Source organism: Schistocerca gregaria, chromosome 1, assembly GCF_023897955.1.
Source record: "Schistocerca gregaria isolate iqSchGreg1 chromosome 1, iqSchGreg1.2, whole genome shotgun sequence".
NCBI lineage: Eukaryota > Metazoa > Arthropoda > Insecta > Orthoptera > Acrididae > Schistocerca > Schistocerca gregaria.
Window position 1 is genome coordinate 218,453,049 of NC_064920.1, and position 72,089 is coordinate 218,525,137.

General features: G+C 40.3%; 1 protein-coding gene across 1 annotated transcript; it reads left to right on the forward strand.

Moving 5' to 3' along the window:
- Positions 1-11,326: 11,326 nt before the first annotated feature.
- LOC126337675 (sterile alpha motif domain-containing protein 15-like) lies at positions 11,327-57,745 on the forward strand. Its single transcript, XM_050001491.1, has 4 exons — positions 11,327-11,513; positions 36,775-36,925; positions 46,657-46,755; positions 57,299-57,745. The coding sequence occupies exons 1-4, from the start codon at positions 11,446-11,448 to the stop codon at positions 57,605-57,607; spliced, it is 627 nt and encodes a 208-aa protein (XP_049857448.1). The 5' UTR covers positions 11,327-11,445; the 3' UTR covers positions 57,608-57,745.
- Positions 57,746-72,089: the final 14,344 nt, after the last annotated feature.

Consider the following 72,089-nt stretch of genomic DNA (forward strand, 5'->3'; position numbering starts at 1 on the left):
GAGACGCTCAGTAGCTCGGTACGGGCTTTTGTTAAAGTTTCGAGAACATACCTTCACCGAAGAGTCAAGCAGTATATTGCTCCCTCCTACGTACATCTCGCGAAGAGACCATGAGGATAAAATCAGAGAGATTAGAGCCCACACAGAAGCATACCTACAATCCTTCTTTCCACGAACAATACGAGACTGGAATAGAAGGGAGAACCGATAGAGGTACTCAGGGTACCCTCCGCCACACACCGTCAGGTGGCTTGCGGAGTATGGATGTAGATGTAGATGTAGATGCAATATCTGCTTTGCAGATTCTCTCTTTATCCATTTACACCAAGGATTTGGCAGTATGTCCACTAGATTTTACGCCCAATAATTCCAAAACATCCAGTTCTATAATTACACCATTCGTGAAGCATAAAATAGCATCATAAACACCAAATTTGAGGGTTGTAAGCTGAACAAATACAATTTTCGGTAACCAGTTCCAAATGACAGTATTCACACATTAATTTAAATTTTGGGTTTTCCCATGAAGGCATTTCTTCATCAAGGTATCTTCACAAAGATCTCTAAATATGCGTTTAATTTCATTCATTACTGATGCAGTTAAAGAATGTTTGTGGTCATATCTAGCACTTCTCCTGTACTTGCACCAAGTGTCAGGATCATTCGGGCAAAGACCGTGCACTGGATTTTCATTTGTGGAAAGCTTATGGAAAAAGATAGCCCATACAGCTTTTTTCATGTTTTCTAAGTTCCCTACATTTCTTCTTACGGCCAAGCCATAATAATTCTGTAATCTATCTATCTCAGCAATTCTCAGGCGACCTTTACCGCCTATCTTCTTACCATCTTTCAATGCTTTTTTTGGCTTTTCTTTCAATAATATTCTCAAACTGGACCCCATTCTCTACTGGGCATACCCAATGCACTCTAATTTAGAAATTGTGACATTAGAACCAAGGGTTGTTCTGTAAATACCCAGTCACAAGCCTTGCTGTGACCAACCCCGAAATACTGTGTGTATGTGACACCTCTGTTTCCTACTGAACGATTAAAATTCCTGAGAACTCCTGCCACTTCCATCCTACCACTTGGACCAGTATAATTCATCTGACAGTTATGTTCATGCTCTTTCTCAGTTCCACTGCCACAAGTTTTACAGTATTTGCTTAGAATTAATTACCTTGCCGGTATCAAATGATGTAGGTGTCACGACACCATTTAGTGAAGTGTGTCCACGTTTCTGTCAGCTGCCATCAAAACATGCACAACTATCCCCACTTTCACTGTCATCACTTTCACTGAGTGCTTCTTCAGCTGCTTCCTTCATTGAGATGTTCCAAACTTCAGCAATAACATTTTTGTAAGTCAGAAATTTTGCAGGAGGATTTGAAATGTCAAATAATGCACATAAGAGTTTGCCTGCCTCCATCCCTTTACCAATAGATCTGAGATCATAAACTAGCCTTATGTTGTACTCATATAAATTATTATTTGTCAGTTTTGATGTCATTGTTATAGCAACTGCAACTCATTTTGTACAACTCAATGTCAGGTTTGACACAATACCTTTACGAAGATGCTGATTCTCATCCAAAGATACGTCTCCACCACATATTCTGCACACAGTATTTTTGGGAATGAAATAACAGAGCATGCTAAGGTTCACCATAATATTTCCAAACGAATATTCATCTCCACAAGCTCACTGGAAGGAAATGCCTTGAAGACACTGCAGTTTCTTTCTTGATGTACTGATTTTTTTAATGTCTAACATTCTTGGGTCTTTTGACACACTAACCCCATTTACCTTATTTATTTCCTCTGAATTTTAATTTAGGTGAGAATTCCTTTTTCGCAGTCAATGAAAACTCGCGGAACCAAAGAAAATACAAATCAACACGTACTTCACTCACAACAAACTTCACTAAGTACAACCATTAAAGCTCGAAAACAATAACAAACACGATCGGAAAAACGAGTAACGATATTAGACACAGGGTAGGAAACACTGAACCGATAAAACAATAGAAGCATGAAACAATATACAAGGGGTAAAAGAAAGCTGTGCATTATCTGTGCAAAATGGAAGGCGTGGCATTTAAATGACAGGTTGCACAGAGCGTCAGGAAACCATCATATCTCACGAAAAAATTGTATTATTTATATAAAAGAACAACTGTTTCACACAGGAAAGACCAGGAAAATATGCTAAAATCTAAAAATCGAATTTTTAAACCCCACTTGCCTTCCATCTCCCCTAAACTATCTTGGAGACAGTGCGGACCTTGTCAGCTACTTACTTTTGGACATTCCAGCTTCTCACAAGCACGAAACTGCCAAGACACTACTGATACAACGACTAACATACACACGCCTGAACAGCAGCTCCATCTCGTCATCAAAGAGACATTGGGCAACGGCACGCCGTCTTCGCCTGCGATTTCTAATTGATTCAACGCTACTGCCTGAGCTTGTGCTATGGACACTTTGGCTCCTAAAACTGCCAGAGAACATCTAGTCAGCGATGCTAGCACATGAGGAGGCATTTCGCCTTACTGACAAAATGCAGGCACCATCACAACACTACATTCTAATCTACAATAAACACCACTATGCCGCAGTTGGTGCCCAGTACGCCTGCACTGAAACCAATTTTGCACGATCCCAGCCGAGCTGTTCTAACATTGCACGTAACAGTGGACTGCTCGACGACGGCCAGACCGACACGAACCGGACTGTGTCGACCACCGCTACCACCTCGGGCGCCTTTCACGGCTCCAGTGTACAACAGACACCTATCGCGACAAACGAAGTTGTTGTCCTCCTCCACTCCAGCTGGCCACTGCCACGACTCCATGTGTAAGCAAAAGCAGCGTTGATGAAATGCATCACCTGCTTTCATGTCCAACACACTTGTATGAATATCAAGAGCTCAGATGGAAACCCAGTTCTAAGCAAAAAAGGGAAAGTAGAAAGGTGGAAGGAGTATATATAGGGTCTATGCAAGGGCAATGTACTTGAGGACAATATTATAGAAATGGAAGAGGATGTAGACGAAGATGAAATGGGAGATACGATACTGCGTGAAGAGTTTGACAGAGCACTGAAAGACCTGAGTCGAAACAAGGCCCCCGGAGTAGACAACATTCCATTGAAACTACTGACGGCCTCGGGAGGGCCGGTCCTGACAAAACTCTACCATCTAGTGAGCAAGATATATGAGACAGGCGAAATACCCTCAAACTTCAAGTAGAATGTAATAATTCCAATTCCAAAGACAGCAGGTGTTGACAGAAGCGAAAATTACCGAGCTATCAGTTTAATAAGCCACGGCTGCAATATACTAACGCGAATTCTTTAGAGATGAATGGAAAAATTAGTAAAAGCCGATCTTGGGGTAGATCAGTTTGGTTTCTGTAGAAATATTGGAACACGTGAGGCAATACTGGCCTTACGACTTATCTTAGAAGCTAGATTAAGGAAAGGCAAACCTACATTTCTAGCGTTTGTAGACTTAGAGAAAGCTTTTAACAATGTTGATTGGAATACACTCTTTCAAATTCTAAAGGTGGCAGGGGTAAAATACAGGGAGCGAAAGGCTATGTACAATTTGTACAGAAACCAGATGACAGTTATAAGAGTCGAGGGGCGTGAAAAGGAAGCAGTTGTTGGGAAGGGAGTGAGACAGGGTTGTAGCTTCTCCCCGATGTTATTCAATCTGTATATTGAGCAAGCAGTAAAGGAAACAAAAAAAAAATCGGAGTAGGTATTATAATCCGTGGAGCAGAAATAAAAACTTTGAGGTTCGCCGATGACATTGTAATTCTGTCAGAGACAGCAAAGGACTTGGAAGAGACGTTGAACGAAATGGACAGTGTCTTGAAAGGAGGATATAAGATGAACATCAACAAAAGCAAAACGAGGATATTGGAATGTAGTCGAATTAAGTCGGGTGATGCTGAGGGAATTAGATTAGGAAATGAGACACTTAAAGTAGTAAAGGAGTTTTGCTATTTATGGAACAAAATAACTGATGATGGTCGAAGAAAAGAGGATATAAAATGTAGATTGATAATGGCAAGGAAAGCGTTTCTGAAGAAGAGGAATTTGTTAACATCGAGTATAGATTTAAGTGTTAGGAAGTCGTTTCTGAAAGTATTTGTATGGAAGTGAAACATGGACCATAAGTAGTTTGGACTACCGCTGCCTCAATGCCGCTGCTCTCATTGACAGCTAACCCTTTCTGAACTTGAACGATTTTTCCCACGTCTTGGCTGGGCCAAAAATTTTCAGTGTTTTCGATTGGAAAACAGCGTACCTGCAAATTCCGATGGCGGCCGAAGATGTACCACAAAGTTTGATAATCACGCCATTTGGTCTCTCTAAGTTCCTCTAAATGCCGTATGGACTATAGAACGTGCCACACAATGGCAAAGATTTAGTGACAGCATACTGTTCAATTTGTCTTTTTGTTCCGTCTATCTATATGACGTCAAAATTTTTGTGCAAAACGAGTAAGACCATAATGACCATCTGTGTATCGTCCTTGATAAGGTGGCCTCTCACGGGGTTGTATTAAACGATGACAAGTGCCAACTTTGGCAGCCCATGTGACCTTTGGCGGACACAACGTCGACGCTTCTCGGGTGCATCCTACTCCTGAGAAAATTGAACAGATACGCCTCCTCTCACCTCCCAGCAACTACAAAGAGCTGCATAGGTTTTCAGGGATCATAAAATTTTTATGGGAACCAATTGTCACACACCACTGAGACTTTACTACCACTCACACAAGCATTGTGAGGCAAGTATACACCTGGACACGGCAAATGCAGAAAGCCTTTGACAAAATAAACGAAGAACACATGCTACATGTGACATCCCTCCCCACTCATCATACGACATACATATAATTATCACGTCAGATGCTAGCAATTACGTGATTGGGGCTGCTTTACAGCAACAGATTGCTGGAGTCACTAAGACGCTGATGTTTTTTTGTGCAATTTTACCAACACCCAGAAAAAATGGTCCACATTAGATCGTGAACTACTAGCCACATATGAAGCAATTCGTCAGTTTCAAGATGAAGCGGGGAGACCCCTTGCCATATATACAGATCATGGCCCATTGGCAGATGCATTGCACAACCCCCAGTGAATTCTGCACCCAGGAGATTTCACCATCTAAATTTCATAACACAGTGCACTACCGATGTGTAATACGTCAAAGGTGCTGCTAACATTGTGGTAGACTATCTTTTCCATATCAAAGCTCCCTCTGCTCAAATTTTGATAGGATCGCAGATGCACAAGCGACAGACGCTGATCTCCACAGCATGTTTAAAAAACCAGATTCTGGACTCCAAATCAACAATGCACACTGCCCGGTGCTACCAAACAATCGATGGGTCTGACCAGTCGGCCCAGAGCCAGACAATCCTTCTCCAGAATCTTGCACATCCGAGCATGTGCCTTACTGTATGCCTGATGACAGAATTGTTTGCCTGGCCTAACATTAAAAAGGATTGTGCCACATGGGCCAGGACTTGCATTTCATGCCAGGAGGCAAAAACTGGCCACCACACTCAGCTGCCCTTTGGTAAATTCCCAGTTCCAAATGGGCGGTTCCAGCACACTCACTTTGACATCATAGGGCCACTCCCCAAACTGCATGGTTATGGTTACATTTTGTCAATGGTAGATGGTGTGACAAGATGGCTGGAGGCCACACCCATTTCCGACATATCAACAGAGACAGTAGCAAAAACTTTCGTCAACAGTTGGATTGCTAGATTCAGCTGCCCAACCTCCTTAATATTGCACCAGGGTTGTCAGTTCGAATTCCAACTGTTCAACGACATATGACGCCCATGCAGATGCCACTGGTTCAACAGAACCGCCTACCATCGTCAATCCAATAGCGTTGTGGAACAGTTTCATCGAATAATGAAAGCTGCTCTCATGTGCACTTAGAATTGTGGGTAGAGGCCCTTCTATGGGTTCTCCTAGGCATTCACACAGCACAAAAGATGACCTTGATGCATCACTCACCATACCCGCTCAATTTGTAGTGCATGAAACAGTCCCCACAGACCAACACTTACCAGACTTAGTTGCGTAAATGCACACACATATAAAAACATCAGTGTGCCACCCCGTCCCATCACATGGCAATCTTTATTGATAAAGACCTGGTCATATGCTCTCATGTGATGCTATGTACAGACACAGTGAAACTAAAACGGCCACTTACGGCATAAAGACCTAGTCATATGCTGTCATGTGATGCTATGTACAGATGCAGTGGAACCTACCCTACAACCGCCACTTACAGGAGCATTCCTAGTGTTTAAATGAGATACAAACACTTTTGATTTCGAAATTGCTGGAAAACAAACAACAGTGTAGTTGAACCGACATAAACCAGCAAGACACTGCCCACCCCATCGCCTCCTATGTACCCTTTAGTCAGTTTACAAGTGTGTGTGTGTATCTCCACGATTTTCTGCCTGACGACATACCTGTCACGTTATGCGGTACTTACCTTGTGATTACTGATACCTACACAGACAGGCTTCAGGTGCAAGCAGCGTCATACACAGTTTCGTGCATATCACTCCTGTCCCCCCAGAAGCAGGACTCACCTCCTGTTTTTCAGCAGACATTAACCTTCACCGCCCCAACTTACACTGCCATAGCCCCGCAACACCTCCTGTAGACCTGACAATGCAAGGCAACGCCACCAACTTCCCTCCCCTTCAAATTCCGCCGCCGAGCCAGCAACAATTGTTAACATCGTCGCTGTCGCTCGTCTCGTTTGCCCCACACTTCCACTACTTGTACGGAAAGGGAGGTCAGCTTGATACCGCTACAGATTTCCTGCTCACTCTGGCCGGGAACAACTGCCGCAACACGAATACGATGACAAGGAAGGCGTGGCAGAGCTCCTGCTGTCAAACTTGGTCACATCGCCAAGTCATGCAGCAATGCCTTTGCTGCTAGAAATGTGTGCAAGCCCACGACATGCATAACAGCACCAAGAATCGTGACGAATCTGCTATGTGCCTCAACTGTTTAGGTGTGCATGCAGCAAACCGTCGCGGTTGCAGCCTTGCCTTAAGAACAGGGACCACAGTAACAAGACTTCACGGAGAAGACGTTCTCGTAAGGCTGCTCCTGATGCTGTTGTGGTTTCCTGTGAGATTGTGTGGGCAGTGCCGGCAATCGCCTCACCCCTTCTCAAGAGAGGAAGGTGGGCCACACTGCCCGACAGACAGAGCCAACTCGCCTGCTACTCTGCAGGTGCGCCTAATGAGGCGGTGTCTGCCCTTCGCACTGCTGTGACAGCCGAATGAGCGGCACTGTGTATGAAGGTAGTGGCTGCATGCCATCAGCTTCAGCTGCTCAAGGACGCTGAGGGCAGCAAATGCAGGCACGTCCACTTTGTGACGGTGGATGCAGCTGCACAGACTGACACCCCATTGGCTCCCGCAGTCACACTGGGGTTAGATCTGGCGTCCATGGACTACAAGCCATCTGCTCTCCCTCCCAACAAGGATGATATGCAGCATGCATATGGAGAAGAGGGCACTTCCGTCATCACTGCTGCGCATGTTGTGGCCGCTTTGCCAGTGGATGGGCGCAGTTACCATCTGCTACCAGATACATGCAACGTTCAAGCTGTACTGAAGGAGGTCGCTGGGTCGTTCAATGTGGGGGATTTACCCCCACCTTGATAAACCGTACCCTTTTCTCCTCCAGACAAACCCAAGCACGCCCTTCCTCACCAACTCTATGACTTCACCAGGCACGTCGGGGTCTTGTGCTCGTTAGCCTCGGGAAGAACAGTTATTGGTGGACTGGGATCACATTATTGCAGTCTTATCTGCATGCATGCAGGAAGAGAAACTTATAGAGACAGTCTGGCAGCTGCCTCTGCTATAGGTAAATCCAACTCCCACAGATGTGAATGCATTCAAGCCACTCCTCATGCTGGGTACCTGGCATCTTCAGCATCTCCATCTCTCAGAGTCCCCGCCAGAGGGAAGCCAGACCAGTCCACATGGAGAGACCCACCCAGCTCCACACATCAGGATTAATGGAGGAATAGCGTACACATGCTAAGCCTCGAATAGCATACGCATGCTAAGCCTCCGTCCACACAGGCTCAGGATCATCTGTTAGGAAATAGCGGAGCAACAATTATAGATGCTGCCGAGACTACATCCTCATCTACTAAAGCTGCCGGCAGCAACCTGTTGGTCGCAGCGCCGATGTCGCGCTTTGGTCGTCCCCAGCGCTTGTTGCTGATTATAACACGTCTTCCATCGCATCCGTCGTCACACTGCTATTTACTTCACTTCCGACAGAAGACTCCCAGCCACAGCCTCTGCTCACATGTTCCACAATATGGGCGGCAGTAAGGGGGCTCTGTGGCGGCGGAACATCTCTGGAATTTTATCCGACTCATTTTTGAGAGTTTCAAAAAAAGCGTCGTTGTTCGAATTACTTTTTATTTTTATTCTGCAAACGAACTCCTCCCACAGATGTTCTATAGGATTCAAATCCGGATTTTGACTTTGCCACTATAAAACTTTGACGTTTTTCGTTTTAAAAAAACACATGTAGTTCGACTTGCGCCTGGGATCTTTACCTTGTTGAAAATTTCATCAGAAATGGTTCAAATGGCTCTGAGCACTATGGGACTCAACTTCTGAAGTCTTCAGTCCCCTACAACTACTTAAACCTGACTAACCTAAGGACATCACAAACATCCATGCCCAAGGCAGGATTCGGACCTGCAACCGTAGCGAAAATTTCGTCCATCTGGCATGAGTTTAGTGTACGATACATTTGAGTCTTCAATACTTCTTCGAAAACGAACCGGTCCATATTACCTTCAGTTCGAAGTAACGGTCCAACTTCAGAACATGAAAAAGATCCTCAAGCCAACACACTCCCACCTCCATATTTGACTGTGAGAATTGGCTACCGAAAGTCATATATTTTATTTATAGGTCGTCGAACATACTTGATACCATCAGATGACATTAAATTAAATTTGCTCTCGTCACTCCCCAAAAATTTATACCAGTCTTAACTTGACCATAAACTGTGCCGTTTTGCAAACGCAAGTCGAGCCTTCCTGTTTATCGTAGATACTAAAGGTTTTTTCTTCGGCCTTCGTCCATATATTCCAAAGAGTTTCAAGAGTCGTTTGACAGTGGAAACGTGAATGTCGACGTTACATTTTTCTTTCAATTCTTTTTGTAGTTTGTATCATTACAGCCGACTTGCGAGCATCACTTGTTGATACCTTTTTTATGATGTGATCGACTTTTTTTGAAGAGTCTTTTTTTGATCGTCCACTGCGAGGCTTATTTTCTACAGTCTTTCGTTTATTATACAGTCTTTTCATGTACTAACAAGCTGACGAAACATTTGAAAAATACGAGCAACTTCGGTTTGTTTCAGTCTTTGCTTTAGTGCATTTATCACAGCGTTTCTAAAGTCACTGGAATTTTTCTTACATTTCGGCATATTGAAAAAATCACTGTAAGTAAATATCAGTGGAAACCAGAACTAAGAAGCAAGTAACGTCCACTAATTTACGGATCAAACTGCGTGTCAAAATAATTTTGAGCTCTCTGAAGGTCGCATTTGTTCAGCAACACAAAGTATAGAAAAGCAAGTCACAACCTGACACCTTCAAGCAATCGCAGTTATACTGCTCTCTACTATAACCCAAGACACTGTCCGATAGTGTTTTATTTTAAGAGAAATAGTAACCAATTTTATGTTATCAAAATACTTTCGAGTGATACTGTATAATTATTTTCTGTAAACGAACTAGAAACGAAGAGAGTGCACATCCTACGACTGCGAGCTTCCTCCGAAAGTGAATGATGACGGGAGTGGTCCTCACTGGGTCTTAAACAGGTAACGTAGTCTATACTTCCATACAGCCTGCTGCGGCACTTCCTCTACCTATCTTGCTGTCACTGGCCCGTCAACGTCAGCAGGTTAATGTAATGCTTTCTACCGAAGCATTAAGTCACGGAAACCTAAGTAAAGAAAGTGTCTACAAAAGGCAACCAATGAATTAAACACGAAGAAGTTATAATTGCGCGTACTTGATATTTTTCTGGAACTTTAGTAAAAACCGTGTAGCGTGCAAAATTACACTAAAAAATGGAACTGTGAACGCGTGAAAACGAACGGTTCCCAAAAAGAAACTATCACCAGTGAACTAGTTTCCAAAGACAAATGAGTTTGTTCCCTCTGGTACTCTCCCTGCCTAATTCTACCGAGTGGCCCTTCGGACACCGATGTTTTTCTTTGGTGCACTCTATGTAATCCGAACGCTGGAATAAATAACCCAACGTATTTAATTTCTGTGTCCTTTCCATCCTGGATGCCTACTCCTAAGTCCTCCCAGGACCCAACGGAACAAGGGGAATATTATGAGAAAATAATAATGTCCTCAAATATTCTCAATCAAATGCATACAGGAAATATTTTGCCCCTGCTGACCTGCAAGTCCGCGCAGATCCGTGTGAACTGAACCGTTAAGTTCATTGTTTCTACAGAACAAGAGAAAATATCAGTTCTGCAGAAAGCATTTAGTATTCTAACGATTTCTCAATGATATGTGTGAATTGTTTCATTACGCTTTTATGAGAAATGAAGTCAATTTCTGTTCATGAAGTTCAATTTATGGACAAAACAAGTTAATATTTTATTATGTTTGCTTAACCCAGAACAGATATCGAAACAGTATAAAGTTAAGAAGTATAACACATTATAAAATATTGAATGTAGTGAAAACTCTTGCAGTGAATTAGATATTAGCATCCTGTCGCCTCAAAATAGGTGTCATTCATCCAGTTTTAGATCTGGGTCCAACCTGTTTTTACGAGATAAATGTAGAATGGGTCTTATCATTCAATTCCTAATATTTAGATACAAATAATCGCTCTCAAATAGAAAATCATTAGCGTACGCTTGAGAACGATATTACCTCTTGGTTTGAGCCTCTAAATCCACTGACTTACTCTCAACAAATGTGTTGACAATTTCTTTTGCGTGTGGTCGAAATATTACTTCGTTTGGTTCGTGCACCCAATGCTGCACAAGATTATAGTAAGGAAATCTTCACTGAAAACACTACAGTTAAGACAAAAATAAATTGAACAGCGGGTCACGTGTCGCCTACAAATGGATGCAGCCACTAGTCAGATGCCGAAGAGGTTGATTTGAACGTACTGGCTTCATGCGGAGTCTATATCATCTATGGCCAAAGATTTAGACACTAAAAATAAAATAAAATATTTGGATAAGGGTAATCTTTGACACTTTAGCAAAATAATGTATTAGTGTTAGTAATGTGGTTCCCCATAAATAAATTACTGTAATAGAAAAGTTTGAAAATGTTCTATACAAAATGTACAGAGGGAATCTTACGCGTATACCAGCAGCTCTCGAAGCTGTTGAGAAGGTTTACATTCCCAAGTAAGTATTTAAAAAAAATCTTTCGCTATAACAGTGCTTCATGTCAACCAATTCTGCCATAAGCAGTTACATGTGGCGTTATTCAAGTGCTAAAACTGGAACACGTCTACATTATTTCTCATTCTATGAAAATAGATTCATACGAGCATTTCTGATCATGAAGCAATGTACCAATATTGTTCTGTAGAAGATCGGTGCCTGTGGTAGGTAAACTACATTACAGGCACACATACCCATTAAGGTGCTCGGTATTGTCAGGCAACACATCAAAACCTATAAGTGTGAGCACATTCCAGCTTCGTCATAGACGGATTCTCCGTGATATAAACAGAGATTACGTTCAGGTCTATTTATATCTTTACCCTGCAAATCACAGTGAACTGTGAGAAACAGCGTGTATTTTAAATTTACCAGCTTTTTAAGGTTCGTTCCAGTCATTTCATGGAGTGAACTGGAGAAAAATGTGCTATTGTTGGTCCCTGTGTGTGTTGATATTTGCCGATTCTGCACCATCTCAATGGAGCAGATACATAGCAGCCTAGAAATATGTAGGCTATATCGGACGACCCATAAAGAACATAACTTTTGAGCGGAGTGAACTGGGGAAAAATGTGCGATTGTAGGTCCCTGTGTGTGTTGTTATTTGCCGATTCTTCACTATCTCAATGGAACAGATACATAGCAGCCTAGAAATATGTAGGCTATATCGGATGTCCCATATAGAACATAACTTTTGAGTACATACTAACACAAATTTATAGACGAAATTAAATAATGTACGTATTACTGCATAATATGCTACCTGTGGCAACAAATGAAAGTATATGTTACTCAAATGCCCTCCGCGACTGTGCAGAGACTCACGCGTTCTTTCGATGAAATTTTCCGTGTCATTTCGCCATACCTGCGCCTCTAGTTCTGAAATTACTCTCTGAATCTCGAACTAGAGCTCTAGAAATTGGCATACATCCGGGATTTCCAATACTCCCACAGTTAGAAACACCCATGTATAAAACAGCTTCAAACATGTTATTCTTTCACAAAAGAGTTACTGTTAAATGTTTTACGTTAAAGATGTTAAATAAATAGTTTTGAAATAATTTGAAACCGTATTTAAAGTTAGCTGGATGTCGCTAAGTGCTCATACACTGGATGTATGTAGTCTGAGTTAACTTGCGCACCATTTTAAGCAAACGCTAGTTTTTCAAACATCTCAATGTTCATGATATCATATCTCTTGAGATATGGGTCGTACAACGATGTAGTTTTGCAGGTGTATTCAGTGACATATGTGGACTTTGTCTGCAAAATGTATTGCTGATAGGAGAAGTAGTAAATGAGCAGAAAATTAAAACGTCATACCTGATGCGCCAGTTTTAGTGCACGAACACCGAAAATGTAGTAAGCGATAATTTTTTTTCCTTTCATCATTTTGTGATGAGGCGAAGCGGATTGTCATCAATAAAAAGTTTCCTAAAGGTTTGAAATTACGTGTAAAGTTTTTGGCAAGTCGCTAAGTGATCTCATTCTCAAGTACTGGATGAATAAAATTCGATTATTTGTGTGCTGGCAGTTTCTAACTGTAATACTTGTCTTACTGTGCTGAACAATTAACGTAAGCTTAGCGACAAAAAATTAGTTATCCCAGACTGAGGAATCGTTAGGCCTTTACATATGGCGCAGCGACTGAGTCACGTGTTCAACCGCGCCCGCATTCTCTACGTGAGAATAAGGAACAAGCGACCAGTGAGACATTTTTGTTTCAACGAACATTGCACGTAAACATGGGTAAATGAAAGGACGTAGCAGAAAGGGGCAATCGTATTTGCCCTTGTCGTGGCCATACTATGTGTGAAGTTGGACCTGTTGGTGTTTCGCGGCAGACTGGTGTAAAACACATGACCACGAAACACCATGTCAGAATTGTTATCAGAAAACGACCCTGACTGAGAGAGACAGAAGACGCGTTTCACTGCTTGTAAATCAAAATCGCTTCTAAATCAACAGGAACTGCTACAGCCAGGAAATGAAGGTCCTTCCCAACTCGTTAGCGAGATGACATTGCGACAGGAACTGCATGCAATGAACAATCGGCGGCGGTCTTCTGCCAGAAGGACTTTGCTACACAAGCACATAAAGGCAACAGTAAAGATTATCAGGTTGGAAAAACTGGTTTTCTGAATGCATCCAAATCTCACTATATCCCGACTGGCCTGACAGAGCTAGGTGGCGCAGTTTTTAGCACACTGGACTCGCGTTCGGGAGGACGACGGTGCAAACCTGCGTTCCACCATCCTGATTTAGGTTTTCCATAATTTCCCTAAATCGCTTCAGGCAAATTCCGGGATGGTTTCTTTGAAAGGGCACGGCCGACTTCCTCCCCTAACCCAATGGGACCGATGACCTCGCTGTTTGGTCCCCTCCCCCGAATCAGCCAACCAACCAACTGACTGGCCTACAAAATCACCTGACTTGAACCCCACAGAAAAACTGTGGGACAATGCCAACATCAGCATCGCCGTAATTTGGTCGAAGTGCGCGGTCGTATCCTCAGCATGTGGCTTAACCTGGATGGGACATAGCTGCACAGCGTTGTGGACTCACTTCCTGTTGGAATCCAGGTGGTTATCGAGTTAAGGCATGAGTTACACTGAGGTGACAAAAGTCATCGGATGTGTCCTAATATCTTGTCGGAGGACTCACCAAGTCGTTGGAAGTCCCCTGCAGAATTATTGAGCCATGGTGCCTCTATAGCTGTCCATAATCACGAAAGTGTTGCCAGTGCACGATTTTATGCACGAACTGGCATCTCGAATATGTACCATAAATGTTCGATAGGATTCATGTCATGTCTGGGTGGGCGAATCATTCACCCCTATTGCTCAGAAAGTTCGTCAGTCCAATCAGAGACAATTCTGGCCCAGTGACATAGTGTAGTGTCATCCATAAAAAATCCATGGTCGTTTGGGAAAATATACTCCATGAATGAATGCAAAGTCTCCAAGTAGCCAAACATAACCACTTCTAATCAATAATTGGTTCACTTAGACCAGAGGACCCAGTTCATTCCATGTAAACACAGCCCACACCATAAATATTGGATCCTTGTCTTCGTGGGGTCTGGGTCACACTCGAATCTTACCATCAGCTGTTACCAACAAAAACTTCGGATTCCTCCGACCAGGCCGCGATTTTGCAGTCGTCTAGGGTCCATCCGATATGGTCATGAGCCCAGGAGAGGCGCTGCAGGTGATGTCGTGCTGTTGGCAAAGGCACTCAAGTCGATTGTCTGCTGCCATAGTCCATTAACGCCACGTTTCGACGCATTGTCCTAACGGATACGTTCGTCGTACGTCCTACATTGACCTCTGCGGTTATTTCACAGTGTTGCTTGTCTGTTAGCATTGACAACTCTATGCAAACGCCGCTGCTCTCGGTCGTTAAATGGAAGCCGTCAGGCACTGCTTTGTCCATGGTGAGAAGTAATGATTGAAATGTGGTATTCTCGGTGCACTCTTGACACTGTGCATCTGTAATATTGAATTCCATTCGATTTCCGAAATGGAATGTTTCATGCTTCTAGCTCCAATTACCATTCCGCGTTCCAAGTCTGTTAATTCCAGTCGTGTGGCGATAACCATATCGGAAACCTTTTCACATGAAACACCTGAGTACGAAAGACAGCTCAGCCAATGCACTGCCCTATTATACCGTGTGTTAGCTGTGCGATCTAATGCACTGCTTTCGGGGTGGGAAGGCGTGCAACACTGTCTCCACGTATGCGTGCACCATAATTACTCTACCACGCAAACATTTGGGGTTACACTCGTCTCGTGTGAGGCGTTTCCAGGCGGCTCATTGGGGGCCGAACCGCACAATAACCCTGGATTCGGTGTGGGGCGGCGGTGGGGTGAGTGGACTGCTGTAGCCTGTTGTGGGGCTGTGAACCACTGAGGGCTACTGCGGGGACGAAGCCTCTCGTCGTTTCTAAGTCCCCAGTCAAATTAAACGATCTGGGTAGCCACAAATCACGACATCGGTGTGAGAAATCAACTGGCCCGCAAACCTCTCTTGTAAAGAGTCCGTTGTTGCAATCCATGTGTGAAAGGTTGCGGCATCTTGTTATAACCAAACATCCTGAGCCTTCACACGATCACGTTCAGACCACAGAAAGGTCGTAACACATTACAGTAGCGTTCGCCGTCCGCTGTTATACACTACTGGCCATTAACATTACTACACCAAAAAGAAATGCAGATGATAAACGGGTATTCATTGGACAATTATATTATAGTACAACTGACATGTGATTACATTTTCACGCAATTTGTGTGCATAGATGCTGAGAAATCAGTACCCAGAACAACCACCACTGGCCGTAATAACGGCCTTGATACGCCGGGGAATTGAGTCAAACAGAGCCTGGATGGCGTGTACAGTTACAGCTGCCCATGCAGCTTCGACACGATATCACAGTTCATCAAGAGTAGTGACTGGCGTATTGTGACGAGCCAGTTGCTCGGCCACCATTGGCCAGACGTTTTCAGTTGGTGAGAGATCTGGAGAAAGTGCTGGCCAGGGCAGCAGTCGAACATTTTCTGTATCCAGAAAGGCCCGTATAGGACCTGCAACATGCGGTCGTGCATTATCCTGCTGAAATGTAGGGTTTCTGTTTGTGATGCAGCGTCAAGGGTAACCAAAGCCATGGTCTCCGAGCTGATAGTCCATGCTGCTGAAAACGTCGTCGAACTGTTCGTGCAGATGGCTGTCGTCTATCTGTTGACTCAGGGATCGCAATGTGGCTGCACGATCCGTTACAGCCATGAGGATAAAATGCCTGTCATGTCGACTGCTAGTGATACGGGGCCATTGGGATCCATCACGGCGTTCTGTATTACCCTCCTGAGCCCACCGATTCCATATTCTGCTAACAGTCATTGGACCTCGACCAACGCGAGCAGCAATGTCGCGCTACGATAAACCGCAATCGCGATAGGCTACAAAGCGACTTTTGGCAAAGTCGAAAACGTGATGGTACGCATTTCACCTCCTTACACGAGGCATCACAACAACGCTTCACAAGGCGACGCCGGTCAACTGCTGTTTGTGTATGAGAAATCGGTTGGAAACTTTCCTCATGTCAGCACGTTGTAGGTGTCGCCACCGGCGCCAACCTCGTGTGAATGCTATGGAAAGCTAATCATTTCCATATCACAGCGTCTTCTTCCTGTCGGTTAAATTTCGCGTCTGTATCACGTTATCTTCGTGGTGTAGCCATCTTCGAAGAAGTATGGCCGAATTACGCTCTTAGCCACAAAGCCCTGTCACTCGTTATGGATGTAATGGCTTCCCAAAATTGTCGTGTGTTTTCTATACTCCAAATCGTACCAATTTTGCTTGTTTATGAAATCATTCAACAACAAGGGCGCATCACCAGTGAACTTTATTTTCCTGGTAAAACTGTTGTCCGCTGTTTGTTTCATAAGCACCCAAAGAGTAAATGCTCGCGTTTTCAATAATTATTTGGCTTCAGTTAAAATGACCAGAAGTCCCTATTTGGCTGAGACAATTCAGATTCTTGGGGACCGGTCGCCTTGTCCCCATCAGGTTTTGCTGGGACGCCTAAATGTTCCGGTTTTTAGAACTCAAATCAAATCTCGGTCATATGAAGTTTCAACACATAACATTTTATATTTCTAGCAGATATGTATAAACTATTTCAGTATCGTAGCCCTAATATAACATACCATGACACAGTGTATTATGAAATGGATTCACACGGCCTACTTGATGACGTGTTCAAGATCGAGATCTTCAATAATACTTGAGCTGAACTTGGTATTACTGAGCTGGATTTATTTAGTGCTAACCCTAATGGTTTCACGTGTATTTCCTTAGCATGAGTATTGTTGGGATTTTGATGTGGCAGTATTGAAGATGGACAGACATCACTTTACTGTTTTAGAAGCTGGAGAAGCAGTTCAGTATTTAACAATGAATGTGAAAGAAACACGAAAAATCAGATTCACGTCACACGTTATAGGAAGTGTTTTAAGCAATCTTGAATGTGAGAAGGTTATAAACGTCTTTGAGTTCACTGAAACCGTGTGTGAATTTTATGACAGCAGTGCACATCACAGTGCACTGAACGGCGGACTGACTAATACCTTTTCAGACCACAAACTGGTTCTTTTGCGCTGTCTACCTATACGGGATGAGGTACAAAAATGTTACGAGTCTCTTATAAATGCGTTACCAACCTGCAAAATTAATGATACGTTAATAACTTGTTCTTAGAGCGTGTTAATATGCGGCAGTTTGTCACATCTCTACAAACAGAGAAATGGAGCATAAAAAAACTGACGCAGATATGCGTTGGATAAAAGTGCTCCAGTACTTGACATTCAAACATATGTCTTACTTCTAACATTATAAAATTTGTGTTATGTATTCCCTGTACAAATGTAGCAGAAGAGTGTGTATTTTCTTTGACGAATAAGATTTGGACCTTTTCATCCCCTTCTGTTCGATTTCCAATCCTGGCGTTAAAATCACCCATCAGCAGAACACTGTCCTTGTCCTTTACTCTAACAACTACATCACTAAGTGCCACATAAAAACTATCCATTGGAGAGGATATGGAGGCCAACAGGAACGGGAAACAACTCTTGGATTTCTGTGCCAGTATGGGCTTACTAATCACAAACTCCCTTTTTTTAAACATAAGAACATTCACCGGTATACTTGGGAATCAGATCTGTCATTGACCAGATAATAACAGATCAGGAATTCAGGAAGGCTGTGAGGGACACACGTGTATTCAGGGGATTCTTTGATGACACTGATCATTATTTAATCTGCAGTGAAATTAGGATTGTGAGGCCGAAAGTGCAGGAGGTCAGGTCCATATGTAGGAGAAACTTCAGGACAAGGAAATCAGGCACAAGTACATAATAGCGATCTCAGAAAGGTACCAGTTAATTGAATGTAGTCAATTATAGTCACTGGAAAAGGAATGCACAAGGTACAGGGACACAGTACTAGAAGTGGCTAAAGAATGTCTTGGAACAGTAGTGTGTAAAAGTAGGACGAAGCAAACAGCTTGGTGGAATGACACAGTCGAGGCAGCCTGTAAAAGGAAAAAGAAGGCGTATCAAAAATGGCTACATACTAGAACTCAGGTAGACAGAAAAAGTTATGTTGAAGAAAGAAACAAAGCCAAACAGATCATTGCGGCATCCAAGAAGAAATCTTGGGAAGACTTTGGAAACAGATTGGAGACTATGGGTCAAGCTGCTGGAAAACCATTCTGGAGTGTAATTAGCAGTCTTTGAAAGGGAGGTAAGAAGGAAATTACAAGTATTATGGACAGGTCAGGAAAACTGCTGGTGAATCCTGTGGATGCCTTGGACAGATGGAGGGAATATTTTGAAGAGTTGCTCAATGTAGGTGAAAATACGATCAGCAATGTTTCAGATTTCGAGGTAGAATGGGATAGGAATGATGATGGAAATAGGATCACGTTTGAGGAATTGGAGAAAATGGTCAGTAGATTGCAGTGCAACAAAACAGCTGGGTTGGATGAAATTATGTCGGAACTCATCAAATACAGTGGAATATCAGGTCTTAAATGGCTACACAGGATAATTGAAATGGCCTGGGTGTCAGGACAGGTTGCATCAGACTGGACAAAAGCAGTAATCAGACCAATCTTTAAACATGGAAACAGAAAAGATTGTAACAACTACAGAGGTATCTCTTTAATCAGCGTTGTACGTAAAATCTTCTCAGGTATTGATGAAAGGAAAGTGCGAGTATTAGTTGGGGACCAATTGGATGAAAATCAGTGTGGGTTTAGGCCTCTTAGAGGTTGTCAGGACCAGATATTTAGCTTATGGCAAATAATGGAGAAGTGTTATGAGTGGAACAGGGAACAGTATCTATGCTTTATAGATCTAGAAAAGGCATATGACCGGGTTCCTAGAAGGAAGTTATTGTCTGTTCTACGAGATTATGGAATATGAGGCAAACTTTTGCAAGCAATTAAAGGTCTTTACATGGACAGTCAGGCAACAGTTACAGTTGACGGTAAATTGAGTTCATGGTTCAGAGTAGTTTCAGGGGTAAGACAAGGCTGCAACCTGTCTCCACTGTTTTTCATATTATTTATGGATCATATGTTGAAAACAATAGACTGGCTGCGTGAGATTAAGATATGTGAACACAAAATAAGCAGTCTTGCATATGCGGATGACTTAGTTGTGATGGCAGGTTCGATTGAAAGTTTGCAATGTAATATTTTAGAGCTAGATCAGAAATGTAAGGACTATGGTATGAAGATTAGCATCTCCAAAACGAAAGTAATGTCAGTGGGAAATAAATATAAACGGATTGAGTGCCAAATAGGAAAGAACTGGAAGCGAGGTGTAGCAAAGCTAATGCAGTGAGCGCTGAGCTACGATCTACTCTCTTCTGCAAGAAGGAAGTAAGTACCAAGACTAAGTTATCTGTGCACCATTCAATCTTTAGACCAACTTTGTTGTATGGGAGCGAAAGCTGGGTGGATTCAGGTTACCTTATCAACAAAGTTGAGGTTACAAATATGAAAGTAGCTAGGATGATTGCAGGTACTAGTAGATGGGAACAATGGCAGGAGGGTGTCCACAATGAGGAAATCAAAGAAAAACTGGGAATGATCTCTATAGATGTAGCAGTTAGGGCGAACAGGCTTAGATGGTGGGGTCATGTTACACACATGGGAGAAGCAAGGTTACCCAAGAGACTCATGGGTTCAGCAGTAGAGGGTAGAAGGAGTCGGGGCAGACCAAGGAGAAGGTACCAGATTCAGTTAAGAATGATTTTGAAGTAATAGGTTTAACATCAGAAGAGGCACCAATGTTAGCACTGAATAGGGGATCATGGAGGAATTTTATAAGGGGGCTATGCTCCAGACTGAACGCTGAAAGGCATAATCAGTCTTAAATGATGATGATGATTATAAGATTTGGACATCAAAACTCAAGTGAGAGTAGAGACTTTGAAAGCAGTAATGATGGTGAAAGTTAATTTGAAATGCTGTTGTTCGGAATTATATGAATTCTCAAACTTAAAGGAATGCAAATACCTGCTGAATCCAATTTATCCATCTACAGACGTATAGGGGTATGGGTAACTGAGTGTCAAAAGCTGTGTATAGTTACCTAGGCCACAGTTGTAGGGTGTTTTAACTTTTGAGATTTACGTGTATACTAATTATTCAGTAACTATGAGTCTGCCTACGTTTTATATTATGTTAGTTTTATTATCACTTGGCGCCTATTATTCATTTCGTTGCGAGCTTATTTAATATATAACAATTACAGAGCATTGTCGCATTCCTAACAGTAAACATTTATAAAATTGGTCTCAGCCTCGACTCCCAGGAATATGGTCACCTTATTTGTAAAGGTCCATCTTGATAAAACAAATACAGTGTTGTAACATGCTCGTGGACTCATTTGCAGACTTTATGTTTTCAATTGATAAAAATGGTCACCTAACTTCACATCTTGTATCAGTTGCATTTTACAGGACCAAAGATGCAAATCTTCTTTCACATTTGGTTTCATACTGGTTCTGGGATCATCCAGTGGTGAATATCGACAAATAGATTTCACCGGACGTAAAGCAATATTATCCCTTAGTATGGCGATTTTTCGATAGAATTGCTAACACGAGATCGTCCCCGAGGATTTAATGTTCACAACCGTACCAGTTTCCTCAACTTAAGTTATCAGTCTCATGAAAGTTGACTTCCTATTGACTTCTTAGGTTCATTACATTGACCAGTCATTCCATGGAGTTTATGAACTGCCTTTGTATAACATTCACCACATTTTTAATAAGTTTTCGCTATGATAATACATCAGTGCTCCCGTATGATAGTTCTGAAGGGGGGGGGGGGGGTTAGACATGGGGGTACAGAGTATTTTTAATATTTTGGAAGACATATGGCGACTTGTAAGTAGCCATAAGAAAGTTCCAATTCTGGCTGTGTTAAAAACCTGCGTAATACCGATTCGTAAATCACTTTCTTGAAAGAAAAACACCTGACTACACTATATTTTTCTTTTCCCTGAGAGCTAGCGGAGCCGGGCGTTTGCACCCGGGTATGAGTGCCCTTGCAGTACGCTGTTCTTTCGTTAAGCGCTCCATTACATACCATAAAGAAACCCGTTGAAAATCGTGCAATGCTCAGAGCTGTAAACTTATTTACTATAACAGAAATGGCCGGCATTTCAAAAGTTGCATTCTTTATAGGACATCCTTTAGTTTTTGGCCTGAAATACAGAATTTTTTAAACAGGTTTTCGGGAGACATTCAGCTTCTTTTGGTTGAGTATGTGCCAGTTTTAATTTTTTGAGCGTTTCTGTTACATTCTATAGCCAGTCAGGCAAGCCTTTGAACATTCGTTCCATACTTCTTTGAATAAGTTCAATGTACGCTGAACTGAAAATGGATCCAGTACACTTTAAGCTGTACTCAGCTGTTTTGAAGGTATTGTCTTGTGTAGAAAATGTGCAGTTTACTGTTGTGCACAACTTCGTACCCACTGAGAAAGGCCGCGCGGGGTAGCCGTTCGGTCTAGGCGCCTTGTCACGGTTCGCGCGGCTGCTCCCGTCAGAGGTTCGAGTCCACCCTCGGGCATAGGTGTGTGTGTTGTCTTTAGTGTAAGATAGGTTAAGTTAGATTAGGTAGTGTATAAGCTTAGACGCTGATGACCTCAGCAGTTTGGTACCATAGGACTTACCACACATTTCCAAAACTTTTCACTGAGAGGGAGAGGTGGCCCACAGAGTGGTGGAGTAACTGTCCTCGTAGGAAAGCTGGGCAGCGACAGAAATGATTAGCAAACAAGTTAACTCAACAAACAGAATATTTACTTAACTTGTATTTTGCCAAGTGAACGAAGGCTCATAACAAATAATGCAGCAAGAAATAGAGTCCAGCTCTTAGTGTTAAGTAGGATGAGGCTCGCTGTACTAAGCATGAATGATGGTGTAGCTTAGAGGCTCCAAGCGCAAGTGGGGTGAGCGGCTGCCGCCGCTGTAGCAGTGGGCGCTTATGTTGCGTTGGAGGCATGGCTCAGCATGCGCCTACTATTGGATCCACCAGATCTGCTATCGGCGTGAAACGGAAACTTGCAATTCCATTGCCAACTACGATATGCCGTAGGATGGTATTGATACGTCATGCCACATTTACGACTATTCTACCAATGAATCAGAGCCTGCCATTTAATTTCCCTGCAAGTGAAACTAGGTGGTCATTCTATTTCATACCTCTACAGACTGTTATTCCCAAATATTTGCACAACATTGACTCTAGCTGTGAATTCTTAATCCTGTTGGCAGTCGTAAAGTGAAAAAGTTAATGTTTCTGTACATTAACACCTAGTTGCCAGTGAATGACATAGGTATTTTGACAAGATCGAAATAGATATTATTATTATCATTAGTACCAGGCAGACTTTCCCCATAGACAACCGCATTATCTGCAAAGAGTCTGAGATAACGATTAATACATAACATTTAACATAAACAGCTCTGATCATATTATAGCTCACTGGGGCACAGCACACACTAATTCTATGTGTACAGGTGATTCCATCGAGTTTAATGTGCAATGACTGTATTTTAGGGAATTTTCGATCCAGCTGAAAATATGGCTAGATATACTATAGGAATGTATTTTCTTTGAAAGGTGTCACTGTGGTCCTGAAGCAAATTAAATCGCGATACAACAGGCTTCGAATTAATGGTTGTGCTTCTCTTCAGAAAACCAGTGACCATAAGAACAAAAGCGACTCCTCACTTGGTGCTGTTAGAATTAGTTGAGGCACCCTTCCTACTATCAACACAAAACGTTTCACACATCATTTGTGAGAAATTGGATGAAGGACATAAATACGTACGTTATAAATAATATACCAAATGAAACAGTAACTCCAACACTTTTCCTTAAAAGTGTTGAGTGTGAGCACCAGTCATCACACAGCACACGTCGTCAGTAGGCAAGTTCTTTCCAAACATTGATCATCATGTCTGAAGTAATTGTTACAATAACTTCTTCAGTCCTTTTTCTTAAGTGGGGTATCAGAGGCACATACATATGATCCTTTATTGATACCCAAAGGTAAAAATCGCATGGCGCCACATCAGGTGAAGTTCGAAACCACACGAAACAAGTTCTGTCACTCAGCCCCTTATGGTCCATCCTGCGGTCGAGTGCACAATGTCGTTTAACCAGTCGTGTACCGAGTTGTATTAGTGAGATGGTGCAACGTCTTCCTGCCAAATAAAGTCCTGGGGTTCAATTTCTTCCACTTGAGGAAACAGCCATAGTATGATTGCGTCAAGTTCAGAAACTACGCTTACTGTTGCTTCACCGAAAAAGGAAGGCCCATAAACTTTCCGCTGGGATATGCCACAAAAACATTACATTTAAGAGAATCTCGTTGCAACTGCACCATCTCATTGGGATTTGCAGACCCCCCCCACATGAGCTCATTATGTGTGTTCACATTTCTACTGGGGTGAAATATTGAGTCATCACTGAAAACAATACAATCCATAAAATCTTCATATTCATGCAACAATATTTGGTTTACAAAATTGGCAGATAAACCATAGTTTGTAGGCTTAGGAGCTTGTAGCAGACTAGCCTAAACAACTAAAACTCTTTTATCTATTTCATATGATATATTATTTATAATTGTAAGTTGGATGGAGGAATAAATGCTACACAGCTTTAAAACCTCGAAATTCATTTTGAAACACCCTATTCTGGGTGGACCAAAAATAGCACAGCTTATCTGGGTGTGACGGCATATCCAGAGTGGGCGGCTTCCTGGTCAGCGTCTGTCCACCCATAGAGTGCGGCTGGAAATGAATGCTCCAGGAACTACCAATCCCTGGTTTTAACTTCCCAGTGGAAATACTGAACCAACAAGATTACAAGCAATCATGACTTGTGCGAGGAATAACAAGAATACTCCAGGTTGTAACCAATCCACCCGTCAACAGACAGCAAACAGGAACTCGGGTTCTGAGGGACCTGAACTTACACGGTCACAGAGAAAGTCGGAGTTCTCTGGCAAACTTCCACACAAAACATTTACATTTATTGTTCTTGGGTACTTCAACATAAACACACTGATCCAAGCAGGAAAACTGCACAACCTAACATTAGAGCTCAACAAACAGAAGGTAATGATACTTGCCCTGCAGAAAACCCGCATGACAGACAAAGACACAATGGATTATGAAGACTACCGTATCTTCAAGAGCAAGAGAGACAAACAAGTCGCCAACGGTGCTCCGCTTCTTTGCATGGCCTTCATGGTACATAAGAAGATAATCAGTTCAATTAGAGAAGTCACTCCAATAAACAAGTTAATCACAATGCGCTTACCCCACAAACGGGTATCACAGAAAAGACCCCATATCAAGAGAGAAATTCTGGGCAACACTAGAGACAATGATGGCCAAGATCCTCAGAGACGATATAAAATATTTGCTAGGTGATTTCAGCGCAGAAATCGAGAAAGAAAAACGTATCAAAGAACTGTGGGGAAGTCTCTGGCGCACAAATATACAAACAGAAATGGCATGAGACTCGTCGAACTATCCCAGTAGAATAACCTAAGGATTACGTCAACTTCGCTGAAGAAATTCCAAATAGACCATGTAGCGATTTCCCACCCAGTCCAGTGGAGATCCGTGACGTTAAGTACGCAGAGGTACCAATATTGATTCAGACCAGTACCTAACTCGAATCATGATAAAATTTACACCAAAAGAAATCCATCAGAAAACAATGCACATAGAAAAGTTTGACACCAAGAAGATCATGGACTCCAACGTAAAACAGGAATAGGAAAAACAACCAACAAACACATGGGAAGAATTCCATAGAAAGATCATACAAAAAGCAAAAGCATAACATGGGAAAAGAGCAGTAAACACCCTTGGTGGGACTCAGAGTTCAAAAGGCACTAGAAATACGCAAACAAGCTTTTCCGGACTACAATAGTAAAAAATCCTCAGAAAGCCTATGATGTTTCCAAATATCAAGAAAACAGGCTGCAAAACGTATTAGGCAAACGAAGCGAAGGGACATTAAGGAGCAACTGTATACCATAGAGGTGAACTTCCAGAACCACAACACGAGAGAAGTCTGCAGGTCCTTCTCAAGGAATATCTGCGGGTACACACCTCAAAATTTGTGCTTCGGAAAACCAGACAAAAAACCAGAATTAACTGACCACGAGAATTTTAAAGAACTGGCACGTAATTTCTCTGATATCCTTAACTGTACTGAACATATAACAAGATTTCCAGAACAGAACTGTACATCCACCCAACCAGAATCATTCCCACCAACATGTGAAGAGATCAACAAACACATACTTGAATTAAAAAACAACAAGACATCTGCTGATGACGGCATCATTTGCAAAATTACTAAAGAACCCCGGACCAGAGTCACTACAGGAGCTTACATAAATAATCTCTACCATCTGTCAGACAGGAAAACTTCCTGACGACTGAAAATGTGTACATATCCATCCACTGCAGAAGAAAGGAGATAGGACCAATGTGAACAACTACAGAGGAATCTCCCTACTACAAGTCACCTACAAAATTTTCTCAGCATACTTACTCCAGAGAACACAAGAACAATTAGAACATAAAATTTGTGACTACCAGGCAGTCTTTCGCCCTGGTCGTTCATGGGCAGAACAAATCCTCAGCCTGAAAACAATTCTAAAATACAAGGTCATCAGGAATGCGCCAATCATTTTCACCTTCATATATTTCAAGAAAGCGTGTGATTCTGTTGATCGACAATCCTTGTTCAACGTCTTAGAAGAACAGGGACTCGACTCAAAAACACTACGCTTAATCAGACAGACATTAGCTGACACAACATCGAAAGTTAAATTCATGGGTGAAATCTCTGATCCCTTCATGATCAAAACTGGAGTGCCCCAAGGCGACGGATTATCCCCACTATTATTCATCCTAGTCCTGGACGAAGTATTGAGGGAATGGGAAAAAGAACTGAAAACTCAAGAACACTGGAAACCAACACAACTAGGAAGATGCTGGGACAAAACAAAAATATCAAACCTAGCTTTCGCAGACGATATGGCCATACTATCAGACAATGAAGCAACAGCAACCAAACAAATAGATGTACTAAAAGAATGCGCGGAAAAAGTTGGTTGCAAATCTCTTTCATGAAGTGAATTTCTCTGCGCAAAATTAAACGTAACAAAATCAGGCACAAAAATACGGCAAAATAAGCAGAGTTGCACACTTCAAGTATTTAGGTGAAATCATTGAACCTACAGGAGGAGAAAAGATCGCACAGAAGTCTCGACTACAAAAAATGAAGAGAGCGTTCAAGACACAGCACATATATAATAAAAAATGCATGTCCATTCACAAAGAAGTCAGACACTACAACACAGTAATCAAGCCTGAAACACTATATGCAAGTGAGACGCTAACACTCCATAGGAAAAGTGACATGGAAATTATACTGAAGGAATAAAGGAAAAACACAAGGAAAAATTTGGGCCCAATGCTGACGGAAGAGGGATGCAGATTACACTCTAGGCGAGCTACAGAGAAGATGTCAAACATAGCAGCAGATGACAGGAAAAGAAGGTTGATGTTTTATGGGCACATCATCAGGTTATCACCAAAACGACTCACCAAGAATATTCTAAGATACATACAAGGTGTCAAATCAACAAGAGCATGGAACACACAAGTCAAACTGGACGTAGAAGCAGCAAAAAGCGATCAAATAGAAATTGAAGACAGAAAAGTATACAGGGACAAGATACATGAGTGGAATGTGAGGTCAGAGAATGAAGTCCCAAAGAAACCAGGGACAAAGTGGACTGAAGACAGAGAGAGACTCCATGGAGAAAAACTAGAGATTTGTGGAAGGTCAGAAAGAACGCTCAAATGAGGCAAATGCTTTGCGTGATCCTGTAATATATATTTTGTGTGTGTGTGTGTGTGTGTGTGTGTGTGTGTGTGTGTGTGTGTGTGTGTGTGTGTGTGCGTGCGTGTGCATGTGAGTGAGTGTGTGTGTGGGTGAACTAGAACTCCATTGGGATACTTTCAAAAACTATTCAGAAATACATCATGAGTATTTTGGCATCAGGTATCCACAGACCCTGGCAGCTCATTACAAAGCTATTGCATTTCGTTTAGTGTCTTGCCCAAATTAGCATTCTGTTTCTGATGCACCGAAAACAGTGCACAACAGTGCAAATTTCGACGCTATGCACTGCGTGTCTAGTATCCATTTGCTCAGGTAGCAGCTGCTGATATTAGTAATGCCCCTTCAACTCATTGCCCTCTAGTTTGCATTCAGTCATACTCAGTTCCGTCTAGGGTTTTGTTTTCTGGCAATGGTATTTGTGCATTTGTGCATTAGCAGTGATACACAGCAGCACTGTGGATAAGTTTACTGATGAAGAGATGGCTGATGTGCACTTCATGTATGGGTTCACTGTGCTGTGCTGTACCTGCACTGATGGCAAACACATCACTGCACCTTTGCGTATGAGTGGTGCTGCACGGCTTTGTATTCTGTGTCATATGTTTTGGTTATTGCACATTACAGTCTTATTCACTGTTGTGAAGATATATTGAGGTGACAAAGGTCATAACATCATGTCAGATCTCTTTTTGCCTTGCATAGTGCAGCAATTCGATGCGGCATGGTCTGAAGAACTGTTGGAAGTCTGCAGAAATAGTGAGCCGTGTTACCTCCATTGCCATCAGTAATTGCGGAAGTGTTATCGGTGATGGATTTTGTCCTAGAACCGACCTCTCTATTATATCCCATAAATGTTGGGTGGGATTCATGCTGGGCGACCAGGGTGTCCAAATCATTCATTCAAGTTGTCCAGAAAGTTTGTCAATCCAGTTGCGAGCAACTGTGATCTGGTGACATGGCATATTGTCATCCATCAAAATTCCATTTTTGTTTGGGAACATGATGTCCATGAATGGTTGCAGATGGTCTCCAAGTAGCCGAACCCACCAGTTTGTAGTTAATGATCGGTTCAATTTGTCCAGAGGCCTCAGCCCACAAAACTATGGAGCACCAGCAGCTTGCACAGTGCCTTATTAAGAACTTTGGTTCATGGCTTCATGGGGCTTGCACCACGCTTGAACTGTGCCACCAGCTTTTACCAAGGGACTCATCTCACCAGGCCACGGTTTTCCAGCCATCTAGGGTCCGACTGATATGGTTACAAGCCCAGCAGAGGAGGTGCAGGCGATGTCATGCTGTTAGCAAAGGTAGTCACATCGATTGTCTACTGCCATATCCCATTAATGCAAAATCTCACTGCACTGTCCTAACAGATACATTTGTCGTACATCCCACATTGATTTCTGTGGGTATTTCACGCAGTGTTGCTTGTCTGTTAACACTGACAAATCTATGTAAACAGCGTGCTCTCAGTTGTTGTCTTAACGCTGTTGGCCACCGCATTATCCATGGTGAAAGGTATGACTGAAATTTCGTATTCTCGGTACACTCTTGACACTGTGAGTCTCAGAAAATAAATTCCCTAACGATTTCCGAAATGGAATGTCGTGTGTATCTAGCTCCAACTACTGTCCCGTGTTCAAAGTCTAATAATTCCCGTCCTTACCTGAGTGCAAATGATATCTTCGCCAATGCACTGCATTTCTATACCTTGTGTATGTGAGACTACAGACATCCGCATATGTGCATATTGCTGTCCATGACTTTTGTTACTTTAGTTTATTTACATAGAAACAAGAATGACTGCGATAACAAACTGAAGGAATCACTTTATGTCAAAGCACTCAAAATGTATTCCTGAAGAACCTCTGAAAGACTGTCAGTGAAGTTCTGGTTTACCTCACACACACACACACACACACACACACACACACACACACACACATTCACATCGTCAAGGTCAACTGCACTTTATTGACAAGCAAGGCAACAGGTAGTTCATCATTGTAGGAATACAAGATAACTAATTCAGACGAAATGAAACACGTGACATAGTAAAGGGTGCCCCCAAACTATAGCATCAGTACAAAGTATACCCCCAGCCACCAGTCAACCCCCCTCCCCCAATACGCATGTCCTCTCGCATGCAATGGCATCCTACAATAGACTGTCCCAAGAATCTTGCAGCTTTTGTTGCAATTATGGAATGGTTCTCTTAGGCCCTGGAGAATGAGTCAGAACCTACTTTATCATGTCCCATACATGTTCAATTGGCAAGAGGTCTGGTAATCTTGCTGGCCAGGGCAATTGTTGTACACCATGAGGAGCATGTTGTGTTGCAGCAGCCATAGGTGTATGTGCATTGTCCTGCTGAAAAAGCACATCATTTTCCTGTCAAAGAAATGGCAGTAACATAGGGACAACAGGCTGTGCAATGTAGTGTGTACTTTACTTTAGCCTGCAGGGACAATGAATTTGTCTGTGTCTTGTAACTGATTGCCCACAAATCATGAATGGGGGGGCGGGGAGAGGGGGGATGGCATTTTTTGGGCAAATGCAATTGGGAATAGGCAGCCCACCAGGTCTACGCCACACAGCTGTACATCCATCACTCGCATACAGACAAAACCTACTCTCATCACTGAAGACAACAGAGCACCATTTCACTCTTCAGTCAACTCTTTAATGGCACCAGATTAACTGTGCTAGGTAGTGTCATGGTGTGAGTGGTAGCCTGACCAGAGGCATGAATGATTTTAATTCTGCTGCAAGCAGACGGTTTCCAGTGATGACACAGCAGGTACAACACGTGCCCAGATTTCGTCCTTGTATGATCTTTGATCGGTCACTGCTGCTCACACGTGTGTCAAACCTGAATTGCATCTGTACTATTGGGAAGGCGAAAACGTGGTCCATAGGTATCGAAATGTGGTTTACTGCCCAGAGGCACATGTAATCTTAATCCTCTTCAAAGCAGACGGTTTCCAATTATCTCTGATGGCAGGAAGTGCAACATGTGGCTGGATTTCTTCCCTGGATGATGTTCAGATGGCCACCACTGTGCACACAATGCGTCGATCGTGACATATGTTTGTATAGTGTGGATGTTCAGAACCTGATCTATGTGTGTGGGAATGTTTCAGTGACACGTTACTAATGCATCATGCCCAACATATGCAGCAACCTATTGTTACATCCATTCAACTTCGTGCAGGCCAACAATAAATCCCCATTTAAATGGCTGAAGCTGCTGAGCAGGAGTATGTATTCGTTGATGGGGCAAATGGAGAAGATGTATACCTTGATATGTGTGCATTGAATGTGTCTGTGAGGAGCTCGCTGTCTGAAGGGGGCGGCCGAGTAGTGTCGATGGGCAGGTGGCTGTCATTGGTGAAATGTGCATGGTGTTGTAGTCGTTCAGGAGGGGACAGATGTTGTACATATGGCTTCTTGTGTGTAACGGGTTGCCCACTAGATGTTGATGGAACAATGGTGTGCTGCTGAAGTGTTTTGTTCAGTGCAGTAACATCGTTCACGAGGTGGCGCAAATGCTGCAGTATGACGTTGTTGAGAGTGTCGTCATATCTGGTAGGTAGTCGCCTTTGGGTAGCATCTGCGATTCAGCGGGCATGGTCCACGTCGCGCGATGTGCTGGCGTAGTGTGCATGGCCATCAGCACTTGTGTGCGGAAGAGCCGAAACGCCGGTGGAACCAGCATAGACGTGTGGCGCACGGCGGGAGATTGGCATCCGCCATGTGACAAGTTTTTCATTGTCTGGCAGCCAAAGTGTTGTCCCCTCATGATGCAGTGATCAGACTGAATCGCGTCGTCTTGGTGTCGTTTGGAGGCGTGACATAATAGCCGACTGCCAAGGTGGGGAGTGTATGCCTGCTTCTTCGGCGATGGTAGGACGAAGTCGTGATACCTCGGCCACCTGGGATGACATACTGACAAGGGAGCTATGCTTGGTGATGGTTGAATGCATTCGAGTTCTGGTTCCTGCCATTGCGAGGCAAGTAGAGGTTGTGGCAAGGTAACAGGGCTGCCATTGTTATCAGAGTTGGGTACACATTGCTGACTGTATAAAATAATAGGGCAGAAAATAACGTTCGAGCACTGTTCAGCTGGTTGTAAGGGACAATAGTGAAAATGTTTACTGTCTTACACACTGCAGTCGAAACACTAGTTGAATACTGTGTCTCTGTCTGGCACTGTAATTACATTTTTATTTGAATTTAAGTCCCTTGGAGATTGTTTGATGCGATGTTGCAGAGCACCAAAAATGTCGATTTTACATTCCTTGTCCGAACGAGACATCTCTTCGGCGCGGATGGAGGGCGCAACACCGTAGATGCACTGGGGAGTCAGTACACTACACAGTTGTGTTGTTGTTTCAAAGTTCGAACACAGTTTGATCCACTGCTCGTGAATGTTATATGTCGTTGAATGGCACGTAAAACAAGGCTGGAGGACAATTACTGTCAGTTCACACGAAATACATAGCAGCAGAGTCTGATAATGGCTCAATTGTCGTAGCGTGGTGATCGGCTCGGCAGTAAAAACAGAAAATACGGCGTGACGCGGTTGTCGGAGTCACCAGTGTTGATCTCCAGTACTTAGTGATAGTGAATGGTGGACGACACAATGGTAAAGAGTATACAACACACTTTAATTTGTAGAAACTAGATACATACAAGAATACCTGACGTAATACACTTGAGTCACAGAGCGAAATGAACTGCTACTGTCAACCATAAGAGTTAAGACAGCGAATTGTTTTCTCTGACCAGGCTCAGTTCTGACTGAACGGCCATAAATTTGCTGAAGCTGTGTGCTGTCACCCATGAGACCAAATGAGGAACTGCTTGTATCAATAAACAGCATTTGCTATGTCAAATTTAAAACTGCATATAGATTGTTCTATGGAATTTCGGGGAAAATGTTGGATGTCAATAAGTTCTTGTCACAGTATTTCGGCGCAAAATCTTCCAACTATCTGCAGGTGTATTCTGACGAAAGTACTTCGAGTTCCCTATTTAAGACATCACTGCCACATCATGATGTACGACGCATGTAGGGCCTTAAAATATGGGAACTCGTTGCACATTCACCAATATACACATGAAGAAGGTCAGAAGACTCTGCACTGAAATATAGTGGCTACACGATATTGACATCAGATGATCCGTCTTAATTGGACTGTGAATGGGGACTGTCTAGAAGCAGCTGTTACAGCTTCATTCGTTTCACATGGATATGGAAAATTTGTCCCCCAACTCAGGTCAATAACCGTAGGTGTATCTTCATGTTTAATCAGTTAGCAACTTTCATACACTCACATAATTTTTTGTGTAGATTCACTGTCATCATAGGTAACCTCAATCATATAAAGCTGTGGCACTCACCTGAATCGTATAAAACTGTGGCACATCCATGCTCTTCTTGTTTCTGCGCTGTTTTTGAAGAAAAAGTAATAACAAATATACTTAATAATAATAATAAATATGCATTTCGTATATTTAAATATTATATCAGTTTTCTGATATGTGCTGCATTCCCTTCTGTAGCACCATGACCTAGCTGTTTAGTGTCCTCCACCATAAATCATCATCATCATCATGAACCACCACTGCTTTCCTGTAGGTGCAGGAATCAAAATTATCCAATTCTTTTGTATTGGAAAGTATTAATCAAATCGTATGAGGCGGATATTATTACAAGGCCTTATTTTCAGTTTAATTTTATATGTCGTACCTTGATGCTTGTACTGTGGATTGTTGTGTCCATTCATGACTTTGTCTTTTCAATTAAAGCAAAGCGCATTGTGGTTGTGTATAGCGTGTATAAGGGTTATTCGTTTGTGTTTCAATAATAACAAAGCTTGTCCAACTTGGTTGGAGTGCACTTTTTTCTCATTTTTGACAGTACCCTGCATTTTAAAATTCATGGTGACTTTACCAGGTCCTGTCTATTTTTTTATACAGCGTGGCATTATGTGCAAGACTCAAAAGTGTTTATTTTGTTACCTGATAGTTTTACACCAAATTTCTATCTTCATATGTTCTAATTTATGCTGCTCATTTGAGCTATTGCATTGGAACTGCATGAACTCGTATTTTATGAGTTTAGTAGTACACAAGAGATCTATAGAGATTAGGTTTCACTTCACTGAATTCATATGCATAGGGCTTATTTAAGGCTGAAGCAACACAAGCTGCCACTTGGAGTACCAGGCCGAGAGAGCTGTCAGATGCACCAACAGCTTGTAACATTTCCATATAGTATGTATCACAATTAATAGTGATTATTTGCAGCACCAAGATGAGAGGGGTGCCAGTGATGCCAACACTCAAGAATTGTATACTGTGCGTATTGCAGTTAGTGGTGAAAACTGACACAGGTGAAAGAAATGGAAGGAGGCGTGAGTGAGAGGGATTGCCAAATGATAAGTCCCTTGTGTCAGAAAATGTTCTCAAACTGGTCTGCCTATGCATCTCTTGTCAAATAACAGAAAGCATACTGTCTTAATTTATTTCATGTATTAGACAATAGTTTTAACACAGGCATTGCCAAATGTTGCTTTTGGACTCAGTAGTTTCAGTGAACGACATTGGGTTGTTTAGATTTAGAATGATGAAGGTATTTATACTTAATTCTATGTAATGCTCAAAGACGAGCTTTTATAGCTGGGAATAACTAGTACTTACATCTATAAAACAAAACAATTTATTACCCAGCAACTGTGAAGTGAATTAAAACTTTCTTGTCTATTTCTTCCATATTTTTAAACAAATATTCATAGTCAATGAATATAGTTTCAGATGCTTTAACTTACCAAACGAGAAAGCACTGGTATGTTGATAGACACAATAAAATAAAAAACATTTAAACACACACACACAGATATTCAAGCTTTCGCAACCCATGGTTGCTTCATCAGGATAGAGGGAAGGAGAGGGAAAGACGAAAGGATGTGGGTTTTAAGGGAGAAGGCAAGGAGTCATTCCAATCCCAGGAGTGGAAAGACTTACCTTAGGGGGAAAAAGGACAGGTATACACTCGCAGACATACAGACATCCATCCGCACATATACAGACACAGGCCTGTGTCTGTATATGTGCGGATGGATGTGTGTGTGTGCGAGTGTATACATGTCCTTTTTCCCCCTAAAGCTGGGTTTACACTACCAAGTCGCTTGCGGAAGTTATTGCTGCAAGTCACTGCTAGCTGCTTGCAGCTGTGTTTACACAGCAGCGCAATAATTAAATAAGATTCTTCCATAAGTTCTTTGGCAAGAAACTTGCGTCCACAGCTTGCTGATACTGTTTACATAAGCTTTCAGTACCACTACGAGTGTCAGCCGAAGTATCAAATGACAAGTAGGTGGGTGATATATGCTGCAGCCCTTGTAATTGTAATAAAAAACGTGAAAAAGAAAAAGAGAGTGGATAATAAGAAGATCACATAATGGTGCCTAAAATAAACTTTTGCAAGAACTTAGTATCGAGAGCATGGATACTTTTGAAAACTTTCGCAGAATCTCGTCAAATGATCTGGAGTGTTTGTTGACGTTAATAGCGCCCGTCATATCAAAACGAGACACAACTTCCGTACTGCTATTTCAGCAAAAGAACATTTGCTAGTCATTCTACAATTTATAGCTACAGGTGAGCTACGAATAAAATAGGCATTTCATTTATTTATATGAAACATACAACCAAAAAAAATTTTAATTTTGAAATCTTTTCTGTGTAGGACACTCATACAAGTTCCTAATGTACTTGTTTCATATTCCCGTCAGCACGATATGTAGAGCCGCTTTTGACATCTTGAAAAGAGAAAATTATTTGAAGGTATGTGAAAACACAACAATGAAATTAAATTTTTATTGAAATAAACTGCATTTTGCAGAATGATTTGCTTTATAAAATGTTTTTTCCTAATGCTCATAAAATGGAAAGTGACAAGCTAATTATATAGAACATGTAATAATTACACATCATCTTTTTCTAGACTCCTAAAACAACAAGCGAGTGGATACAGATGGCAAAGGGGTTGTGTCCTCAAGTTATGCTACTTTCTCTGTACTTCTTTCACAGATGTGTCGAATGTCGACAAGATTTCATTTAATGTGTCATCTTCTTCACTCTATTCTTAAAGTCCCGGTTATGCACGTTCTGTATTTCGGGGTAGCTCTCCACAGCTTCAGTAAAATGTTCTGTATCCTGCTTCATCCATTCCCATTTCTCCTCCAGTTCTGAAATTTGTTTGCGTATAATAAGTAAGATGTTTGCATAAAATTAAGTTACCACATTAAGTAAAATGTTAAATATGAGTGCTATGCAGATGATGTACTTACTATAACTTGCGCTTCCTACCTGCAGGAAATAGAAATACATCCTAAAAGCTGCAAGTTACTTGCAGATACTTCTTGCATGGTGTTCACACTAGTATCGGAAAAAGTGCAGCAAGTCACTTCCGCAATAAATTGCTACAGTTGCAAGTCGACTTGGTGATATCTTTACACTCACAAATCGCGTGGCAAGTTCCTAATTGCTGCAATAACTTGCTAGTGTAAACCGAGCATAAGGCAAGTCTTTCCACTCCCGGGATTGGAATGACTCCTTACTCTCTCCTTTAAAACTCACATACTTTTGTCTTTCCCTCTCCTTCCCTCTTTCCTGATGAAGCAACCATGGGTTGTGAAAGCTTGAATATTTGTTGTGTGTTCATGTGTTTTTTATTTGATTGTGTCTATCAACACACCAGCGCTTTCTCATTTGGTAAGTTAAAGAATCTTTGTTTTTGTACATATTTTTCTCACATGGAATGTTTCCCTCTGTTATATACTAACTGCATTGCCTGTATTTATATAGGCAATGCAGTGAGAAAGAACAGCATGCAAAATACATCAATTTGATCATGTAATAATAATTCTAAATTAAAGGGGAAAGGAGGTATGTGTGACACATGCATCCTAGAATGTAAATCGCATGTATAACGTTAACTAGTGCTGTAAATCATTGAGAGTATTTAGAATATTTTGTTTTTGGCTGCTATACCTTGTGCATAAATATGTAATGAACAGAACTAATATTTTTCAAAACTATTATTCTAAAACGGTGTTTCTTTTGTATTATAGTTCCATTAACTGTCAAAATGAATTGTGAGACACAGAATTTTTTTTAATTTCAGAGCATGCAACCATCACTTCCCTAGTCCTGCACCCCTTGTCGAAATTGCTGGAAGAATTGCTAATGGTTTACCCCTACCACCTCCATGGAATTGGACCCCAGATGAGGTTTCCAACTGGGTTGGTTCAGAGCTGCAATTCCCACAGTACAAAGTACAATACAATAGTTCTAATGCTACTAATAATGACATTAATAATAATTTATAATAAAACTAATGTTTTACATTTCTTAGATAAAAGAAGAGAAGTATTGTTACAGAAAAGAACAGAGACTCCACGATAAATTTTCCTAGGTGATCCTAAAATCCAGTAACATACTGACAGAAATGTGAAACTGTAAATATAATTTATAGTTTACAATGTTGCAACATAGCAGTCCATGTTATCACCAAAATAGCTAAGTTTTCCTGACAATGAAACTTGTGCTCCAGCAAGAACTGAATTTAGATTCTCATCTTTCACTGAGTGATATGATGATCCAACATGAATTTTTAATCTTTTGGATAGTTTTGTTCTGCCATACAACACACTGCAGAATAAAAGGATCATTCTGGATAAAGAACCGCTTTATTAGGGAAATAGTGCATATAAAACTATCAGTCATTCTTGTGAAAGTGAGATACTGTATTGCAAAGCCTCAGTAAACCACTGTATGTAGCTGTACATATATGGGAAGAAAAATATGTGAAACATCAAATTAACATTTGAGGGTGATGGTAGATGGTTAAGTCTGTTATAGTTTTTGAAATGCAAGCTGTAGCTCTTTCTTGTCCACCAGTACAAGTGCATTCCACAGCAAAACTGATTTAATGAGTAAATACAAAAATATTAATATTATTGTACAATGGTTGGCATGGCACTTAGTAAATCATAAATACACATGATATTTAAAAAGGTCCCATTTTCTTATAGGAGATATTACTGCTTAAAACTAGAAAAAACAAATGTTTGAAAACAAAAATTCTTTGATTATGGGCCATTCTGTTTATGATAGCCACCTGACTGTTGACACTACAGGAAGTACTCAGTGTGGTTATCACCAAAGCTTTCCTCAAAGCATCACAAAGTGGCGCAAACACACATATTGCCCTAGGATAGATGCATAGTACAGATGCAACATAAATGCTATGGTGGCTCTTATTTTTCAAGTTTCATGTTTCTTTGTGCCACCCTCTAATTTGGTTCCATTACACAAAAAAGGTATTGCTTGTAATGTAGGCTCAGTAGGAAAAGTGGCAGCTGTGCCTGTACACCTCTGCAAACGTGAAAAAAACATAAAAATCTCACTTATCTTTTATCTCAAAAATATTACACTGACGTTGCTGAAAAACTAATAATTATCAACTTAATTATTAAATTTGTTGTATTAACTGTAATAATTCAATCTACAATACTGCTAAGTTATTTTCTTCATGAGGAAAACGGGATGAGAATATTAAATTTTATTTTCTAAATCCTTTTTCTTTGATAAAGTCTCCTGTTGAGTACCTAGAAACTTATGTAATGCTGGGATACATTATGTAGGCAATTATTGCTTCTGGTTCTGATTTTTTGCTAATAATTTGTTGTTGTCCTCCACAAGCTTGATGTCTCTTTCTGCTTGCTTATTTATAATTTTCTCTTCATTCATCCAGTGTAGAGGCTTGACGAAATTTTCATTTTCACGTCATCACAAAGGATCCATCATAAGGAACTCAAGTCTCAAGTCAATTCTAGTCTCGATTTGTTAGAACCAAATTATTTGATCCTGTTATTGACAGTTCTGGGGTTTTATCGATTTCTGCTTTAACCCTTTTAATATTTTCGTCTGATGGTTCCAATCCACGGACCATTTACATTTTTCAGTCAGAAGGCAAAAACTATCAAAATGCAAAAAGATGAAGGATTCAGAAAACAGATATATTACGCAATTGCTTCGATTTAGTAAAAGCAAATGAGACATGTTGCCATATATCACCTAATATTTCAGAAGTTTGAAAGAATACTGAAATTCATGAAGGCTATGGTGCTTAGGCTGCAGATGTGGCAAAGAACTGCGTTCTACATACACAGTGACAAGGAAAATAAAAATACCAGAAGTAGCATTCTTTTTTTGTGCGGTATAAGATACAGTGATGTGACTCAGACAGTATCTCATGCTCAAATGTCAACCTCACCTCCCAGTGGTGCACCCCATTACCACAGACGAGGCTATCACGACCGAGTACAGGCGGTATAACCAAACAATACAAAGGAAATTGTAGAAAACGATATTCCCTACACACCTATAAGACGTTGGTTGGGAGCAAGTGCCAAGGCTCAGAGGTGGCAGCATCGCCATGGCAATCAGCTGTTGTAGGCTAATAACCTCCAACTGCTTAAAATCAACACATTAAAGGTACTGAGAGAAGCAGCTTGGGTGGATCTAACAACGAAAACATTAGGCATGAAGAAGGATACGATTATCAGATTCTGGAACGTTCGAACCCTCTACCTGGCTAGGGAAACAGTTACAGCTCAGAAAGGTAATAGAGAGATAAGGAAGCAAAGCGAGATGAAATGACTGCGGAGAAATGAATATCCTGAGTGGGCATAAATTTCTATATAAAATAATTGAGAACTTGGAGAGTACGCCACAGGACTGGAGAAAAGGACTCCTTGTCCAACTGCCCAAAAACGGAGACATCAGCAACTGCTACAACTGGGGTGATGTGGGTGGAGGTGAGGAGGAAACTTGCTTCGATTCCAAGCAAAGTGTTGACTCAAATAATGTTCAATCAATGTGCAAGTAACAAAGGAGGTAACAAAGGAGCAAGCTGGTTTTAGAAGTAACCGTTCCTTTACAGGTCAAATAAACATGCTTAGAGTGGTTATCGAAGGATCAAATCACTAGTCTTCACATTCTTTCTGTAGTATTTTGGAAAGATCTTCGACTCCATTAAATTATGTAGAAATCTTTGAAAAAGTATGTGACATCAGAAAAGATATTAAAAATTATGAGAGACACTTATAATAACTACATATGCACATACGCCGAGTCATTCACAAGAACACAAGGATAAAAGTCTGGAGAATGCCGAGGATGTGTTTCATCTCCAACTATATTTTTACTGGTGCTGGATGAAATCATGAGGAAAGTGGTGGAGAAGAAGAAGGAAGGCATACAATAGGGAGTGACTGAGCGATCGAAAGCTCTTGAATTTGCCAACATCATCTGGTCTCTCTCACAGAACCATGTCGATATGGAGGGAAAGTTGTAGGATCTAGAACACATTATGGAAATCGTTACAAGATACACAGGAAAGCTGAGACTGATCAACGAGAATGTTGAAGAGGTAAATGAGTTCACATACCTTGGGGTGTAGTTAATGAAGATGGAGGAGCAGCTGCTGATGTCAGAGCAAGAACCTGAAAGTTAAATGGGTCCTTCTTCCAACTTTATCAATTATGGAGGGCAGAGAGATTTCCATACCAACTTAACTACGTAAATTTAGAACAAACATGAAATCAGTGCTGCTATACAGATGTGGCAGATTACCTCTACAAATGGGATATCCAATGAAAACCTTTCTAACAGAAGGAGAGAAGAACCCATCACCATTCAGATCATGAGATGGAAGTGGAGCTGGATTGAACACACCCTCCGGAAAAAGTAGAATGTTGTGGAGAATGAGGTCTCTACTGGAACCCACAGGGAATGGTGAAAGGAAACGAGGAAGACCAAGGACACCATGAAGGACGGCAGTGCGGGAAGAGGGCAAGAAAGAGAGGAAAACGTTTGCAGAGTTGATGAACCTCGCTCAAAATCGTGTGCACTGGCGAAACTTCTTTGTGGACATAAGATCTGCGTTAGCGCAACAAGAAATAAATAAGTCAGTCTTTTCTTTGAATGGTAATTACGATTTATCAGGAAACACAAATATTTTCAGGGAACAAACTGTTTTCGCCATCCTTCTTGCATCATGAATAGCCCCTGAATCATGGAAAAATATGGTGTTCCACAAGATGGTGATTTGACAAGAAAGATCACAGTTAGCTCTGAAAATTCCCTGTAACGCTCTGCAGATTGTTGCTCCCTCAGAGTATCTCGAAAAAAAAACGAAAAATGGGCATTCGAGAAACGTCGACTACGCCCAATTATTCCATGACTCTTTCTTACTGAATGCCAGTTTGACGTTTACCAACATTGATTACACACTAAGAGTTTTGGTATTTTAGAAATGTTTATAGTCAGACATGTTCCTCTCTAGCTCAGTTTTCTCTCAAAAACACTACTGAGAATGTTTTCATATGTGTGGTACGTGTACTGTAAATACAAGCTGTTGTTTTAAAAAAAATGCGACGAAAAAGCATGTACCTAAATAAGCTCCAGTTCATTTGATGTTGTTCTGAATGACTAATTCTTTGACATAGACCTGAAGATTATATTTAATATGACTTTCATTCACAGTCTGTAACCTGCTATTTTCTTGTTGTAGATTACACTGAGAGCACCCCAAAAAGTTGCTCAGTACCACGACTTCAAAGAATCTCAGAAAGTGTTTCTGCCATACTGTTCGATTCCTTTTATTCTTAAACTGGGTTCTGACATTAGTAAGCATTTTCTTGTGATGTTTCTGGTAGAAGTTGTAAATAGAACTTGTGTTAATTACAAAATATTAGGTATTTTGACATAATGCTTCAGTTGTAGCTATCAGGACATGAACTGCTCCTTGTCACTGAGCCTACATTTACTAATGGTAGCAGCAAATGTGGAGGATATTACTGCTCGATGCTCTCTTCTGTTTTATTTGAGGCATTGGAATATTTGAAACACTGTTGTCAGTCGGTATTGGTGAAGCTTCCGCAAAATCAAGTAATTCTGTTTCAACACCACATGAACTCGACATCGCTAATTCAGTATATTGGTCTGACCAAAGATTAGAAATATTTGAACATTAGCAAGTTCCATGACCAAAATATAAACAAAATTATGGGCTTTGTTTCAGTACTCGATTTTCCTACTTCTTTTAATGTATTTATATGTATGATATATGTTGTAGATTCATAAAGAAATGGCTTGCTGAATTTTTGACATTCGTATTCACTTTGCTCTCTCCTCTTTCCTGCTGCCTCCACTTCTTCAAACGCTCTCTCTTCTCTTTTTAAAGTAGTTGGTGAATGATTCCATGAATGAGCCCTGGCTGTCTTTTCAACCATTTGTTAAACTGATTGTGTTCTTCTTTAGTAATGATGTATAAGCCATTCGTATGGGCTATGTAAAGAATGTCTAGAAGTTTTTGAGCAAAATCTGTTTCTTTTCTGTTGTGGAATTTCCGACGACCTTCCATCACAATTTTATCGTTGCCTGCATTGTTAGTTCAAAGCTTCTCATTTTGGTATACAGTTTGTCAGTTCCTATGTTAGAATTCATGATTTTATCACTTCCCATACAACGATGGCAGATACATTGATGCAAAGTTAATTTACACATTCCCAAATTTTAAAAGAAAACCTTTAATGCTTGTTTCACAGATGACAGTTTACTTCTTTATTTCGTGAGACTAGTTCCCGAACAATAATTTTTATCCCATTGAATAAGTATCACATATTGTTAACTATACAGTTAAGACCAATTCGCACTGGTTGTTATGTCATGTCACATGAAAAATTCCAGAATGTGTTTCACATGGTGACATTTGCACAGGCCATCAATGAACCATCTCATCACATCATGTCAAGGCTTCTTGGAAAGAAAGTTTTGACAGCGTCGTCGTCTCTAACGTTGGAAGTTAACTTATTTTAGTTGTGCTCACTCATTTCAAAGTATTTAATTTTGGTGTGGAATTTTCGGAATTCCTTCCATTGATAACCTGTAGAAACATAATGAAGCAGAAGCATTGTTCACGTGATTTCGACTATCGTTGTGTATTAACTTAGATTTAATTGCTTCCATTTTGTCATCTGATATTTTATTCATTATTTCTATTTCGCGTTTTGCTTGAATTTCGTTTTGGTTATAATCCCTACTTTCGTTTAAATGATCATCCATCTTATTTTGTCCATAGTGCAATGAGAATTTACGTTGTAAATGTTTTTATGACGATTGACATCGACAACGATGTACATCTTGTAACGAAAAATACGTTCTTGACTGCACTGCACAGCCAGTTGAAATGTATTATTACATCTTTTCTTTCTTTAACTGACAGATTTGCATTTTCAGTGTTTAAACATTATGGCCGCTAAATGAAAATAATTAGATTCAGATGCATAAAGATCCCAAGTACAAAGAGGATGATAGGAAGAAAAAATAAGAGAAACTGAAGAAGTTAGAATGTTGACTAAAATGACTTGACAAAAGAATACAAATAAATATTGTGTGGAACAATCAGTCAAATAAAAATAATGATCAAAGTTATTTTGATAAAGATTTAAAAATAAAAAAAGAATTCAGTGTTCCTGACGAGATTCAAACCAACAACCTTTTGCATGTGAGGTCAGTACCTTAATCTTTATGATACTTAACCAGGCTGTACATTGTTACCATTTCAAGTGACATTCCTAAACTTTTTCGTCGATTGCATGGAAATGAGACACCACCAGGCTGAACTGTTGCAGAGTGTGATTTCTTGGACCTTAACTTACAGCTCCATATAGATCGTCTTAAAAAGTCGATCCCACCACTGGAGACCTTCGTTGTCAGTTTTACTTGGCCTGGTTATATAACATGGAAGACTGAGTTACGTTTACGGATTATTACCTTCACGTAATATTGACTGAGCTTGCGAGTACCTCTGCTCATTTCCTTAAGTATCTGAAAAAGTATAAATTTGTTTTCAGTCTTCCTCAAAATTTTTCATGTAGGCCTTGATCTTTTGTAAATTATCCACGCATTCTTTGGAATTGCTATGTGCATATCAGTATCTCTTTGCAACTGGAATACCGTGGTTTAGCTCTTGGTGTCACTGTAACAATAACTAAGCAATAACTAAGGAAACCAATAAACATACATGTCCAGGAAAGGCAATAGAGTTGGTGGTCAATATAGTGTGATTCTGTGACGATGCTACAAACTTTCAGGGTCGATGAGAAGGTTGGCTTTTTTGGGGAATACAAGGACCAACTATAGGGTCATCAGTCCCTACGATGAGAAGGGTAAATGTATCAATTTGACATCAGGGGGTTCTGGAGAATAACGGCCAATTCGAAAGTTATAAGGGAAAATCGTTCTGATATTTCTAACAGAGGAATACATGTACCAGTGCTGTTGTTGCGAAGATTGTAGGGTAGAAAGAAAACTATAAAAAACATTTAGCAAACAAAGGCTCTGAAAAACGTGTCTTAAGAGCTATGGGCGTTTAATCATCTTCCCTTCTGAGAAACACATCTCTTCTATTGAACAAGTGCCCATAGCACTTAAGAGATGAATATTAAAGACTGTATTTAAAGTCTGTATTTACTCATCTGTTTTTCTTGATTTGGTCCATACTACCTTTACTGTTTCCTCTTTCACTTACACTGTTTCCTTTTTCCTTTATTTCCTGCTGCCTCTGAGTCCACCATACCCCAGTAGCTCAAAAATTCTGAAGGCTCCTACATAATTTGCCCCCTATAACCACGTGCTTAAAATTTCTATCCAAAATGGGCCTTCCCCTACATCTACATATTAAAGTTCGCTGATCTGGGATGGTCTAGGCCCCGAAGCCTGTATTTGGTCTCCATTCATCTGTAGTGTTCATTTTCATTGTGCTCTTGCTGTTTCTATCCCAATCTACCTCACTTTGTCTTTTACTGCCACTGTCCGTTACTGACCGACAATATCTCCTCTGCCTTTGGGATTCAGTGGCACTGTCTTCATCCATCTCTCTTTCTCTTTCACTGCCTCTTTCTCTCTCCCACCATCACTGTCTGCTCGCTCTCTCTCTCTTATTGGCAGTGTCTCTTCTCTCATCACTGTCTCTCTGCTACTCTATATCACCACAAAAAAGTGCCAAAATGATTCTATGCCAAAGTTTTCGGCGAAGTAGGTGGAAAAAGGACTGAGAGCTGGTTCACTCCTTTTCTGTCAGAGTCTTTTAATGAGTGACATATTCGTCTTTTTCGTTCCCCTACAAGAGCATCTAGCCACTGGTTCCCTTCTTTTCCATGCTACAGCAGCGTGTACTTCTTATACATAACGAATTCTATAGGTCAGTAAAGTTATGAGAGTTCGTTTGTATATTTCGACACATGTATCAGTCCATAAGTGACAGCGCAGGATACCGATATGTTCAAAAAAGCTGTGTGTGAAAATGCGATTTTTCGGAAGACATATCTTGGATTCTATTGATACAGAAATAAGATCAAGTGTTACAGATTTGCATTTCCAATGTTTAAACATTATGACCACTAAATGAAAATAATTAGATTTACATGCATAAAGATCCCAAGTACAAAGAGGATGATAGGGAGAAAAAATAAGAGCAACTGAAGAAGTTAGAATGTTGACTAAAATGACTTGACAAAAGAATACAAATAAATATTGTGTGGAACAGTCAGTAGAATAAAAATAATGATCAAAGTTATTTTGATAAAAATTTAAAAATAAAAAAAGAATTCAATGTTCCTGATGAGATTTAAACCAACAACCTTTTGCATGTGAGGTCAGTACCTAGGCGGCTTATAAAAGTATCATTTGTTCATGGGTGAGTCCAGAGAAAATCCTGGGAAACCATGATTTTGAGTACGAAAAGCACGATGGCCATATGTATAATTTCTATTTCTGGCACATCCTCGAAAATTTTACCACGTGTTCTTAAGATAGTATTCTTGGAGTACATCAAAACTTTTTTTGATATCATTATCTGTTACTGAGATCTAGAGGTTTAAACGTAGCTTAGCTACGTTCAGAACCAAAATCACAGATTTTTATCCATTTTTACCCTACTGGCCGTTATTATGTAAATAACTAACAATAAAAATGGTTCAAATCTAAACTGCACATTTTTTTATATGTACAAGTTTTTTGGATGTGTCTTGATAATGAATACAGAATTTCGAAAACAGGAAAACGGCATTTCTAGATGAATGACGAAAGACTGCACAATTAAAATTTGAGCCATTGTCTTTGGTTAGTTATTTACATAATTGCAGCCCACAGTGCAAAAAATGAATAAATACCAGTTTTACAGTTTTCTGCAGAAGTATGATAAGTTTAAGCCTCTGGATCGTTGGTAACAGGTAATGATGTCGATAAAAGTTTCAAAATTCCTTGAGAATATCGTCTTAAGAACATATGGTAAGATTTTCAACGATCTACCATGAAGAGAAGTTATACACATGACCTCGCCACAATTTGTACTTTTCATACCCAAAATCATAGTGTTTCAGGACTTTCTCAGATACCACTTTTATAAGCTATATAAGACCATAATCTACACCTAATGCAAAAGAACCAACTGATTTGCTCAATTTACCTGAGTTAGACAAACAGTAAAATGTTTAAATTTTGATTCTGTATTGTAGTATAGCTAGAGTATACTCAATCTTCCAATTTTACTGCTGTTGTGGTGCCAGTGACAAAGATTAATGATTAACTCCACAAATTGTAAGGAAACCTAATACTGTTTCTCATTGGCTCAACTGTGCCTTATATGTGTTCTGTTTCTTAGTAGTTTACTTTTTTAATGTGTTCCTAAAGGCACAAGCGAGAACACATTAATCAGAAACAACTAATATTCACACTGGCATTTATGTTTGTGTAGAAAATGTATAGTTTCTAATATGTTACAGGCGTAAGGTAAAATATAGGAACACACAGGAAATGTATGTGAAAAAATGAGATAGCAAAAATATATTTGCCAATAAAAAACTACAACCTATCAATATATACATTTTGCTCCCTTATCAATGCATATGAGTTGACTATATATAATGTTTTGCAGGAATGTTTCACCAAGAACAGAATTAATGGCCGAACCTTACTTCTTGTCGATGCAAGTGCTCTTCCTAAAATGAATATCACTGATTTCACTCACATAAAGGTATGTCAGGTACTAGTTATTGTTAACAAATTATATTTAAAATCATAAATGTTAAATGGGGACTGCAAACATTATACTGATATTGATTAATAGAATGAAACTCAATGGTAATGACAATTTAGTTCTTCGTCCTTTATTGTGAGACAAACCCACAAAGAACTCAAATGGCACAATTAATCAACCTAAGATATTTTCAAAAACATGTTAGAAACAGAATCTGATCTTACTAAGAGTTATAGGACAATGTGAGATGACAACATGAATCCCCTTACCACATTCTTCATTTGCAATGCTATAATTCATATGACTAATTTGAAGAATTAATTGTAATACACATTAACACAATGTTTGATGATGAACAGCTTTATTTCTAACAAAATGAAGCCTTTCCCCGCTACCACTATGATGTAATGGTTCATCTTCATGCTATTCTTAAGAAGAGAATGACTCTGTGGAAAGATTCTGTAGAAACCTTGCTAGGTCAGTGGCCTAAACTTGTATGGATTTCTTTTTATATGAGTAGTTTATCCTGAAATCAGAACCGAAATTTCAGATGAGATTGTGACTGTTGTTTGTGGTTCTACTGCCCAATAATATTAGTTCTCTCACACAAGTGCTATACACAAATCTGAACAGCCAAAAACTTAACTGGAGCACGTATTTGTCCAATTTAAATTGTTCTCCTCATAGTTATGCCAGTTAATAGTGCATATACTGACGATAAAAATATGAATGCAGTTTCTGTAATGTTTTATATTTCATATTACATTTCTTGAAGTTATATCATTATATTACAGGATATTTCAAAGTAAAATTACTGGTACAATTGCTTCTCCATATTTCGCTGAAAATGAAACAGCTTGGGATAGTCCAATTTTAAACACATATAGCTATGCAGGAAGTCAAATAGGTACTTCTCTGCCAACAATAAATGAAATAGTCCAGGAAAAAAATTGTTGTTCTCACTGAATCTTAAAATTCCCATTTCACAAATTAATAAATTCTGGCTAGATGCAAGTAGGATTCCTGCACTGAGTGTTCCTTAAAAAATAAATTATGTATATAGACAGTTCATTCATCCCAGGACTCGAGAATCTCGACGATTTTGCCTGTTATCGAAATTGATACTCGCAAGACATTGGTTCTGGGAGTTCCAAGACTTTCAGGAATGTTTTAGTTATTTAAATTTGAAGTTGGATAACAAATGAAAAAAAAAACAAATATTTTCTGTGCGATATAATTACAAACCAACAATTTTCTGATTTTTTTCCTTTACTTGTACTGTGAAACCTTATTTCTTGCCAAATTTCACGATTCTAGGTTAACTGTAAATCTCCTCTAGGTTTTGATGAGTGCCTTTGCAAGTATCTAAATATGTGACATAAACTGACCTATCTTTTGATTCCATTGACTTAGCAGCTTCACGTTTTTACACCACCAAGGGATCGTAGTATGTGGCATTCAACTTGATAGACGTTCATGTTCATAAGAAAAAGGGAATTTAACAGTTAGATAGATAGGCAGACATACTAATGGACAACAAAGTGAACCAATAAGGATTCTGCCTGTACCGATTGATGCACTAAACCATAATAACAAACAAAATTTTAATTAGATGTTATGATTTCTGTGTACATTTTGGAAAGGATTCTAAACTCCAAAAAAAAAGATTTAAGGAATTTCTTGCCTGCATTTAACCTAAACCTACAAAGGAAACAGGGCAGTTTATTTCTAGTATTGCCATGAGATCTATTACAGAATCATTAAACAAGTACTTTAGTGGTGTAAAATCAGATGTTCTCAAATGCTTGATTATCAATCACTTGTAGGATCCACAGTGACCGGGGCATAAACTGTACATTCCATCTCTTGAGCAAAGAGAATTGGGAGGATATCTATGAATATGTAAAACGAACTGAAAAATTTGAATACTTCATAAGTGTTGTTTCAAACAGGGTTTCATGTGAAACGTAATTAAACGAAATCTTTGTATACAAGAGAGTATGTGTGTGTGTATGTGTAGGTCTGTAATCTCCTCCCAAACCCCTGTATCGATTTCAACCAAATTTGGCACAGAAATTGCAGGCTTCACGACTATAGGCACTGTGGACTTTATGACCTTCTAGATCAAATAGGAGCGGAGATACGGAAAAAGAGGTGTTTTTCCAACACCTCGCATTTAGGATGGCCTGTATGTTTTGTGGGAATAGTAATGGCCTGCCACATCAACCTGCTTTGCAGGGCAGCATGCCTGTCGAGTGTTAGAAATGGTTTACCAAGCCCCATAATGTAGATTTGCCATGCATTACAGGCTTGTTGTGTTGGAGTAGTATCAGCTTGCTTTATCGACCGGCTTTGCATGGTAGCCTGTAGATCAGGGGCAAATAAATGATTCTCAAGTCCCTGATATGTAGCCTGCCCCACATGACAAATGTGTTGTGGAAGTAGTATTAGCCTGCATTACTGAATTGTGCTTCACATGCTGATGAACATGGCTGGGATCAGGTTGATATGGACAGAGAGGGGGAGGATGGACAAAGTGAGGGGAGAAGGAAATGGACAGAGAGAAGGGAGGAGGGGGGATGCATGAGACAAATTGGATTATTGGAGGTGGTGGGCAGGTGGAAAAGAAAGAGAGTAGGTGGAGATGGAAAGAGGGGAAGAGGAGATGGTCAGAGTGGGGTGGGAGGAAGATATCAATCAGAAGGGGTGGAGGAAAAGGACAAAGACAGGGAGAGGGGTGATGAGTGAGTGGGAAGGAAGAGATAGACAGATAGCGGTGGATGTTCGAGGTGGACAAAGAGAGTGAAGAAGAGAGGGGGAGGAGGAGGTGTGTTCTAAATATATTTCTTGAATCCATACAGAGGTGACCATGAAGAAAAGGCTACTATATAATAAAGCTAAATTACAAAAGAGAAACAAATCGATTTACACAGAAGTGAAATGATGTAAAATGAAGGAGAACAGAATAACAGAACAATTAATCCCAGCAGAGTTCAGCGCGTTTTTTGTTTTAATTAATAAATTTTTTATGTCATTCATAAATTGCAATTCCTTCTAAGCATCTTCAAGCTAATTAATGCGATACAAGTATGGTCTTTTGTACTTCTGACCAAAGAGCGATTTTGGTAGCTGGAGTTCAAAGTTTCTTTTAATCATGCCTTTGCGTTCTGGTGGAGATAATTCCATAGCAACTTTCAGCCCCTAACAAATGTTTCTTTATATCTAACCAAGAAGTAAAATAGCAATTTTCATAAATTTACCTTCAAAAACATTTTAAAGTAACGAAATATTTTGTAAAAATTTTCATCACCTTCTGCGCTCCCTTAGGGGTTGAATTTCAGAAACAGTGTAACACTTATTTTTTATTTATAACTGAGAAGTCAAATACCAGTTGCCATAGATGTAGCCTTAAGAATCCTTTAACAGCTCTTCAATAATTATTTATTTTCAAGAACATTTTCACCTACTATTTAACCTCCTTAGTGGCTGAATTTCCAAAAATGTTGAAACACGTACTTTTTATTTTCTGACTGAGAAACCAAATACCAGCTTTCATAGTTCTAGCTTCAAAATTTCTTTAATAGTGACATACTTTCACAAAGCCTATCATCTCTTATTTCACTCCCTTAGGAGTGGAATTCTGAACAGTCCATTCTTAAATGGTGCCTATAGTATACTGTAAAATCCACACTCTCAGCAAACTTCATGTTTCACGCTCTATTTCACCACCTTTGGGGTTCAATTTCTGAAAACCCTGAAATGCATTTTTTTATTTGTAACTGAGAAGTCAAATACCAGTGTTCATAGAAGTAGTTTTAAAAATACTTCAGTAGTTCTTTAATAATTATATATTTTTTTAAAAAAAAGCTTTCACGCAGTCCTTCACCCCATAGAACTAAATTTCCAAGAATGCTGAAACACTTATTTCTTTGTTTTTGACCAATAAACCAAATACCAATTTCGTAAGTCTATCTTCAAAATTGCTCTCAAAGCAACATTTTCAACAAAAAAACGTTCATCCCTTATTTACAGTCTTAGGGTTGAAATTTCGAAAGATCCCCTCTTAAGCGACGACTACACTACAAGATCCATACCTTCTCCAAATTTCAAGTTTCTATCCTCAGCAGTTTGAGCTGATCGATGATGAGTCAGTCATTCAGGACATTGCCTTTTATATAGAGAGATAAGAGGTGAAGTTCATCCCATTGTGCATATAATGAAAGGTAAATAAATATGAATGAATGAATATATATTTAGTGGTTCTAAAAGAGCTGAAGATAGTAAGACATTGAAATCTTTTGTACTTACGTTCTTATAGTTGTTGTGGGCAAGTCCTGAAGAAGGCAAATCTAACAAGTTACCCTTTCTGGTTCTGAGTACCTGTTCATCACAAATGTTAAATGTATTTGGAGAAATTATACGTTGTGTGTAGTTTGCTGCCGAACTATGTGATCAGAAAGGACTTTTGATGATTGTGAAGCAAACATGTTTTTTTTACAGAAACTTTAAACTAGCCACACAACTGTAAAAATGTGAAACTTTTAAGCCTGTAAGATGCTGAGAAAATTACTGCTTCCTCAGATTTTACAATGAATACCATCCCAGCATGTGCATAGCAGTAATTGCAAAATGATATAAGTATCTAATTTTACATATGAAGTTCTCATGTACGCCTTACAATGCCTTCCTGGTAATTTATTTGCAATCCTAAATTTCTCTTTGTTTTTACTTTTCATGACTTCTATGAAAATATTAATGAATACAAAATATTAAACATTATTTCCGTTCATTTTCATTGTCAAACAGATATTCGACCCACCAAACCTCAGATCACCATCCACAACTCTTTCCGTTGCGTGGAAACAATGCTGACGTAAATGGTTTATGTTTTCTAAGCGCTTGGTCACTTGGAGCTCCCACTCTATACTTTCATTTTTGGCTATCCCGTGCATGTAGCACCAATTTGGGCGAAATCAGTGGTCGCGGATATGTGCAATTCCATCGTTAGACGGCAGAAGTGTAGTTCACCATGACCACATAGCAAATAATTCAAAGCCTAGTTTCCATCTACTGCTGAGCTACATTATTGTCTCATAATAACACTGTAGACAATGAACTGAACACTTAAATGAAAAGCTGAAGCTTCCGCAGCTCTACTGCTGTGCTGAATTATACATAACTAATGACGAAATGAGTGGTTATAATAGTATGTACATTTGTCACGACACCTAATGAACGCGTGTAGCACATCCATGCTTGCACAACATTTAAGAGCATTCAAGTTTAGCACCAAAGATACAAATACAACACTGTTAATGTTTTCGTTGCCAATGATGACAAACTGCCTTTAGGATTTCCATGAGACTGGGCAATCAGGCAGCTGTTGAGTGATTGAGACCCGGTGACACTGGTGGCAGTTGCATCATAGGTACGTCGCTGTCTTCACAGCACTGTCTGACGAAGGGTGGACATCGTAACATAGCCTAGCTGTTCGGTGTTGAGTGGATGGTCCTGGGGATTATGAAACTGCTGTCAGATGGCTCATTATACAGAGGAGATAGCTCTGCCTCGTTCTTACATCATTGGAAGCTTCTCGAAGGGTGAGCAGTGTCTAAGGCTTGATCATTGCTTCGCAGAAGTAGATCAGATTGAGGAGTCGCCTCGTGGTGGAGGGTGCTGTGTCAGTATGGGTCGTTGACTGTGACAGTGTCCAGAACATAGTGTTACGGCTACAGGTACGGTTTAGTTCATTACATTCTTCCCTCCTACGTTGAATCTGGCCCCTTAATTCCTGTTGAAAGTTGACTGCATCAGAAACACTGGAATATTTACACTTATACACACTTCCGGCCCCCCTGCTAGAGTTCTGGGAGCGCTCCTGGTAGTATACTTCACTTTCATTGTCACTGTTCCTCGACATTATTACATTTTCTTCATTTTTAGTAGTAATAGGCATAAACACAAGTTTTTAGTTCATAATTTGCACTGTCCTATCTCTGTCAATTCTTTGTTAATGAGCATCTTTTTTTGGCTCCACCACAAAGGAGGAAGTGGCTATCAGGGTTGCTTCCTATCGCTATGATCCTATTTACATTTATCTAGCCGGCTGCTGTAGCCGAGCAGTTTTAGGCGCTTCAGCCATGAACCGCGCTGCTCCTACGGTCGCAGGTTCGAATCTTGACTCGGGCATGGATATGTGTGATGTCCTTAGGTTAGTTAGGCTTAAGAAGTTCTAAGTCTAGGGGACTGAATGGCCTCAGATGTTAAGTCCCACAGTGCTTATAGCCATCTGAACCATTAGAACATTTATCTACTCCTTCCAATAGCATGTTCTGCAAATTCACTTCAATTAATTCACTACCTCTCTGTAAAGTCTTTCAAGCAGAAAATACATACTATGGGCTTGGCTCTTCGTTAACTCATGAGGAACAAAACGGTGCTACATTAACTGAATCGTATGTGCACTGCTCTATTGCTAGCGATATTGGGCTGCAGGAATTTTGCGGTTTGCAGCCTCACCTAGTGCACTGTACTTCATAGGAAGTAAGGAAAATTTTACTCACAGCAGTAAAAAAGCCATGATAGCTTTGCTGCAGTCATGTTCTTAAGACATCATAACTGGAGATTCTGTCGGAACTCCCAGAAACTTATATTCTTATTCTTCTTTATTAATTTTTCTCACTCTGAAAGTTTCATCCATTGCACCGTGTTTCAATAGCTTTCCAATACTACTGACCCACATATAGGATCTATACCAGTTATAACTCTTTAACTTCTTCCCCAGCTACTGGTGCTATACCAGATCCACGTGTGCTGAATAGAAAATCGTTTTAATTCTTTACTTCCTCATATCATCCTATCCTACAGGAATCTTTCCTACTAAGTCACATCTTTTGCTTCACTGGTTATTGTTGCTATCTTGAACATTGCATCTCGAGAGACCTGGAGCAGTTCAGTTGTCGACATCATGGGCAGAAACGTATCTCACGTCCTTGTGATATCTCAAAACGTCGCTATTTTGAGACAATGCCACATGGTGTGAAGACTGTAAATTCTGGCCAGACAATGCCATTGGGATTCCTTATTCTTTCCTTAATCGTTGGTGCTGTATCACAGCTTAAACTTATCTCGTTGAATTAAGTAGTACCTGTTAGGCATTTCCCTGGGGGTTACTTTACAACTAGATTATATGTCCTAATATTCCTGATTTAAACTCAGTAGCCATGACCGAAAATCCTGCCTATCCTCTATTACTGATATACATGGTACTCATATTATTCTAAAGCATTCATTCTATTATATAAAATTCCTATTAAAATGCTATGGCTATACTGGTCTATTCCTTAGAAATTAAGTAAGTTTTTCGTGAGCCCAAGTTTCCCATTTCCTGAGCCATGCGCTCTACCCAGCACATTACAGCCTGTGACTCAGTGAACAAAGCAGGATGTCCGGGTAAGTTAGACTGGGTGCCTATTACAAGCGTTAACGTCTCATTCCTCGATCCTTTATCAAACAGTACAAAATTGTTAATCCTGATGTAAAGGGAAAAGTAGGGAGAGGTCAATCTAAAGACGTAGGGAACCCCACAAGTGATTTTAAATTGAAATTAAATCTACTATTTACAGATTTTGATCCTTTCTGTGATTATTATTCAGCACTCTGTCTTCATTTTTGTCTTCCAGAGCCCTTTTTCTTTATTCGCCGTTCCTCTGTAATGCTTTCTCTTCTCTGTTGATCAGCAATTTTCTTCATCATCAATGCAAACTCCTTCTCCATCAATCAATCAGTCTCCTAATACAGTCTCGAAGATAGGACCCAGCAATCTTTCTATTTCTGCCTTAACAGTGTTATAAAACCGCTATACATTTTCATTTGACCGCTGTTACTTGTAGCAGCAGACTGATGTATGTAGTTTCTTGACTACTAGGTGGCACGTTTTAAATTTATAGTGTCTCGCCCAGCATATTGTGCATTACCAATCCACAAACGTCAATGACATTTACTCTTCCTTCAACAGCCTTGCCATGAAGAGCAGAGAATGGCAGTCCAGACTGTGATTTCGCCATTCTTCAGTGGCGTTACAAGTTTATTCGTTGTTGAGGGATGGCTTTCTGTTGTCAACGAATCACCAATTTTCTCGACGTTCACGTCGAACGCAGTTGAGGTGAGATGCCCTGACCTCTCTCCCTCGAAAGTCACCCGACATCGTTTAAAACGTTTAAAACACTCGCGCACAATTTAACCAGTTATTACCGTTAAGTTTTCTCCGTAGACTCAGATATCCCCATGACATTTTACTGAGTATAACGTGAAACAGAATCACTGCTCGTTGCTCCACTGCAATTTGTGACACAACAACGTTGACACAACTTCTACAGCCCCACTGCTTTACATTACCTGTTCACAATTTCACATCTGTTACTCACACTTGTTAGGTCAAGCTGCCACTATAACTACTGTGACCACATATATATTCAAACAAATTCACAACTTGACAGCCATGTTTGTATCTCCAAATCAGACATAATTTTGTTATGGAAACCTTTCCAACATTCAGCAGTTGTGATTTGTAGAATTTGATTTCACGTCTGCCTCTGATGAGGCTATTGGTCTGGCATTATGGCACATTGTTTCCTGGCATTTATCTCTCTAGAAGATAATCGCTTCTGACCAGCGCAAGAATTAATGTAAGGGTATGTTTCTGAGAATGTGCACAGTATCTACATGTTAGTCATAATTTTCTCTCTGTATGACATTGTACGATAAGCATCACAACTATTTTTAAAAGTACAAACATAAATGTATCATGAAATATTTCACAGTTTATGTTTATTTATTTATTTATTTGATGACGTACTAACATATGATGTTAGTGCAGTACAACTGTAATCACATACTTCTTTAATGTTACATGTGAATATTTATGTATGTATGTATGTAGTTTATGGGATAATAAAAGCTTCAGAAATATATTAATGTGTATCTAATCACATGTATGAAGTAACTATCTGTAACCTCTTGCCAAGAAGAGTATATTACATAACTACACACATCAATAAAAGTTTTGCATCACCCTGGTTCCAAGAACTCCTGAAGATAGACGTTGACTGTGGATATTGTAGCACAAACACATTTCCCTTGACTGTTCAGAGAAGTCACTAAACCTGCTCAAATATGTAAATAACCATGCATGAGCAGCGCCTATTGGATGGAGGGTGTCCGACAGCTGATCAGTTCCAGTCATTCCACCAGAAAGGAGGTACACGGCTCGTGTTGTATGTAGTTCATTCATGCCTAGATGGTCAATACCGCGGTTCTATCGCGTCCACATTGTTGCTTTGTGCCAGGAAGGGCTCTCAACAAAGGAAGTGTCCAGGCGTCTCAGAGCGAACCAAAGCATTATTGTTCAGACATGTAGGAGCTATAGAGAGACAGGAACTGTCGATGAAATGCCTCGCTCAGGCCGCCTGAGGACTACTACTGCAGTGGATGACCACTACCTACTGATTATGGCTCGGAGGAACCCTGACAGCAACGCCACTATGTTGAATAATGCTTTTCGTGGAGCCACAGGAGTCGTGTTACGACTCAAACTGTGCTAATAGGCTGCATGATGTGCAACTTCACTCCTGACGTCCATGGCGCGGTACAGATGGGCCCGAGAACATGCTGACTGGACCACTCAGGATTGGCCATACATTCTCTTCACCAATGAGTGTCGCATATACCTTCAACCAGATAATTGTCGGAGATGTGTTTGGAGACAACCCAGTCAGGCTGAACGCTTTAGACACACTGTCTACCAGCGAGTGAAGCAAGGTGGAGGTTCCCTGCTGTTTTAGGGTGGCATTATGTAGGGCCGACGTATGCCGCTTTTGGTCATGGAAGGTACCGTAATGGCTGTGCAATACATGAATGCCATCCTCTGAACGATAGTGCAACAATGTTGGTGAGGCATTCGTCTTCATGGACGACAATTCCCGCCCCCATGGTCCACATCTTGAGAATGACTTCCTTCAGCAAAAGGACATCACCTGACTAGAGTGGCCAGCATGTTCCCCAGACATAAACCCTATCGAACATGCCTGGAATAGATTGAAAAGGGCTGTTTATGGACGAAGTGACCCACCAACCATTCTGAGGGATTTACGCCGAATCTCCATTGAGGAGTGGGACAATCTGGACCAACAGTGCCTTGAGGAACCTGTGGATAGTACGCCACGATGAATACTGCCATGCATCAATGCAAGGGGACGTGCTACTGGGTATTAGAGGTACTGGTGTGTAGAGCAATCTGGACCACCACCTCTGGAGGTCTCGCTGTATGGTTATACAACACACAATGTGTGGTTTTCATGAGCAATAAAAAGGGCGGAAATGATGTGTGTGTTGATCTCTATTCCAATTTCTTGTACGAGTTTCGAAACTCTCTGAACTGAGGTGGTGCAAAGCTTTTTTTGATGTGTGTATTAAGAATCCCGTAACACATGTGTGTTGTAAAAAGGGACATCTTATTATGTGCACTTTCCATTTGTTAAAGGTGATCACTGAAGCAATACGAAAACTATATGGAGTGGAAGCAGAATATTTTAAAAGAAGTATAAGCTTGCCACTGCGCTTTCCAGAAACGTGCTTCTTATTGCACCATCTACACTCTGGTCCAGCGTACAGTGACATGACTCGTCTTGAATTTTTTCGCCTGGTTGGCATTGTTGAGCCACCATATAAGATTATGACGCACTGGGATTTTGTGCAACCGTACCACCCAGACATTCCGGGAAAAATAGTTGTGGGAAGGCCTGGAATGAAGACATTGTGTTTTAGATGCATAAAAGAAAGAAGATACTAATGTCAGTAGCGTAGTCATTTAGAAGTATGGCTGATGAGCAGTATTGACAAGTAAGTAATTGTCAGTTTTCTGAATGATCCGCAATTAGCACGAAGGTTGTGTATCAGTTTGAGAAAAATAAATTAATTTTATTTTTAATAGATTTTTTATTCAATTCATAATGTTAATACGATTGATGACGAGTGTGAAAATGTTCTGAGGTACAACTTTTACCACCGACATATCGCTGTTTGAAGTAAAAGGCAAATACAGCTTCATGTTTCGCTGAGGTAACGAAAGTCATGGAATAGCGATATGCACATATACAGAATGGCTATAGTATCGCATACACAAGCTATAAAAGGAAAGCATATTGGCTCAGGTGATTCATGTGAAAGGATTTCCGATTGTGGCCGCACGACGGGAATCAACAGACTTTGAATGTGGAATGGTAGATGGAGCTTGACACATGAGGCATTTAGTTTCGGAAATCCTTAGGGAATTCAATATTGCAAGATCCACAGTGCCAAGAGTACCAAGAATTCCAAATCTCAGGCGTTACCTCTCACCACGAACAATGCAGTGGTCATGGCGTTCACTTTTGTTTGTGTAGACATGTAGTGCTAAAAGACTGGCGACACTGTGTGAAACAACAACAGGAATCAAGGTGGGATGTACGGCGAACATATCCTTTAGGACAGTGCAGCGAAATTTTGTGTTAATGGGCTACAGCAGCATTTGACAAATGTCAGTAACTTTGCTAACAGCACAACGTCACCTATGGCGCCTCTCCTGGGCTCGTGACCATATCAGTTGGATCCTAGACAATTGGTAAACAATGGGCTGGTCCTATGACTCCTGATTCCAGTTCGTAAAAGCTGATGGTAGCTTTCGAGTGAGGCGCAGCCCATGACGTCATGGACTCAAGTTGTCAACAAGGCACCGTGCAAGCTGGTAGTGACTTCATAATGGTGTGGGCTGTATTTATTGGGAATAGACTGGGTTCTCTGCTTCAGCTGAACTAATCATTGACTGGAAATTGTTATGTTAGATTACATGAAGACGTTTTTGCATCCATTCATCGACTTCATGTTCCAAAACAATGATGGAATTTTTATGGATGACTATGCACCATGTCAGCAGGCTATAGTTATTGAGAAAATGATTTGGCCACCCACATTGCCCGACATGAATTCCATTGTACATGTATAGGACAAAATAAGATGACAGTTCGTGCACAAAATCCTGCATTGGCAACACTTTTGCAGTTATGGACAGCTATAAAGACACCAAGGCTCAACATTTCTGCAGTGGATTCCAGCGACTTGTTGAGTCCATGCTGCTACGCTTAACTCTGCTGGGTGAAAGGAGGTCTTACACAATATTAGGAGGTATTTCATGACATTTGTCACCTCAGTGTATATTTTTATAGTAGCAATGAGGTTTATGTGCTCAATACCATGTGGTGTAGGTTATTGTTCAAAATCACCCACTTGACAAAATTACCGCAGATTTAGATTAATATATGGAATTTTAATTTTAAATTAAAAATAAGCAATTTTGTAAACTTATGTTGCTAACTTCAGTTGATGTTCACTTTTAAGTAACCATTTTATCTGTAGAGAGCTGCCAAGCTATTCATGCAGTCAGTACACACTAATGTATGAGTAAAGTAAATATTGATGACAGTTGAGCATTATCTTCATAAACTGCAGAGAGGAACTGTCTTATTAAAGTACACAAATTGCGTACTGGAAGTTAAAGAAAAACAAATCTTTTCTTTATGTAAGAAGTTTCGCCACTAAAAAACGTTAATACATGAGGGAGTGATGTAGAAAAACATTTTGTACATTTACAAAATGAGGCTTTTACAATTTACCAACACAGTCTCCACCAATATTAATACGCTTCTCCCAATGATGAAGTAATTTTTTTTACACCTGATGCAATGAAGTCTTTATCTTGTTGTTTGAGACATGTTCCTGCAAATTCTTTGACCCCCTCATTGTTTAATTTTTTTCTTCATAATACCGCCTTATGTGGACTAAACAATAAATTCTGATGGAGCCAAAGCTGGATGGGAGTGAGGGTGAGGTAGTATCTCCCAAACCGTTTTATCATCGGTTTCTTGGGTCAGCTATGCCGTGTGAGGGTCAGCATTGTCGTGTAGCAGTATAATGCCTTTTCTTTGAGATCCACAACATATTTCCCTCATTGCTGGCTTTCAGTTGCTCATCGGCATATTTGAGTAATAAGCACTGTTTATCTGATCTCCCAAATAACCACACATGCGACATATTGAGCATCGCTTTAGTTGTGCAACACAACTTTTCTCGCTGATGCTTGTATTATGAATTCCTTCAGGCCTGTGACCTGGTGCTCTACTATTCCATGCTTTATCTTTTGTACACTGGTTCAAAATGGTGGACTAGAGTTTCGTCATATACTAAAATCTGATTTAAAAAAGCGTCGCCTTGCCTTTTGTTCTTTCAAGTTTGTGTGCGTATTGAGTCTTGTTTCCTTGTGTTGTTGCGTTATTTCTTTCAGGGCCTTCCTTGCACCTATTTTTCTGTACTTGAACTTGTTATTGATAACGTTATTAACTGTGCTCAAACTTACTGAAATTGTTTTTGCTATATGTTCAATTATAACCCGTTGATCTTCACAAATAATGCTGTCAATGAGGGTTTCAAATGAAGGAGGTGACACTTCAACTGGCCGGCCAGGACATTACTCGACAGTCACTGAGGTTGACGTTTTCTTGAACTGTTGTATCCACTCATAAGAATTTCTGAGGTTAATACAATTTTCATCACACTGTAAAATCATTTGAGCAAAAATTTTACCCGGTTTTCCACTTTCATGAAGCACAAAAATGGATCACAAAACCTTGTTCAACTGATGTGGAACCTTCAAATGGACGCACTTCGTAAAATGCAATACTGAGATTATGAACAAAACAATTTTTAATATAAATTATGGGAATGCAGCCGGATGACGTCATTGACAGGTGCACACCATGCTATTTTCAGAGCAAAACTGCAACAAGTAAGTGCAGTGTAAGGGAATTTAAAACCTCAGTTGCAGAACAATTCTGGAAAGATAAGACACACACACACACACACACACACACACACACACACACACACACACACACACATACACACACATGCACGTACACACGTACACTGCAAGCACTAGCGCCATCATACAAGCTGACTGATGTCAGAAGTTATCGATGGTGAAAATTAATAACCTACCACCAACACGATTCAAATTGCGGACAACGCACCAACAATGAGTGCTGGAAAAATATGAGCTACACATACCCGATAACAGTAGAATCAACACCATTTCTTCTAGATTCCAGTGACCACCGAAAAGCTCACGATTGCTTAGAGATGTAGTCAGAACATTACTCCCCAGGTAAATGAAACTCTTAGTCCTGATCCCCACAGCCTTCGAGGGTGGACAATGGCTGATGTCAAGTGTGGGAAAACGTCCTACACAAAAATGATACTGACTCCCCTTACCACTTCTCTGTAATCGATATCCATGTTAAAACTATAACTTATAATAGATCCTGATTGTCATTTTTATAAGTAGAGTGCCAAGATATGGTATTGCATACTTCCATTACCGAATAATCCATTAAAACTAAAGTCTTCCAAAACATGTACACATCCAGCTAAAAATACAACACGTATGTTTTCTAAATTTTTAGGTCCTATAACCAAAAAAAGACATCACAATCACGTGATCAACAACATTTAAGGTAAGAAACTTCCTGGCAGATTAAAACTGTGTGCTGGACCAAGACTCGAACTTGGGACATTTGCCTTTCATGGGCAAGTGCTCTACCAACTGAGCTACCCAAGCATGACTCACGCCCCGTCCTCACAGCTTTGCTTCTGCCAGTACCTCGTCTCCTACCTTCCAAACTTTACAGAAGCTCTCATTCTGGAAACATTTAAGGTAGTATTACATCCCAGTAAACATTATTAAACAATGATCTTTGAACTACATTTATGAATAAATAGTGGTACGAGTTTACTCAGCACACATTTCCACTTTTTCATATCAAGATGATATAATTTGTTCTACCTCTCTGCCAGCAAGACAGTCAGGCCCTCTAGAGATGTACAGTCTTTTTGCATTCTCATATTTACTTTCAAAAATACTCTAGGAAGGTATTGCATCCATTACTGATTTGCTTATAACGAATAGACAGTAATCTACCTAGAGATAGTACACAGTAGAACTGCCACTATTACGATCTGGTCCCTCGTGTAATAAATTTCCAGGTTAAATATTTAAAATTATAGATGTATAGAGCACGGCTTCATAACCATTTATTGGTTCTGATTACCTGGAATGTATGTACATCCACACAAGTCAACAGTATTTGCTGTAATTCGCTGGAAGATGCTGGTTTAGACCCCATGTTAGTCTACCTTAGTATTTGTAAAAGTGAAGGACAAACACTGAAATGCATCTTGTTGTTGTTGTCCTTAGTATTTGTAAAAGTGAAGGACAAACACTGAAATCCATCTTGTTGTTGTTGTCTTCAGTCCTGAGACTGACATCTTAGCATAGCAATATGAACACCAACAGCAAAATACTTCTTGCTAATGGTGATTATTCACTCTAGTAGCAAAAAGCTTCTGGTAAAAGTCGTAACGACAACACTACCAGTCACATGATCTTCTGGTAATACCTTCAATCACACTGTTTTTTGGGTGTGCTGTGGCATAGATTCTGTCTTCAGTGATGCATCCTACTTCGTATTGAGCCCCGATGACCAGCAAAGACGTGTATGTGGACTAGCTGGACAGCAGTGGGGTACTAGCCTGACTGTCACGCCGCCAACCACAGGGTCTAATAACCATAAGTGTTGGTCTAGGACGCCATTTCATTTCGTAGAAGGACCCCTCTGGTTGTCATATGCGGCACGCTTACAGTACAGCAGTCCATCGTCGAGAGTCGTCCTGTTTTGTCACCCTTCATAGCAAGCCATCTGGGGCTTACATTTCAGCAAGATAATGCCCATCCAAACACGATGAGAGTTGCTACTTTTTGTCTTCGTGCTTGCCAACACTACTTTGGATAGAAAGGTCGCTAGATCTCTCCCGAATTGAGGTCGTTTGGAGCATTAGAGGCAGGGCCATCCAAGTATCTCGGGATTCTGACGATCCAACACGCCAGTTGGATAGAATTTGGAACGATATTCCTCAGAATGACATCCAATAACTCTTTCAATCAATGCCAAGCCAAACAACTGCTTGCATAAGGGTCAGAGGTGGATCAACACCTCATCGACTTTCTCGATTTCTCTTTCTCTTGAATAAATCATTCACCGTTTTCTTAAATTGTCATCAGTTGTTTCTCTGAACATCGACATCACATCTACCGATTTACGAACTATTTGGTTGTTTCTTCAGGGGGTGTTTCTTTTTTTTAAAAAAAAAAATACCACAATGTGCTAGCTCTCCAGCATATGTCTTTGGAATTCTATGGATCAGTCGAAATTATACTAATAGCGATGTCCATACTCGGATTTTCCTATAGATAACACGTGAGATTTATAGTAATGTTGCGCGTACTAATAATACTTCAGTGTTTATTTTGTTTAGATATCCAAATTATAAATGTTTGTCTTTATTCGACCTGAGGTTGCCCACACACAAACACTATTTTTGAAAGCAAAATGGTTGGGGCAAAGAGGCAGAGCTTGTTTCTGATTGATTCAGAGAGAAAGGACGACAGGAGGGGAGAGCTTGTCGCTTAAACGGTTAGCAACGTTTATCTAGAAAGTCGTCCACAGATACTCGCTGGCGAACTTGTAGGCAGCTGCAAGCTATAACTGGTTGGCTGTAGTGGTATGACCTCTCCCTGGATATCTGATTTCGTAACAGAAGTGGCTTTTGTGCCAGCCACCAGGTTGGAGATGTTTATGCATACATTGTGCAAATTTCTAGGTCTCAGCTCTATGGCACACGTCTCGGAGTTCGAGAGGTGAGCCTTCCCCACTGGTGACACACTTTTTGCTGGGGAGGTTGCAGATACTGGTCAGCTATCCCTCTAGGTGCGTGTTCTTGTAGTGCTGTGCTACTTCTTATACACACAGTATCATTGGCTGAAAGGACCATAATTTTTCTATCACATCATTATTTCCATTAATATGATAATGAGCTCATTCTAACGCGCCCTAGTACTGTAGGGATGCCTTAGCGAGAGATTGTACATCGAGCTGCACTATCTCTGTTAGGTGTAATTGAGGTAATGGACACACACAATTCTGCTAGACTCGTGTAAAGACTAACATTATACGAAACATCTGATAACTCGCAAGAATCAAAATTAGAAACTATGATATGCTCTCTAGATGCATATTTTCTAGTGCTGTGCTAATTCTTATACAGAAACTCTATCTTTGGCTGGAAGCATCTGAATTTTGATGTGACGTCATACAATCTAGTAATGTAGTGGTGAGTTATCATGGTTTTATTTGTCATTGGATGGCATTTCCTACACATACTTTATCTTTGGTTGGATGTCGGTAAAACTGCAGTGCTTATAGAATTTGCTATCACATCATGTATTCACGTCTAACTCATATGTTAAGATGCCACACATGCCAGTGATGAAGTAGTGACTGAGGAGTGATAAATAATCCGGACATGTACTGCATTGTGATTGCCTGAGAGCATCTTGAAGTCGACATGATGTTGGAAACAACAGGGTGGAGCTCTCATAATTGAATACAATACGAAATAAATACAGAAAAAATGCTGAAAATACGGAAAAATACGAAAATGGGCGAAAAATATGCCAAATCGGGGAAATGCGAAAAAATACATAAAATTGTGAAAAAATGCCAAGGTGTGTTGTAGAGCCCCCAGAATTTTACGAAAGTCTGGAGACACTTGTGTTCCAGCCGTTTCGAACACGCGTTATTTTAAAGCAGGGCGTAAGGATGAGCATGGGATACTGCACTCATTTATTGATTGTGCAGGCGAAACTGGAAGGGAGATAATTCGTCGGCGCTGGCAAGTGGTCAAAGCGACTTGCCAAGAATAAGCAAATACGGCCCGGAAGCTACGTGGCCGGCTGCGAAAAGTAATGTACCTCTGTATTGTTAAAAAACAAATGAAGAGACTCGAAATGGTGACTGTTTGTTATACGTTGAACTGCTGTTGAGAGTACGTGGACTGGACGTGGATAGTCAGCCACGATAAAAGCTTATGTATTAATTGTGTTCAAAAATGTGTAATTAAATGCCGGCCGCGGTGGTCTCGCGGTTAAGGCGCTCAGTCCGGAACCGCATGACTGCTACGGTCGCAGGTTCGAATCCTGCCTCGGGCATGGATGTATGTGATGTCCTTAGGTTAGTTAGGTTTAAGTAGTTCTAAGTTCTAGGGGACTGATGACCACAGATGTAAAGTCCCATAGTGCTCAGAAGCATTTTAACCATTTTTGTGTAATTAAATGATTCTGGGTGCCCAGTAATGTGTGGGCTTACGTCATAAAGTTTAGTTGTTTTTTGTACAAAGTGGAAATAAATATGTTCTGATGCATTGAATAATATTCCAAGAGTAGCGTATTTTTTAAATAAGAAGAGAGAGAGCGAGAGACTGAGAATTTCCCCTTCCTAGCAGTGAAATCTTCGGAGAAGCGTCCGGTGCTAGCAGAAGATATCGGCGCTGCGAAAAAGCAGAACCAGCATTCTTCAACAAGTAAGTCCACGAAAACGCTTAAGCTGTATAGAGAGAGCTTAACATTACACCATGCCACCGTATTGTTCTCTACTGGTGACTTGAATGATGAAACTAGTAATTTCTTGTTGGCAAGTATACCTCAAGTGATATGGACTTAACGTAATTTGTTGCTAAATAAATAGATGAAGCCTGATCCTCTCCTTATCTTGCCCAGCTCCAGAGTGAACCCCTATCTAGTGAAGTGCCACAGTTATAAAAGATGAACATGGTGAGGGGCTGCTCAAAGCTTTACTCTAGACGAAAGAGCAGGGGAGGGGATAGAGGTTGAGGGGATGGTGTGGAGTTTCCCCTGGGTGACCTTGATCTATTCCCAGTGGTTCTCCAGATGGTGGGAAGCGGGGGAGGTGAGGTCTTTACTAGCAAAGCTGTTTTATCAAAGCAACAGCAAAACAAGTATTGATGCATTAAACGAATACACTGAGATCCTCTTTCTGCGCCGGGGTTGAAGAACATGATTTGGAAGTACACAGTAACTGGCAATCTGTGAACTGCTCCTTGGAGAGGCTGATGGCGTCACAAGTTGTTGAAGAAGTTACTGCTGCCTTGGCTACACATGCTGGATACAATGTACGATCTTCAAGTAGTGCATGAGCTGTGTCATGACAGTTGAATATTCCTTGGTCCACCATTGTTCCAAGCAGCATTAGAGTAATTTCTAGTGTGGTTCCAAGTTGTCATGGATGTAGATGATCATAACACTGAGCAATGTCTGTCGTCTGCAGCTTAAACATGGTATGCTATTAACAGATCTAGGGAACATGAAACTAAATAACAGAAGAAAAATCTTTTTTTGAGTTATAGATGAGTTATAGATATGTGTTGCACACATATCACATCCACCTGACGGATTAATGATGAGGGCCAATGTGCTGGCGAGACTGAATGTTGTTTTTAGGCAGTTTCCTACATCCAATTAGGTGAATATCTGTATAGAACGCATATCCTGGCTCAGTTACACGATTCCCAAAAATTTAGAAAATTTTGGTACATTGGTCACTTTCTGCCACTAACATTGCTATATCCGGAATAACATGCCATCCCTGTAAAGATAAGATCAGGAAAAACAAGAAAAAACTTAATTTAAATTACCCAAAAATAAATTAATATAAATGAAAAATTAAAACTACTTGATAGCTTGAGAATACTATGAATTACACGCTTAGTTTTTCAGCCCTCACTTCGCTTAACTAGTGTGAAGAGGTATGTCTATATCTTTATGTTTAAGAGATGCTATTATGAGTTCAAGGTGAGCTGATATCGAGGTAGGTTGCTCAAATGGTTCAAATGGCTCTGAGCACTATGGGACTTAACATCTATGGCCATCAGTCCCCTAGAACTTAGAACTATTTAAACCTAACTAACCTAAGGACAGTACACAACACCCAGCCATCACGAGGCAGAGAAAATCCCTGACCCCGCCGGGAATCGAACGCGGGAACCCGGGCGTGGGTAGCGAGAACGCTACCGCACGACCACCAGATGCGGGCATAGATTGTTACGATTGACAATACCTTCGTGTTTGTTGTTACCTTCCAAAGGTAGGCTGTCAACAGTGAAAATAAAAGGTCAATGGCTATTGTAATTATGGATGATGATTATGAACTGTGGTTACATAATGGCTGTAATAAACTTTGCACTATGAATACATGGTTCTTGTCTGTTAATATTTACCTGGCACATGTGAATTCTGGGACGAAACTACTGGAATGGATTCCAACAATGTTAGTTCCTATGTATTAATATTTACCTATCACAAGCGAACTCTGGTATGAAACTCTGGAATGGACTCCATCCATCTTAGTTCATCGTTGATTGCCGATGCAGTAATAGAAGGGGGGCACAGAATTTAACTGTTGATTGTCCTTGTGTTTAGAAAACACCACATTACTGGTAGCATATAATATAATATTCAGTCTTCTGCTGATGAAATAGTACAGTTCTTATTATCTCCCTCAAAATATTAGCATACTAGTTGCTTTCCTCTAACAAAACATCTTTTAGTACAAGTAAACAAATCTACATATTTGTATCACATCACCTCAGTTTATTATTTTGCATGGTGATCGATAGCGCAGTACTAAGAGCAGTTAGTCTTCTGCAGCAGAAATTAAGCTTAGAATTTTACCTGCAGTAACTGGCTGTGCGTTAGCTAATGCTTGCAGAAGTAATGCTTTTATTCAACAACATAGGCTTTAATGTCAGTATATTTAAAGGAATCACAAGAATCGACATGGTTTCACTGCACGTGAGTTATAATATCAAAAATTCCAAATACAGCATTCAATCTTTAAAATTATGAAATCAAATATAGCGTCTACACCATCTGTGCTTTGCTAGTTATTATAGTCCAATTCATGCATGATGGCGGCTTGCGTAGGTCGAGGCACAAAAGGGAGCTACAATGTTGCTTGTTCCAAGAGACAGTTGCAGTATGAGCATTCAAGAGTTTTGTTCTTAAAGAAAGCGTGCATCCTGCAAATTAAGGTTCTCGTTTCCTTGCACAGAATTTATGACTTACCACCTCAATTAGCAATGATTACTCGCAAAAATGGAGTAAAAATCCACTAAATAACTTGCTATGATCACATTTAATACTCGAATTGGCTACGATATTCATAGCAGGGCACTCAGAAGACTACCGAACGCTCAATGGCTGTCAGAGAACACATGACATAAGTGTAGAGGGCAAGCCTCGTTCGTGACTCCAGCTATAGTTACACTTGAAAGTAAATGGTATTGAAAAATTTTAACGCAATAACTGTTAAACGAAGTAACAGTTTGATGCCTCTCTAATCTCGACGTCTACAAGACGTGTTCGTTCTTTTCTCCTTCCATTTTACTGAGCATGAATATGCCATTGCATAGGAAACTTTAAAATGCACTAAATATAAACGCACGATGCCAAAAAACACTGTACATTCGATTATGATATTTTATGGGTGTGGATGGAGTCGGACATGCAGTTGAATTTGAGAAACGTCTTTATTTCGAAGACGGATGGTAGGTGGGGTGAAAGTAAGTAAAGCACTGAGATTCCAACAGCTGATGTATCTGAAAACAGCGAATCAAACACCTAGAAATAATTCTTAAAAATTTCCTGATGATTTAATAAGGTATGGAGTTCGTAAGTGATGCAAAGATGTAGTGAAACTGCTGGGAAACTGTTGATTCAGCCTTTTTAGCCCATTGTGCAATTTAATTGGCTGGTAGTTACGTAACTCTCAGGAAAAAGAGAACTTTATTCAAAGCATCTTCTGGTGTTGTGTTGCCTAACAAATTGGAGAGTCTCTGTCGCCTATCCTGTGCAATGTTCCATGATGGATGCTAGGTGCAACTTAGCAGTTGTTCAATCTGTAAACAGAGATCTTCTATAAAACCACATTCCAGACTATAGTAGTCTTTTCACACTCCAAAACGACCTGTGTCGTGGCTGATGACAATAGCGGAATCAGTAGAAAGCTAAATACATTGAAAATGCTTTTTGATTGTTGCCAACTTCAGCTACAGTGCTCGGCAGTTTCTAAGGCGCCTGGTCACAGACAGAGAGCGATAAGGAATGGTGGAGGGGATGAGGTTTCCATACACATGGTAGCAGAATGGCAGTAAACATTTTCCATTTCAACAGGCCTCACAAACAGCTTTTGATATAACACACTCTTGAATATAGACCCAAATTATCCCAGGAAAGCCTTGTGCAAAATTTCAGTAAACCAGAATTAATGGAAGAATCTAAGAATATTCTCCAGCCTCCAACGTATCTTTCCAATAGGGTCTGTGAAGATAAAATTAGACTAACTACGGCACTAACAGATGCGTTTAATCAGTTATTTGTCACATGTTCCATACACAATTGGAATGGGAAGAACCCTGACATGTGTTATGCACCAGGCTAAAGTACCCTCTGTCATGAATGTATATACAAAAATAAAAGTGGCCTGGAAAATATTTTAAGACCTGTAAGATAGGCAATCTAACTTATATTGCTCCTGGAGCATCATTTATTTATTTATTTCTGTCCTGAATCTTTGAGGTACATATACTATACCCTAGATGTTGGACAAAATGACATTACATTAATATACTGTTACATTGAATGTATACATTACATTTATAAATTGTCACACTGTTATATTGTTATACTGCTATATTGCTACATTTCATTTTTATATTGTTACAACAGAAATTAACTTATTTTTCAAGATACTGTGTTACTGAGTAAAAACAGTTTTCCAAGAGATATGAAGTTACAGATTTCTTAAAGCTATGGATTTTGTTTATGGTCTTTAAGTTACTTGGCAGCTTATTAAACAAATGTGAACCTGAGTGATATACACCTTTCTTGCACAGTGTGGTATAACAATGATATCTGTGATAGTAAGTCGGGATAGCTATCTTGGAGAGCATGAAACAGTTTCCAGGCAAGTTTTATTTTTGCCACGATGTAGATGTAGTATGGCCACACTGTTCAAGTCAAGGCATTCTGCCGAGGATTGTGGTAGCGTTGCCAAAAGAAAATTTCTGAAAGCTGGCAGCGCTGTTGCCAGTTTTCATCTGTAATGTGCAAACAGATGCAGTCAAAAACGATACAGCAACACCTCATTACTTCGAGGTAACTGGGACTGAGTAGAATTGGAATTTGTAAAAATTCTAATTAAATTTAGTGGGTCAATTTAGAGACCTTTCTTAAAAAACAGATTTAGAACTTGGTGTCCACAGTATTATTACAGTAAACAAAGTTATTACATCAGTTAACATTGCCGGCCACTGTGGTCGAGCGGTTCTAGGCGCTTCAGTCTGGAACCGTGCGACCGCTACGGTCGCAGGTTCGAATCCTGCCTCAGGCATGGATGTGTGTGATGTCCTTAGGTTAGTTAGGTTTAAGTAGTTCAAAGTTATAGGGGACTGATGTCCTCAGATGTTAAGTCCCATAGTGCTCAGAGCCATTTGAACCATTTGGGCCATTTTAGAAATGGCTTTCGAGTGGAAACTCAAACATGTTCGGTAAATACACACATATTATATAAACCATTGTTCAACTGTTACCTCTGTACAAATTTATTTTCGGGAAAAATAATCAATAATTTAGTAGGTTTTTGTGTCGAACGTCTGTTCATAGCATCGTAATCCTGCCATCTTCGTAGAAGCATAATATCAACTGGTGTCGCCACATACCATTCATCCCGTTTACATAGGGCTCCCAAACCCGGATTTCGAAAACAGGTTTCCCAATACCACTTCTGAGTTGTCTTGTAAACACTTCAAAATCAATTATGGAAATCCGCTTCTGGTTGCTGGTTTTCCAATTCCACAATCGATTTTTGTTGCCATGTAAACGCAAGCGGTTTCCAAACGTGCTTGGGATGTCAGGTTTCGTCCTTTTTTTTAATCGTCTACAATGAAGAGAATGGCTTTTTGTACAGTGAAGGATAAGTAGATACATTAGACTGAAGCTGTTTACATCTCATTTAATTGGAGAGAAATAGCGCTAGTCCAGACTAAACCATAAACTGAAACAGTTGTTTTCCAGAAGCCATATTTAACTGGGCTAGCAAATCATCTTCAGACCTTAACATGTAAACACAACATCGAAAACCGGTTTCCGTATTTCGGAAACTGTGTCGCATGTAGACATAGTGATTGTTCCATGGTAGCGCATTTCTAAATCCAATGTCGCTGTTCATCAGTATAAATCTTTCTGTTGGCACCATTTGCCGTTTCCACAAAGCATTGTAGGTCACTTCATAATGCTTATCTTGCTTCAACCATATTTGCAACTCTTATCGTCTGCATTTTCAAATGGTTCAAATGGCTCTGAGCACTATGGGAATTAACATCTTAGGTCATCAGTCCCCTAGAACTTAGAACTACTTAAACCTAACTAACCTAATGACATCACACACATCCATGCCCGAGGCAGGGCTGTTGGACCCCCTCCATCTAATAGGTACTGTTCATGCATGGTCGTACATCTTTGGCCAGTTTTGGTGACATCTCTGAACGTGTATCATCAGAAGTTCTGGGAACAGGGATGACGCAAACCTTTATCTCATCACAGTTAGAAACTTAATCCAGTGACAGATTTTCCTGATCTACTATTTTCTTTAATTTTAGTCTTGTATCATTCTGACAATTCCAATGTCAGCAGGTAACATCTTCATACAGTTTTCGAGCTGGCACGCCCATTGTCTTCTCTTCAACCTATCCAGCTGGCCAGAACCAACGGAAAAACTTTCTTCTTCTTCTTCTAATTATTTTCAAGATAAAAATGCCTTCTTCTAAATCATTGGACAACTAATTAGCTGTAATACGATGTTTTCATGGTTTTACGTTGCACGAAATTTTTTTCTTTATTTCAGAAAAAGAACAAGACGCTTTGGTAGAATACAACTCCTCTAGTTTATTTGTCTCGTCACCAGTCACCTGCTACCCTTTTTTTATGGACTCCCTCATGCCCAGTCTTTTCAGTGCTCAAACTTTTGTTTCCAAAGAAACGAATTTCCTCTTCTGTTATGAAGAGTCAGCGATGATGTTGGCGAAAAATGACAGAAACAATAATAAATACGTAACATGGCCCGACTAAATATACATACCGCATTGTTCCTGAACGGACATTGGCTGCCTGGCGACAGATAAACCGAGCATGATCTTAAAAAATGCGTGCACACACATCTCGACTGCTGACAACACCGGCCTCTATGTATTTTCGATTTTATTCGTGATACTCT

Bases quoted from the DNA above. Each gene is read 5' to 3' on its own strand.
- LOC126337675 (XM_050001491.1), top strand. From the start codon at position 11,446: ATGTACAGAGGGAATCTTACGCGTATACCAGCAGCTCTCGAAGCTGTT. The intron at 36,926-46,656 runs GTACAATACAAT...AATGTTTTGCAG, and splicing joins TGCAATTCCCACAGTACAAA to GAATGTTTCACCAAGAACAG. The intron at 46,756-57,298 runs GTATGTCAGGTA...CATTTGTTAAAG, and splicing joins CTGATTTCACTCACATAAAG to GTGATCACTGAAGCAATACG.